Raw genomic sequence first — 72,089 nt, forward strand, 5'->3', positions numbered from 1 at the left:
GTGGGTGCTGTGCAGACTTCTTGGTGCGGAAAAGACAGAACTGGGGACTAGGCTAAGATGTGGCACCTGCCCCTGGCAGGGGTCGGTGTGAGGGTGAGGATATTTGTAAGAAGAGATTAGGGGACAAGGAGGTTATGGTCTAGAAGCCTGCACGGGCAAAACCATGAAGAATACAAACTGTCCTGTGGATGCTGATTTGCTAAAAAATACTTCTTTGATGATGGTGAACATGGGGGCAGGAAACACATCTTTGTGTCCAAGTAGTTCAGTAGGGAACTTGAAAACAATAAATATGCAATTTAGGGAAAATCTAAAGGGTGCGGAGTTGAAAGGACTAGGGCTGAGCTGAACTGTAAGAGACAAAGCACACGTGATGGCTCTGGCATTCCCAGGGAGACAAGGAGGAGAGCTGGGGACCACTGTAGGCAGCATCAGAAAGTCCTGTGAGTCATAGAAGCTGTTCTCTCTTTCACCCTCTTAAAGTATTTGGCTGGAAAGTCGGCTGAAAGATGTGAGGTATGGCCATCCAGCTGTCACATACTTTAACACTCGGCAAAAACAACCAGGGCTTTGGTGTGTCTTTATAAAACCGGGAAACTCAAAGATGCTCCTGTATCTGATGCCAATAAAGAATCTGGCTAGTGAGAAAGCATTTGAAATCAAATTAACTTTGCCTGAAATATACCATTCTCTTTGATTTTTAGAATAATGGCAAATTCAGCAATCTCCATGAGGCCAGAAAAAATTTGTTGTAAAGGAAACTTGTGAGATGCCTGCTTTGATATTTAAGAATACTCCTTTTTATTATGTGTATGCATAGATGACTTTCTTTGCTTAAGTTATAAATCCTGATCCCAGTCTAAAAGTGTACAATAAAGCAATTCTATTACTAGCTGTTTTCAAAGGACTCAAAGAGGAAGATGTGATTTGTGGTTCTGTGAAATGCCTAAGGTTTGTTTGAGAACAGAGCCTGCTATGATTCTGCCATTAACAGGGACAGAGAACCCACTTAGATCTTCTTGATTTATATTTTGCTTACAGTATCCACCACCTCTTAGTTTCCTACGATTTTAATAAGTCTGCCAATCTACAAGAATACACCCCCAAAAATGTTCAATAAATGTAATCGTGTGTAAGTTTACCTGCATTCTAAGATAAAACCTGAATAGTCATCAAGTCCTAACTGCCATTCAACCCTCAAACTCACCAGTGGAAAAATGACTTGAGACCAAAGGCCAGACCTCAGGAGCTGAGTGATGCCAATCCTGTATCTCAAGTACTAGCTCCTGGCACTGGGTTGGCAAACCTTGTACTGGGTCCAGTTAGGATAAATTCCCCAAGTTGGACACATACTGGAGAAAGATTGTTCTCTTTCTGCAGAATGAGTCATTCTGGAGGCTTTTCAATACTGTGTGCCTGGGATTATGGACAGGAGTCATCACCACAGTCCCTATCTCCCACTGGTTGAAGTTGCCCTGGGAGGGTGTAACCCCCTCACATTCAGGCACTGCAGGCAGTCAGAGAAGGGAAAAGCAGACAGACCCACAAGAGGCAGGAGCGTTGATCAGGCTGGACACTGAGCTTGCACAGAACTGTCCGCTCTCTGTGAGACTGAAGTGAATGGGGCCTCGGGAATATTGTGTAAGACACTGGGGGCGTGGGGTCTGATGGAGTGCTTTTGTTTTTACTTAATTTCTCCAAAATGCAATGAACCATTTCTATCCACTTACTGAGCTCTCATTGTTATTTACTTATGAATGTTTTCAATCATGCCCTTGACTCTCACCTCACTTCTTCATGTGCCAGCATTTAATGCAAAAACTTCAATTTTTACATTAGATCATCAATCTCAGTCTCCAAATCTATTGTTTCCTCTTAACATCTTCCTCATTTTGTCTTTTTACTTCATATTTGAAGGGAGGATACCCAATGCAGCCAAAAATAAATTTCAAATAAATAAATAAGTAAGTAAATAAATAAATAAAATATTTTTTAAAAAAATGTGTGAACCTGCATCCCTAGTATTTAAATTGCAATATTATTCTACTAGAACTGAATATACTCATTATTGATAACGGTCGAAAGGCATATAGGCAAATGGTGAGCTTTAAGGTGCAAAATATTCAAATGAAAATGTCAATGAAGGATTTGAAACTAAGTGCTAAGCACAGGAAACAAAACAGTACAAAGGTTCCAAGGTCAATTCTCAGTTTCTAAAGCTGATCTGCAGTTGCATTTTGTTATTAGCATTTGAACTGGGATAATAAGGTGATAAACAGCATTATAATTAGACACGAGTAGGAAGAAACATCCAAGCAGAAGCTCTAATAGACAACACTATTAGAATGACCACCGCCTGGACCCAGACCCAGGGAGCGCAAGGGACACACAGCATCCCTGCTGGAAACAAAGCATGGTTCAATCTTCCTTTGTCAGTCTTTTTATGGCTCCAGAGAGAATGACTTTGCTTAATACCTTATTTCATCATAAAAAGCGGTCATTCTGAGGTCATCCACTACCAAGGATGTAGAATTTTGTTCAGCAGTTTGGGGAAGCTAAGGACTTTCTGGTAGTGGATGAATCAGGAAGAAGTTCCCACCATTTCTTGTCAAAGATTGCCACCTCTGTTAAGTTAATCATAAAATAATTTCTAAATTTGAGCAAGACGTATTTTGATAAAAAGGTAGGGCTTTAACAGTACTTATTAATGTATTATCTCAACTCTTTAATCCTTTAACTAATACAGCTAGCAATCTGTTTCCCAGATTTCCGTAAAACAAAAACGAAAAACACAGATGATCCTTTTTCTCCTTTACATTGCCTTTTCTATATGCAAAATGACAGCATAACTATTGTTCAAAACAGGTTCAAAAAGTTTAGTTGACAATGACACTAATATATTGTTTAACCATTTGTAAACTGTTCTTTCACTATTTTTGTTAAATGATTTTTCAGATCAATTCATAAATGATTAGAACACATACTACTGAATGATTGACCACTGCTGTTCTAAATAGCCACCCCTGTTTCAGTAGGTCCTGAGGTTTCGATGATCTGATCTTAGGATGCTGTTCTAGTGCACACTTTCCATTAAACAATATTACACACACAAAATATCTCCTTTGTCATTGCAACAATAACCCAAACAACAACAAAAGAAAAAAAGCAACAGCAAAGATTAAGATGTTTGAATAAACATTAAGCAGATGTTAACAGCATCACGATACCAGTATCACCACTGGAGTGACTGTCGCTTCCTTGTTCCTGACTTTCTCTTGTGCGGCTGGCGTGTCCCTGGGATCTCTGCTTTCACTCATTCTATGTGCAGATATGCAGCTCTTTCCACTAAACTTTTGAAAGAAATCTGGTTCTCTCCCAAAGGCAAGACCTGGAAAAAAACGTTAGGTTCCCTTTTAATCATGTCCTTAGTCTTTACCAAATCCTGAGAATACGTTTGTAAAATTAATATGAGAATTTAACAAGATACACTTGCAGGGGGGTGCAGCAACATATACTCAGCTGATGTGTTGCTTCTGAGAAACCTAAAAAGCCTTATATGTGTGACATGATTTCAACTTCTCTTTCAGCAGCTATCTTGTGTCAGATCCCATCTGGCAATTCAAGTCCTGAATTATTAAGACTAAAGAAGTGTGGCTACGTTCAGTTCCTATGTACAGCCTTGGCTTGGCTAGAAGGCTCGATTAATTCCCAGATCAAAATTGGGCTGGGATTTGCTTTGTAAATTGCTAAACAGTTTAACTGGGTTATAGAGAAAGACCCTATATGACACTAAAGGACCTTCCTAAAAGCTTATTTCTCTCCCAACTGCTCGTATTGGAATCAATTTCAGGAGTCATTCAAAATGAGCGGTTTATTAGCTTCTTAAATGCATTTACTACGTGCCAGCTGTCCGTCTCACACCAGTCTACCCTTGCCTTTCAGTGACCCCTGGAATAGATGCTGCTGCCTTGATCCATCACCCAGGAAACCCAGGGCACACAGTCGTGTGGTTGGCAGGCTGGGTTCCAAGGAGAAAGAAGTCATCCCTGAGGTGTGGGCAAGGAGATGATGTCACAAGGCAAGGCTCTAATGATAACACAATTAAATTTGTCCAGGATGAGTTTAGAAATGCATTGTTTTCTCAGACCTCTAAGTGTGTTTCAAGCATTTGAAATTCCTTCGACTAGATCCAAATTAATTAGAAGCAAATGTGAGTAATATCCCCATGACAGTTCTAGACCGATTCTATAGCTGGCTTAAACTTTATTTTATTTTTTTTTAATCTCATTAACCCAAAATATTCTGCAGGAGAGATTTGCGAGACTTTTTTTAATTTTTTCACTTAAATGGTGAGGTCATTATTATCCGTTGTCAGAGGCTCACTCTGAACAAAATGTAAGTTAATCATAAAATAATTTCTAAATTTGAACAAGACATATTTTGATAAAAAGGCATGGCTTAAACAGTACTTATTAACTTACTATCTCAACTCTTTAATTCTTTACTAATACAGCTAGCAATCCGTTTCACAGATTTCCATAAAACAAAAAACAAATTACCCGTTTTCTCCTTTACATTGCCTTTTCTGTATGCAGATAACAACATGTTTATTGTTCAAAACAGGTTAAAAAATTCTAGTTGATGATGACATAAAAATTCCCCAAATAATTTTTAAAATTGTATGTAACAGTGTAAACAAAACTGAAACAAGTTAAAATAATTTTGGACAAATATTTATTATAAAAATACATTTAAATACATTGAAAAATATCGGTAAGTATAATTTTGAAGTAAATAATAAAATACTTTATTTGTAATTTAATGTCTTATTTCTATGATAAAAACATGAATATTGTGAAACATGAATTTGTTTTGTGGAAATATATAGTAAATGGGACAGTATAGGCATCAATAAATAGAAGCATTAATAAAACATCAACAAGATGCAGAATAATAAACACAAATGCACCATTTCAAATATCAAATATCACACCTGAATGTCTTTCTGTTTTCACACAGAGACATTTGCTTTCTATCTGTTGGGTCTATAAAAACGTCATAATTAATGACCATATTTTCATAGATATCATGGGATAAAACTGAATTACGTACTTAATGGTAATGAGCACTGTTAGGTTATGCCTAAATTCCACAGGGAAAGGGTTAAATTACTTTTCTGCTCACTAAGTTGTCATGTACACACACAGTCAAAGTTTCTTAATGGTGATGATGAAAAACTTGGAGATATTAAAACATGGAAATTATTCAGATTAATATGCATATGTTAACATAGTTTTGTTGTTGTTGTTGTTGTTGTTTTCTTTTTCAATTGCAGCAAAAATTCAGCCCCAAACTACTCAAGCCTTGCTGAGCCAAGTGAAACTGGTGTTGCTTTCTCTGGGGATGTTTGAGAACAAGAAAGAAACATTGAGTAGAATGGTGTAGAGGGAAGAGCCAGTGTGAGTTGAAAGGCCTAGAAAAGTCAAGTCATCTTTGTGAGGCTCTGTTTACTCGTGTGCAAAATGGAGGTAGTGACAGGGTTAGGGTGAAGCACAGATGCAACAAATATAAATTACCTAGCTTTGTACCTGGCATCTAGCAGGTCCTCAAAAATGACAATAAGGCAAACACGACTCATATCAAACAGCTCTTACTCTTTTCCCTGAGTCTGGCCAGTAACAACTGTTCTGGCTTGACCTCTGAGGTCTGTTTCCCTCCCTTGCTCTTGACAGAGGCCTCTGTCTTGCCAGACATGGCCAAGTGAAGGATTTTAATACAGGTGCCTGGAAACAGGGAGAGGAGAAGAGCCGGGACTGGACAGGCTGTGGTTACTGGGGTACATGGAAGGCATTAAGAGCCATATATGAGGTAATTAGATAGGGGGATGGGGAGAGAAGAGCAGGATGGTTGCAGGTCTTAGAGTCTTCACGGTGTTTGCAAAAAAGTAAGTGAAAGGCAAATTATTGGAAAAGTGTTTTTGGTTCCTCGAATATGTTCTTTTGGTATTTTATTTATTAACATGAATTTATTTTCTAAGTTAAAAATCATTACATATGTATCATAAAATCAATCAATGAGGGAAAAAGCGCCCCTCTGTTAAACACAAAAATCTGAAATCAAGGATAAGGGAACTACATTCTTATACTAACATTCAGTTTATTTTTTAATTGAAGTATAGTTGATTTACTGTGTTGGGTTAGTTTCAGGTGTACAGCAAAGTGTAGAATATGTTCTTTTGAATTCAGCACCGCTCTGGGTCTGAACTATGCAAAGCCTGGCTTTACTGGCACTAAAATGCACATGGTCGTCATTTTCTAGAGGGATTGAAGTGTACTTCTGACTATTGACATACACAAGGTAGGCTCTTGGATTCGTCTTCATACCCGAATCCGTCTTATCTTAGAAAGTCCAAATGCCACGTCTGCCATGGTCACCACTGTCCCTGGTTCATCTCACTGGCAGAAATATTTTGCAAGAACTCCCTTTATGTTTTATCTGTGCCTATCTTTGGCCAGAATCCTTAGAAGGAGAACCTGGGATAGAAATTCAGCTGCATGCGATTCCTTGAGGGAGACCCAGCAGGAGGAAGGGGATGTCGGGAGATGGGATCTGCCGGAGAGGAGTCAAGGACAGGTATGGTTTCACCGGGACTCCACCTCTGGCCAGCTCTGGCCTGCCCACAGAGGATGCTCTGGAGCATGAACTGTATCACTGAGCTGCTCCAGCCTTGAGGCAGGAAGTCAGCCTCTAGACCCTCAGGCCAGTCAGCTATTGACTATGGGCTCTGCCTAAGCTCCTAGGAAGGACATTTCACTGAAGGGTCTTCCCTGGAGGAGGAGAGAGTACAGCCACCCAATCTAAGGTCCTGGATGGTGCATCAATGGTAGCACCCAGGACCCAGCTACATCAGGTGTAGCACTCTTCTTGATGGCCTTTCTCACTCTCCACCTTGTATATTCATATGTCTGCCCTATTTCTACTAGATTGTGAATTAGTTGAGAACAAATTAAGTGAAATTACTTATCTTTGCAGCTTGCAAAATACCTAGCCCAGCTCCCTGTATAGGATAATACTGGGAAGAATTTTGGAATTGGTTGCCAGGACTTAATTTCTAACTGGTGGAGATCCAGAATATGGTTCCCAATCATTCTACCCCAAACTGGAGTAGAACATTAATATTCATGAGGAAACATCTTGAAAGTTCAGAAATGGGCAGTTTTACTAACACTGATATAACCAGAGTTACCAAGGTATATGAGGATCCAAACACAAAGTGGGTTCAGAAGGGCATGGATTAACCAGGTTTCCTCAGCTGCTAAATGACTTGTTTCTACACATGAAACTTACATACATGATTCATTTTTAGGCCTCAGGAAAATGACACATTTCTCTACATTATGGACCTTCAGATATTCATAAAGACTGAATTGGGAATGTTAAATATGTGAATGCCATGGGTTTGGTAGGCATATTTGTTGAATAAGTGAATGATATGAAATTGTAGAATGTGTCATAAATACATGTTATACAACCCCTGAAAGAGTAATGAGAATGAAGGTGGGAAGAAAATCTGAGAATAATTCTGTTTTATGCAGATTTACTCAGTGATCTTATCCAGACTCTTTGCTGCCTATGCTGTCTGTGTTCTGAAGACTCCCAGGTTTAAATATCCTTCTTCAATTCCTCACCTATGCTACTGTCCCAAAGTTGGGTGACACATTTACCTGGGAGTCCAGGCAGCTTCCTGCAGCTGGAGCATAAAAAAATCATTGTCTTCCACATCATCATCATCACCATCGTGGTTACAAAGGATTTTGTGAATTTGTGTTTTATGTATCCTTCTGTAATTCCGTAAAAATAAAGTCTACCTGGATTAGTTTGCTGATTTTCTCCAGTACTGATATTTTCCCTTGAAATTAGGGTTTAGCCACATAAATGCTGCTGATGGCAACGTTCCTGATGTATTCTTATATTTTTTCATGGGATGAACTTCGGAAGAAGATAAAGCTCAGCCTTCAGTGGTTAAGAATCTCCGTTCTTGAAAGCTAAATGGAAGCTGATCGTAAATCTCTGGATGCTTCCAGGCATTGTTCATTTGGCGATGTGCTGACAATGTAATTAGTAATATATAAAAATAAGAACTCCCAAAGCAGAAGACTGGTCTCATGACCTGGCAAATATGCAGGTGGGGATTGGGATTAGGATGGGGTATAATCATTTTATACCTCCATGCAGAAAATCCTAGAAGAAAAGTGCTTCTCCATTAGCTGTCACTGAGAATTGTCTGTCTCCTGGGAGTAGCCTGGTGACAATATTTTTTGCTGAATTTCAAAAGAGCACCTATAACTCAGGCCGTGACCTTGGCATGCTAAAAGAGCAGAGCTGTTCCATCACTTTACAGCGGCTGTGCTCTGAGGTCAGGAAGTGGGGGCATCTCTGCCCTTAAGAGGAAGGGTTTGGGAGGATTTTCTTTTTTTTTTTTTTTATTTTTTTATTTTTATTTTTTTATTTTTTTTGTTAGTTTCTGCTTTATAACAAAGTGAATCAGTCATACATATACATCTGTTCCCACATCCCGTCCCTCATGCATCTCCCTCCCTCCCACCCTCCCCATCCCACCCCTCCAGGCGGTCACAAAGCACCGAGCTGATCTCCCTGTGCTCTGCGGCTGCTTCCCACTATCTATCTACCTTATGTTTGGTAGTGTATATATGTCCATGCCTCTCTTTCCCTTTGTCACAGCTTCCCCTTCCCCTTCCCCATATCCTCAAGTCCATTCTCAAGTAGGTCTGTGTCTTTATTCCCGTTTTACCCCTAGGTTCTTCATGACATTTTTTTTTTTTAAATTCCATATATATGTGTTAGCATACGGTATTTGTCTTTCTCTTTCTGACTTACTTCACTCTGTAGGACAGACTCTAGGTCTATCCACCTCATTACAAATAGCTCAGTTTCGTTTCTTTTTATGGCTGAGTAATATTCCATTGTATATATGTGCCACATCTTCTTTATCCATTCATCCGATGATGGACACTTAGGTTGTTTCCAGCTCCGGGCTATTGTAAATAGAGCTGCAATGAACATTTTGGTACATGTCTCTTTTTGAATTATGGTTTTCTCAGGGTATATGCCTAGTAGTGGGATTGCTGGGTCATATGGTAGTTCTATTTTTAGTTTTTCAAGGAACCTCCATACTGTTCTCCATAGTGGCTGTACCAATTCACATTCCCACCAGCAGTGCAAGAGTGTTCCCTTTTCTCCACACCCTCTCCAGCATTTATTGTTTCTAGATTTCTTGATGATGGCCATTCTGACTGGTGTGAGATGATATCTCATTGTAGTTTTGATTTGCATTTCTCTAATGATTAATGATGTTGAGCATTCTTTCATGTGTTTGTTGGCAGTCTGTATATCTTCTTTGGAGAAATGCCTATTTAAGTCTTCTGCCCATTTTTGGATTGGGCTGTTTGTTTTTTTGTTATTGAGCTGCATGAGCTGTTTATAAATTTTGGAGATTAATCCTTTGTCAGTTGCTTCATTTGCAAATATTTTCTCCCATTCTGAGGGTTGTCTTTTGGTCTTGTTTATGGTTTCCTTTGCTGTGCAAAAGCTTTGAAGTTTCATTAGGTCCCATTTGTTTATCTTTGTTTTTATTTCCATTTCTCTAGGAGGTGGGTCCAAAAGGATCTTGCTGTGATTTATGTCATAGAGTGTTCTACCTATGTTTTCCTCTAAGAGTTTGATAGTGTCTGGCCTTACATTTAGGTCTTTAATCCATTTTGAGCTTATTTTTGTGTATGGTGTTAGGGAATGATCTAATCTCATACTTTTACATGTCCCTGTCCAGTTTTCCCAGCACCACTTATTGAAGAGGCTGTCCTTTCTCCACTGTACATTCCTGCCTCCTTTATCAAAGATAAGTTGGCCATATGTGCGTGGGTTTATCTCTGGGCTTTCTATCCTGATCCACTGATCTATCTTTCTGTTTTTATGCCAGTACCACACTGTCTTAATTACTGTAGCTTTGTAGTATAGTCTGAAGTCAGGCAGCCTGATTCCTCCAGCTCCGTTTTTCTTTCTCAAGATTGCTTTGGCTATTCGGGGTCTTTTGTTTTTCCAAACAAATTTTGAAATTTTTTGTTCTACTTCTGTGAAAAATGCCAGTGGTAGTTTGATAGGGATTGCATTGAATCTGTAGATTGCTTTGGGTAGTAGAGTCATTTTCACAATATTGATTCTTCCAATCCAGGAGCATGGTATATCTCTCCATCTATTTATATCATCTTTAATTTCTTTCATCAGTGTCTTATAATTTTCTGCATACAGGTCTTTTGTCTCCTTAGGTAGGTTTATTCCTAGATATTTTATTCTTTTTGTTGCAATGGTAAATGGGAGTGTTTTCTTGATTTCATTTTCAGATTTTTCATCATTAGTGTACAGGAATGCCAGAGATTTCTGTGCATTAATTTTGTATCCTGCTACTTTACCAAATTCATTGATTAGCTCTAGTAGTTTTTTGGTAGCATCTTTAGGATTCTCTATGTATAGTATCATGTCATCTGCAAACAGTGACAGCTTTACTTCTTCTTTTCCAATTTGGATTCCTTTTATTTCCTTTTCTTCTCTGATTGCTGTGGCTAAAACTTCCAAAACTATGTTGAATAAGAGTGGTGAGAGTGGGCAGCCTTGTCTTGTTCCTGATCTTAGTGGAAATGGTTTCAGTTTTTCACCATTGAGGACAATGTTGGCTGTGGGTTTGTCATATATGGCCTTTATTATGTTGAGGAAAGTTCCCTCTATGCCTACTTTCTGCAGGGTTTTTATCATAAATGGGTGTTGAATTTTGTCGAAAGCTTTCTCTGCATCTATTGAGATGATCATATGGTTTTTCTCCTTCAACTTGTTAATATGGTGTATCACATTGATTGATTTGCGTATATTGAAGAATCCTTGCATTCCTGGAATAAACCCCACTTGATCATGGTGTATGATCCTTTTAATGTGCTGTTGGATTCTGTTTGCTAGTATTTTGTTGAGGATTTTTGCATCTATGTTCATCAGTGATATTGGCCTGTAGTTTTCTTTCTTTGTGACATCCTTGCCTGGTTTTGGTATCAAGGTGATGGTGGCCTCGTAGAATGAGTTTGGGAGTGTTCCTTCCTCTGATATTGTTTGGAAGAGTTTGAGAAGGATGGGTGTTAGCTCTTCTCTAAATGTTTGATAGAATTCGCCTGTGAAGCCATCTGGTCCTGGGCTTTTGTTTGATGGAAGATTTTTAATCACAGTTTAAATTTCAGTGCTTGTGATTGGTCTATTCATATTTTCTATTTCTTCCTGAGTCAGTCTTGGTAGGTTGTGCATTTCTAAGAATTTGTCCATTTCTTCCAGGTTGTCCATTTTATTGGCATAGAGTTGCTTATAGTAATCTCTCATGATCTTTTGTATTTCTGCAGTGTCAGTTGTTACTTCTCCTTTTTCATTTCTAATTCTACTGATTTGAGTCTTCTCCCTTCTTTTCTTGATGAGTCTGGCTAATGGTTTGTCAATTTTGTTTATCTTCTCAAAGAACCAGCTTTTAGTTTGGTTGATCTTTGCGATCGTTTCCTTCATTTCTTTTTCATTTATTTCTGATCTGATCTTTATGATTTCTTTCCTTCTGCTAACTTTGGGGGTTTTTTGTTCTTCTTTCTCTAATTGCTTTAGGTGCAGGGTCAGGTTGTTTACTCGAAATGTTTCCTGTTTCTTAAGGTGGGATTGTATTGCTATAAACTTCCCCCTTAGAACTGCTTTTGCTGCGTCCCATAGGTTTTGGGTCGTCGTGTCTCCATTGTCATTTGTTTCTAAGTATTTCTTAATTTCCTCTTTGATTTCTTCAGTGATCACTTCGTTATTGAGTAGTGTATTGTTTAGCCTCCATGTGTTTGTATTTTTTACAGATCTTTTCCTGTAATTGATGTCTAGTCTCATAGCATTGTGGTCGGAAAAGATACTTGATACAATTTCAATTTTCTTAAATTTACCAAGGCTTGATTTGTGACCCAAGATATGATCTATCCTGGAGAATGTTCCATGAGCACTTGAGAAAAATGTGTATTCTGTTGTTTTTGGGTGGAATGTCCTATAAATATCAATTAAGTCCATCTTGTTTAATGTATCATTTAAAGCTTGTGTATCCTTATTTATTTTCATTTTGGATGATCTGTCCATTGGTGAAAGTGGGGTGTTAAAGTCCCCTACTATGATTGTGTTACTGTCGATTTCCCCTTTTATGGCTGTTAGTATTTGCCTTATGTATTGAGGTGCTCCTATGTTGGGTGTATAAATATTTACAATTGTTATATCTTCTTCTTGGATCGATCCCTTTATCGTTATGTAGTGTCCTTCTTTGTCTCTTCTAATAGTCTTTATTTTAAAGTCTATTTTGTCTGATATAAGAATTGCTACTCCAGCTTTCTTTTGATTTCCATTTGCATGGAATATCTTTTTCCATCCCCTTACTTTCAATCTGTATGTGTCTCTAGGTCTGAAGTGGGTCTCTTGTAGACAGCATATATATGGGTCATGTTTTTGTATCCATTCAGCCACTCTGTGTCTTTTGGTGGGAGCATTTAGTCCATTTACATTTAAGGTAATTATTGATATGTATGTTCCTATTCCCATTTCCTTAATGACTTTGGGTTCGTTATTGTAGGTATAGTCCTTCTGTTGTGTTTCTTGCCTAGAGAAGTTCCTTTAGCATTTGTTGTAAAGCTGGTTTGGTGGTGCTGAACTCTCTCAGCTTTTGCTTGTCTGTAAAGGTTTTAATTTCTCCATCAAATCTGAATGAGATCCTTGCTGGGTAGAGTAATCTTGGTTGCAGGTTTCTCTCCTTCATCACTTTAATTATGTCCTGCCACTCCCTTCTGCCTTGTAGAGTTTTTGCTGAGAGATCAGCTGTTAACCTGATGGGGATTCCCTTGTGTGTTATTTGTTGTTTTTCCCTTGCTGCTTTTAATATGATTTCTTTGTGTTTAATTTTTGACAGTTTGATTAATATGTGTCTTGGCGTATTTCTTCTTGGATTTATTCTGTATGGGACTCTCTGTGCCTCCTGGACTTGATTAACTATTTCCTTTCCCATATTAGGGAAGTTTTCAACTATAATCTCTTCAAATATTTTCTCAGTCCCTTTCTTTTTCTCTTCTTCTTCTGGAACCCCTATAATTCGAATGTTGGTGCGTTTAATGTTGTCCCAGAGGTCTCTGAGACTGTCCTCTGTTCTTTTCATTCTTTTTTCTTTATTTTTCTCTGCATCAGTTATTTCCACTATTTTATCTTCCACCTCACTTATCCGTTCTTCTGCCTCAGTTATTCTGCTATTGATCCCATCTAGAGTATTTTTCATTTCATTTATTGTGTTTTTAATCGATGCTTGATTCATCTTTAGTTCTTCTAGGTCCTTGTTAACTGTTTCTTGCATATTGTCTATTCTATTTCCAAGATTTTGGATCTGGGAGATAGAATCTTGGATCAGCTTTACTATCATTATTCTGAATTCTTTTTCAGGTAGACTGCCTATTACCTCTTCATTTGTTAGGTCTGGTAGGTTTTTATCTTGCTCCTTCACCTGCTGTGTGTTTTTCTGCTTTCTCATTTTGCTTATGTTACTGTGTTTGGGGTCTCCTTTTTGCAGGCTGCAGATTCGTAGTTCCCGTTGTTTTTGGTGTCTGTCCCCCGTGGCTAAGGTTGTTTCAGTAGGTTGTGTAGGCTTCCTGGTGGGGGGGACTAATGCCTGTGTTCTGGTGGTTGAAGCTCGATCTTGTCTTTCTGGTGGACAGGTCCACGTCTGGTGGTGTGTTTTGGGGTGCCTGTGGCCTTATTATGTTTTTAGGTATCCTCTCTGCTAATGAGTGGGGTTGTGTTCCTGCCTTGCTAGTTGCTTGGCATAGGGTGACCAGCACTGTAGCTTGCTGGTCGTTGACTGAAGCTGGGTGCTGGTGTTGAGATGGAGATCCCTGGGAGATTTTCGCTGCTTGATATTATGTGGAGCTGGGAGGTCTCTTGTGGACCCGTGTCCTGAAGTTGGCTCTCCCACTTCAGAGGCACAGCACTAACTCCTGGCTGCAGCACCAAGAGCCTTTCATCCACCCGGCTCAGAATAACAGTGAGAAAAAGTAGAAAGAAATAATTAGTAGAAGAAAGAAAGAGAGATTGAAAGAAAGGAAGAAGGGAAGTAAGGAAGGAAGGAAGGAAGAAAGAAAGAAAGGAGGGAGGGAGGAAGGATGGAAAGAAAGGAAAGAAAGGAGGGAGGGAGGGAGGAATGAAAGCAAAAGGAAGAGTGAATGGAAGAAGAGAGGGAGGGAGGGAGGAAGGAAAGAAAGAAAGAAAGACAGGAGGGAGGGAGGGAGGGAGGAAGGAAAGAAAAAGAAAGTGGAAAGAAGAAGGGTGGGAGGGAGGGAGGGATGGAGGAAAGAAAAAGAAAGAAGGAAAGGAGGAGCAGAGGGAGGGAGGGAGGAAGGGAAGGGAGGAAAAAAAGAAAGAGCAGGTAAAGTAAAATAGAATAAAGTATGAAATATAGTAGCGTTATTAAAATTAAAAAGTAATTATTGAAAAAAAACACGGACCGAAAGAACCCTGGGACATATGGTGGAAGCAAAGCTATACAGAGAGAATCTTACACAGAAGATTACACATACACATTCACAAAAAGAGAGCAGGGGGAAAAATCAAAAATCTTGCTCTCCAAGTCCACCTCCTCGATTTGGGATAATTCGTTGTAAAAAGAGGAAAAGGGCGAAAAGTCTGAAATCTTGCTAAGTCCACCTCCTTAATTTGAGATAATTCGTTGTAAAAAAAGGAAAAAAAAAGGGGGGGGGGGAAAGTCTTAAATCTTGTCCTCAAGGTCCACTTCCTCAATTTGGGATGATTCGCTGTCCATTCATGCACTCCACAGACGCAGGGCACATCAAATGGACCGTGGAGCTTTAATCCGCTGCCTCGGAGGCTGCACAGAGAGATTTCCCTGTCTCTGCTCTCACAGCTCCCGGGTCTCAGCCTTGGACCTGGCCCCGCCTCTGCGCGTAGGTCGCCGGAGGGCGTCCGTTCTTCGCTCAGACAGGACGGGTTTAAAGGAGCCGCTGATTCGGGGTCTCTGGCTCACTCAGGCAGAGGGGAGGGAGGGGAATGCCCTCTCCTCGCGCACCAGGCAACAAAAGGGAAAAAAGTCTCTTGCCTCTCCGGTAGCTCCAGACCCTTTCCCCGGACTCCCTCCGGGCTAGCACTAACCCCTTCAGGGTCTCTTCCTGCCGCCAGCCCCAGACCTCTCCCTGCGCTCCGACTGAAAGCCGATACCCGAGCCTCAGCTCCCAGCCCCGCCCGCCCTGGCGGCCGAGCAGACAAGTCTCTCGGGCTGGTGTGTGCCTGAGGGCACCGATCCTCTGTGCCAAAATCTCTCTGCTTTGCCCTCCACACCCCTGTGGCTGTGCTCTCCTCCGCTACTCCGAAGCTTTCCCCCTCCGCCACCTGCAGTCTCCGCCCTCGAAGGGGCTTGTAGTGTGTAGAAACCTTCCCTCCTTCACGGCTCCCTCCCACTGGTGCAGGTCCCGTCCATATCCTATTGTCTCTGTTTATTCTTTTTTTCTTTTGACCTACCCAGGTATGTGGGGAGTTTCTTGCCTTTTGGGGGGTCTGAGGTCTTCTGTCAGCGTTCAGTAGGTGTTCTGTTGGAGTTGTTCCACGTGTAGATGAATTTCTGATGTATCTGTGGGGAGGAAGGTGATCTCCGCGTCTTACTCTTCCGCCATCTTCCTCCGGCCCCCAGGATTTTCTTTAATGATTCCGTAGACAAAGGAGGGTTGAGGTGGGCTTGAGGTCTGGGGAGACTTTGTTTTTTTTCTATCCTTTCCTGGGTCCTTCTCTTCCTGGACCACTGCATATGAGAAGGCAAGGAGCGTTCTCTGGAGGCAAGATTGAGTTGCTGTGCCAGCTGTGTGTGGTTTCTGCAGCTGTCTGTCTTCCAGGAGCCTGAGTACAGCCTGGTGCTCCTGGCTCCCACAGCTGAGGAGAGTAAGAGATGAGCTTTGCCTTCCTGCTGCTATTCCACAGATACAACATGGCTGGAGGCCCAGTGTGAAGATGTGCAAGCAGGCAGCGCTACGTGAGCACAGAGAATAAGAAAGCGCTGCCTGGGGCTGCCAGAGAGAGCACACTGACCCAGAAGGACAGCACTGGACAGGGCCTGACACCTTCCTTCCTTCCTCAGTGTTATGCTCAGAGTATAATAAGAGGGTGCCCGCTTTCCCTCCCCTACAGGCACTTACACAAACCTGCATTGAAATGGGAATATTTTTAAACCTAATTGTAGCAGTGATATTTATAGATTTTATTTTGAAAGCTGTTTTTCCCCCTTGGCTGCTGTAGAACCATCTCTTCTACTTTTGCCTCTGCTTTCTGCAAGTTCTCATGGTCCCCAGACCTCGGACTGTCCCCTTCTGCCTCACATCATAGGCATAGGTTGGGGGTGGAGTCAGGAGAGAGGAGGGGTCCTGTCTGTGTGTCTTTCCCACCTCCCTCATGTGCTTGCCTTGTGACTTTCAGCAAATTATTCAACTTCTCTGTGTCTCGGTTTCTTCAGCCGTAATTTGGGGATAGTATCATCACTTTCCTCAGGGGAGTGTCATGAGGATGAAATGAGCTAGCATCTGTAAGTCAGCTTAGAGCAGTTTCTGGGACACTGTCACAACTATAGAATTCTTTGCTTTTATTAGTATTATATTTTCAAAGCTGATTATAGTCAAAGTGACTGAAGATTAGCCTCCATCCCTCTCTGCTGGGGTCTTAGAATTAAAGATTTGACCCGCTCCAGCTCTGGAAACCCTACACCTCTAGCCACTGCCTCTGTGCATCTCTGCTCCCAGCTCTCCTGTGATTTAGGGTCCACAGGGAGAACCAAGGGGCCTGCAATGCTGAATAAGACCCACTCTCGCTGCTTTCCCCATGCCCTGTATCTGCCAAGGATCAGCCTCTGCTTGGTGCTACTCCCAAATTCAGATGGATTGTCTAGGTTCGTTCTGGGAAGAAAAGGCATCCTGCTTATTTCAGACCAATGGGAGTCCTGCTGCCTTTTCTTGTTTGGGTCAGACTTTCTTCCAAAAACAGAAGGAGCATCGTGACCAGTGTCGTTGACCAACCACTATATGCTTGTAGAAAAATTATACACACACACACATATATATACACCAATCTCATGATCCATATTTATAGCTAAGTAAAATATTTAATATAATAATGACATTAAAATGAGGTTTTCAATTTTTAGTCTAATAGGAAAATGCTAACGATATTATTTTTAAGTGAAAAAGACAAGACATAAAATTGTATATATAACATGGTTTTATGCACACACATTTAAATGAAAGGAAAAAATTGCATACTTACATGGTGGTGAGATTATAGATCATTTATATTTTCTTTATAATTTTCTATATCTTCCAATATTTTTATAATGAATTTATAGTACTTTAATATGTTGTGACATAAAAAGCAATTAATAGTACTATTTTTAGAAAACTTGAATCAGAAGGATTTACTCAACCCCTTGGGTACTTATCATAATCTGTGTTCCCCATTCATCAGACAGGAAATCTAACTCTGATGCTGGAGGATCCATTGAAGAACTGTTATGAAATCTTGGAGGATTTGTTGTGATGACTCTCAGCTTCCCTGACTAGGAAATGAGGGAGCTGGAAGCTCCAATTCCCTTCTCAGTGCTAACATTTCACAAAACTTAAAATAATACATATTTCTAACAAATTTGGTGACCTTATTGGGGGAATAAAGTCTTGTCAATGATATGGTGAGCCATCTGCCAGATTTCTGATTGTGTGTGTGTGTGTGTGTGTGTGTGTGTGTGTGTGTGTGTGTGTGAACTTTCTCTCTGTTTATATACCCAGAGGCCAGGAGCCCTCTTTCTCCATTGGCAAGTCTCACTCTGGGTACTGTGATTTCCTACACTCTCAATTTACCCCTGCATGCCAGTACACATCCTCAGGATGGGGGACAATCTGCACTGAACCCAGATGAGAAGATGCAGCCAGCTCTGAGTGGCTTGGGGTGTTCTGTCATGAACCAGAGTGACACAGCACATCCCAGGCTGCTGTGATGGAACCACCATGCAGTCACAAGCCTTGGTGTGATGATAAAACTGTGTGGTTACACCTAAAGGACACTGATCTAACCATTTCTTCAATGATGCTGAAGTTCACTATATTTTGGAATGAACTTTCTTTAACTTCTCATGTAACTCAGTACGGGGGAAAAGGTTATTTTAAAAGGTACAGATTGTACTTTTCTTATGTTGATTACACACACTGTAAATCAAATCTTCCTTAGGCAAGAAACCATCAAAAATGCAAATTTTGAAAAAATGCAAATGGCGGAAAGGGGCAAATGAGGAGCATGATTTATCCTTTGACTTTTGGGATTATAGGCAGGTCAGAGTTAGAAGGGGCAGGAACACCCAGTTAACCTCTCTTTCCTTCTCATGGCGTGCTTAGTCCCTGTCAAAGCTAACTTCAACTCTGACCTGGGGGTCAGTCAGTTAACACTATGACAGGTGTCTTGGTTTATATATGGCCTCATATCATGAATTCCATGACAGAAAACTTTCTGAAGCCACAAAGCAAAGCGTGGAATGCTCATCTGAGCACCTCAGGGTAGGACACAGCTCACTGATATTAAGTCCAGAGTGGAGGAGAAGGAGGGAGGCCAGTTTCAGTTACCAGCTGCCCAGGTCCATGGGTGGTCCTGTCCCCACCACTGGAGCAACTCTCACAGGGCGCTGTCATGCTGAGGTCTCTGTTGTGAGTGAGGAATCCCCAACAGTGGCTGCTCCAGGTACATCGCCCGGCTCCTGCGGGTGTCCCAACAGTCCCTGCCTTCCCGACATATGATACCTCTCACCTCCTGCCTGTGGCTTCCTTCCTTATGGTACAGCGTGGCTTCCAAGGGATCCCTGCATGGCACTCAGGGACGTACAACTCCGAAGTGAGGGGCACCAGGCAGGTAAATGCTTCCTTCTTTCTGTGCAGATGGGTGGTCCTGAGATGCACTCCCTACTGCTTCAGTGTCCACGGCAACAACCCCCAGCTTACATGCAGTGGCTTCCAGGTAACAGCACACCCTCATTTTTCACTTCTCTTCCTCCACTGCTCCCCTAAGACCATGCTACCTCTCCCCCAGACTCTCCTCTCCCCAGACTCTGCTTTCTAATGAACCCCTGTATGACACCAAAGTAGGAGCTGGGGAGCAGACCCCGATGCCATAACGGGGGTGGGCAACGTTCCGAGAGACTCGGAGCAGAAAACAGAAACCCAGTGAGCCCAGGGGAAGCAGAAAGCCTATGCCTTGTGTTTTATCTTATATAAATAAATATGCAGTACTTACTTACTTATGGAGTGGATATAAGAATGAATGAATAAACCAACCAAATAGTTAAAACAAGTCAAGGGTGAGAACTGCAAAGGAGGAACACCCAGTATCTAAAGCAATTCCTGAAGGTAAGGTGGGCCCAGCTGAGCATTTTTAATCCTGACTAAGCAACAGGTAGGCATTTATGCTGCCTGGATCTTAAAGTCAGGAAGGATAGATTTTTACACTTTAAAATTTCCCAGGGTCTCAGGATTTCTGTGCAAATAAAAACATTTAATCCATTTACTTGATCCACTTCTCTGTTTAATACCGATTTTTTGAGCACCCACTATGTGCCAGACAGAATTCTGAAACACCTTGCCAACATGTGTGCCTCTGCCTTACACATACACATGTACACACAAGGAGGCTGTGGTTTGGGGACCTAACCTATACGCTGCAGAGCTGCCTTTCCGGCTCCCACACTGGCTCAGGACTCTGCCTCCATCCTCCTGCCCTCATCCTTTCAGTATCCCCGGGCCTGCTGTAGCCTGAGGATGAGATCTGAGCATTTGTGCTGCCGTCCCAACTTCCTGCCCAGCCGCTGAGTCCTTACCTCCCTGAAGTGGTATTACCTGGGCAGTTTCTTCAGACAAGGGCTGTCCAACAGGACTTTCTGTGGTGGTGGAAAAGTTATTTTAATGTACCTTAGTTTTTAATTTATATTTTATTTTATTAACTTTTTTGGATTATAGTTGATTTACAATGTTGTGTTAATTTCAGGTGTACAGCAAAGTGATTCAGTTATGCATATACCTGTATCGGTTCTTTTTCAGATTCTTTTCCATATAGATTATTACAGAATATTGAGTAGAGTTCCCTGTACTACACAGTAGATCCTTGTTAGTTATCTATTTTATATATAGTAGTGTGCATACGTTAATCCCAACCTCCTAATTTATCCTTCCCCACATTTCACCTTTGATAACCATAGTTTGTTTTTGAAATCTGTGAGTCTGCTTCTATTTTGTAAAAAAGTTCATTTGTATAATTTTTATTAGATTCCACATATAAGTGATATCATATGATATGTGTCTTTCTCTGTTTCCACTATTTACAGTAGCCAAGACATGGGAGCCACCTAAATGTACATCGACAGAGGAATGGATAAAGAAGCTGTGGTACATTTATTTTATTTTTTTAGCTTAAGTACCATTAATTTACAATGTTGTGTCAGCTTCAAGTGTTCAGCAAAGTGATTCAGTTATACACACACACATATACATATGTATATACATATATATATACATATATATTCTTTTTCAGATTCTTTTCCATTAGAGGTTATTACAAGATATTAAGTATAGATCTGTCTGCTATACAGTAGGTCCGTGTTGTTTATCTATTTTAGTTATATATAGTAGTGTACATATGTTAATCCAAAACTCCTAATTTATCCTTCCACCCATCCCGCTATCCCCTTTGGTAACCATAAATTTGTTTTCCATGTCGATGAGTCTATTTCTGTTTTGAAAGCAAGTTCATTTGTAGATGGAAATATTTTGATCTACACCGTCCAAAATTATAATAGCTAGCCACATGGGACCAGTGTGACTAGGAAACTGAATTCTAAACGGTATTCGATTTTAATTTATTTACTTTGGAAAACCACATGATGGTCAGAGCCTACTGTATTAGACAGCACAGCCCTATGCCGTTCACGGTCACGTCCACGTGTCAGCATTTTACAGACCTCTTCTTCCCCTGGAACAACCCTGTACTGCTTCCCATTCTCAAGTCAGGCCATTCACTTGTGGATTTTCAAAAATCCCAAACAGTGGAAAAGTCTGTGAGAATTTGCAAGAGTTTTGGCAAATGATGAGAAAAGCAGATGGAGATAGAAGACCCAGTAAGGGCTGAAGAAGAGGATGGACATCTGTAAATCTCCGAGGATAATAAGAGGAGAAAATGCTATTATACAATTCAGTTTCATAAATGAATTAAAGGCACTGGGGATTAGAGTGACTAACTGAATGAGGACATCACGGAGTGAAATCACGTTGGAGTTGATAACAAAAGTGCTCGGCCGGGCTCCACAGAAACTGTGGGTGAGTGAGGATTGGGAGGAAAGAGCTGAAGTGAACGGGAGGGGGTGCTTGAGTGGGAAATGGGAGAGGCCCAGTGGTCGGAGGCCACACGTGGGCAGGTGTCAGAGACCCGCTGCCCCGCTCCCCTCCTCAAACAGTCGAGTTTGCCAAATTGTATGCAGCCTCTCTCACGTTTCTACCTCAGATTGGGTTTATGGCGTGATACGTGTTTTCATCACTTCCCTAAATGAAAGATGGTGAATGAAAGCACAGGACAAGAATGGCTGTCCTGGTACCTGCTCAGTGTTCACGTGCCCAGGGATGGGACACCGATTATGCCCCATTATAAGTTGGAGCCGATCTTAGAAGGACCACAAACAGCAGTGAGATAACTTCAAAGTCTGAGCAAGAGAAAAGTGATGGCGGGATCAACCATGTTATTTAAAGTTTAAATACACTGTGGAATCTAAAAAGAAGAGGTACAGATGGACTTATTTATAAAACAGAAGGAGACTCACAGACATAGAAAACAAACTTATGGTTACCAAAGGGGAAAGGTGGGAGGGATAAATTAGGATTTGGGGATTAACAGATATGCACTACTATATATAACATAAGCAACAAGAATCTACTGTATAACACAGGGAACTATACTTAATATTTTTTAATAACCTATAATGGAAAAGAATCTAAAGAAGAATATATACATATATATATATATATATATATATATATATATATATATATATATATATATATATATATATGTATAGCTGAATCACTTTGCTGTACACCTGAAACTAACACGATATTGTAAATCAACTATACTTCAATTTAAAAAATCACTAAAAAATGTTTAAAGACACTGTATCAGGTCCTGGAAAAGCACAGCAAAAGGAATTTAAAAAGTCATGAATCAACATGTAACACTGAAGCACTGGGGAGGCAGCATCAAGATGAGTGTCCCCGAGGACACACGGAGACGCTTTTCATCAAAATCACCATCCAACGCAGTGGGATGGCACGGAGACCAACCTGAATACTGGGTCACCCAAAGCCCCCTCAGTTTCTCCTTTCAGGCCAGAGAAAGGCTATCTTACTGTGCAGCAAGCTTTGGTTTGGTGTGTTCAAGATTCGGAGAAGGGAACTCTTTAACACAGAATTTGACTTCCACCAGCAGATGTCCTTCTCCAACAAATCAAATGCAAAAGAACCCAGGCTCAGCCTATTGTGTGTTTTGCCTTTTCAGAGCCTTGGTTCTTTCAGGGGCTTCAAGTGTGTAGGGGCCTGGCTTGTTGCCAAAGCATCTGCCAAGCCTCTCTCTCCTCGGCTTGGGTGATGGAGGGTCCTTGAGCAGCAAGCTTAATGGTGTTCACCTGACATGGCAGAGCTGGCTGGGGGCCATCAAGGAGGAGGTGGGGGAAGTGTCCAAGGGAGAGGGACCTCCAACCGTCACTCTCAGAGCCTGGGAGTGGGGCTGGGGGAAGGTTGTGCCCCTGTCTACCGCTGAGATAACAGTGTGTGTGGATCTGATCATCTTAAATCAAAATCACTGAGATGCTATCACTGAGAATGACTTTGCTCCAGTCAGCATGCAGATGACCCAGTGCTGGATCAAAAAGGCAGATGGAGGCTGCTGACACTCAGCACCCAACACTCCTGAACGGAGGCTGGCATGGTTAGATGTGCCTTCCAGCCCCTTGGAAGCCCTGTGAGGGCCATTTAGGTGATGAATGGCCTGAAGAAGGAAGCTGATGGGAAAATTCCCTCTGGCTTTAGAGCACGAATCTCCCCTGCTCTAAAAGGAAATACTGCAGTCAGACCTCCTCACAAATCACGTGGAGGGTTTATTCATATCGGGGGAGGTGAACTTCCAAAAGGTATTGTCATTTACATTAGTGAATTCTCTCCTTTACCCCAAGAATTTTTGTTTGTTACCTTGTCTATTTTAGATCAATCTGAAACCCAAGAAAAATGGAGATAGGAGAAAAATCCGTATCTTCTACACTGGAAAATGTGCACATGGGTCATATATGGGAGAAGCTAGGGTAAAGGAGGATGGTGTGGAGTAGGGGCTTCGGGGAGGATAAGTAGAAATTAGGAAGTAAAAAATATATAAGAGATCAACACCGATGACCTACTTTGCACCAGGCTCTATACTTGGCAAATGTATACACCTTATTTTCTATAAAGCCCCCTAATGTCCTTTAAGACTGAGACCACATTCCCTGTTCTATAGATTTGGAAGAGGCTACACGCTTTAGAAAACCTAACAGAGCTAATAAGTGATGGATATAATGCTTGGACAAGTCTGTCTGAATCCATCTCATAAACATGAAGAACCCTGTGTCCAACCCCAGGCCAGGAACATGCATTCTCCAAGTCTTTGAGTACTTAATCTCCAGCCATCCTTCCAATTTCAGCTCACATGTTACTTCCTTAAAAAGACTTTCCATAGCTCCCCTGGCCACCGTCTTCATTACCCTCATTGCTGCTGTGTAAGTATTTTGTTCAGTATTTGCTGGTGACCATATCTGTTTTGGTTATTATTATATTCTTAGTGCCTCACTCATAACAAATAGGCATTTCCTGAATGAATGACAGTTAAGTAGCACCGATGGACTAAAGTTCATATTTTGCCTTAATAGTGCCTCTTGTGTATTTTCAGAGCCAGTTATGAGTCTTAAAAAGCCATGCTTTGTCTTTTACTTCTGTTCTGGAAAAACGAAATCCAGCATTGATCTTGCCTGGACATGTCTCCTGAAATACCAAATGTACATTCCATCCATAAAACATTCACTGGACTTGTTCTTTATTCATCTTCATTCTTCACCAAGCATCAAGTCCTATATGCTCAGTTATTAGTAATAAATACCCAAAGTATTAAATATGTAATTGGACAATCTGTTATATTAGTTACATAATAGAATTGTGGTGGGCATAAATGTTAATAAATAACAATGCAGTATTATTAGTGATCACTTATACTTGCAAAATGATAAATTATGCAGGAGCCTCTAAATTCTTGAAGGTAACATTATATTAGATGGAAACTATCAAAGGTATATTTTATTCATAGCAGATTCTCAACATTTATACTTTTGACAGGTCCAATCTTCTCACTCCGACTTGAGATTAAAGGAGGCTTGGTGTGAGATAGATTCAGGTTAACTCTTGGAAAACTGCTGGGACACCATGACTTTTCACAGAATGCCCCAGCTCCACTGTGTTCAGGGAACACTTACTCTGCAATGTTTGTGAATCCAAGTCCCAGGGCTTCTCAGAGGCACAGGAAAGGGGCACTCACTTGGCAGTGGCACAATGGGAACTTGCCAGATGGTCAGAGCATATGCTCCAGCGACTCCCGCCATCTGGAAATTTATTTGCAGGTCACAGAACAGTTTTGCATGGCTCTGGCCTCAAAGTCAAAATTGGTTGTTTAGCACCATAGAATGCATTTCTCAGATTGAAATTTTGGAAAGGAGGTATCTATTGGTTCTTGAGCACTTACTACTTGGTGTGTATGTTACTTCTTCTTTTCTTTAATCTTTGTATCCACCCTGAGATAGAAGCATTATTACACGTTCCAGCCCTCATTCTAAAGCTCAATAAACACTCACAGTGATCGTATAGCTTGTCCAAGATCAAGATAAGTGGCCAAGTATGGATATGAACCCAGATCTACCTTAGGTCAAAATTCAGATTATGCTTTTATTACATCCCAGGCCCTCCTGAGGCAACTCAAATTATATCTTTGCCATTCTTTCTTTTTCGGTAGTATTTCAAGTGCTATTTTCACTCAAGCACAAATACTAATCAGACTTTGGTTGTGTGCTGATTACTATGTAATCCTTGGAGAAAACATGGCAAGTAATCAAGATTCAATCTCTTCTTCCATGAAATTTTAAAGAATTAAAAAAACTTAGATTTACTTAATATTATTATTATTTTAAAAGTAAAATTAGAACTGGTTGGTTTGGGTTTTTTTGTGTGTGTGTTATTTTTTTTTTTTTTTTTTTTTTTTTTTTTTTACTCTCTTTAAATACACCATGAGCCTGAGATGGAGTCCATCACAGGACCACCAGCACCATCCCCAGCTTTCCACTGAAGTTGTTTCTGTCAATGCATCCAAACCTCCAATGTAAAATGCTCAGACCTTGTCCTCTAAATCTCAGTCCTGCTTTGCAGAGTGGTAGGGTTTCTGTTTCCCTGTTCTGTTTACCCACTCCGGGATTTGCTAGGGGCCTCCTTGAATTTTCAGTGAACTGCCAGTTTCTCAGGCCAGGGGTGTTCCTGGGACCTCTGGGAAGACTCCGTGCAAAGCCCACGTGCCACCTTGTGGCTGGAGCAGGAATTTCTCCTTCTTGGAATTCTGGGGCCAGGAGACAGCCACCAGGGACTCAATGTGATTTTAATCAACTTAATTTAATTTGTTTTTAAACTTATTTTACCTTATTTGTCCTCAGTGAGGCCAGTGATTCCACTAATCTTCTGACCTTTTGTTTTAATTGAAGTATAGTTAATTTACAACATTGTGTTGGTTTCAGGTGTACAGCAAAGTGATTCAGTTATACACACATATATAATATAATATAATATAATATAATATAATATATATTATTTTTCAGATTCTTTTCCCTTATAGGTTATTACAGGATACTGAGTACTATTATCTGTGCTATACAGTGGGTCCTGGTTGTTTATTTTATACACAGTTGTGTGTATATGTTACTCCCAACCTCCTAATTTATCCATCCCCCTCCCCTCCCTTCCCCTTTGGCAACCATCAGTTTGTTTTCTATGTCCCTCAGTGTCTAGGTTAACTTTGGTCTATCGAGGAAGAGTAGTCCAAGAGAATCTGCCTCGCTTTTCTAATTTCTCATTTTATACCTACTACTATCCATATGCTTTCATGACATTCCCTTTGGAAAATGCAAATTCAGCTTTATGACAAAAAGTGATACTTACGGTTAGGTTTAAAAATGGAATCTTTTGGAAAACTAAACATACAGAAGAGAAAATTCTTTAAAAGAAGTATCTCAGTCTTCATGTTTGGGATTCACGTGGTGCCATGAATGGCCAGGACCACTATATAGAAGGTTTTTTCCAGCTTGTTTCTATCCTCCTTTCTCTAAATCAATGGTCCTCAAAGTCGACTATATGCTGGAATCACCTTGGTAATTCTGATGGGTAGCCAAGTTTAAAAACCACTGTGAATCTAGACCCAGAATGCCAAAAGCAATTTATTATTTGTACATCTTATACTAACCCGCAATACCGATCAGTCTGATGTGCCTTTGTTTGAGAGAAAACTATTAAGTGGAAACAGTTGGCACGACATGGTTCAAACAAGGGTTAGTGACCTAAAGTTATTAACTCAAGGTTAACTATTAAATACAGCTTTACCTATAGCTACTGACCGCAGCACTTCAAAGTCACAGAGTTCACACTAGAATTTTTGTGTTTCTGGAGATTTGTGTGAGAAGAAAAGCAGAGTATATAATGGGAAATACCTTTAGCTTTACCCAGAGTTCTTACCAAGACAGCTCTGATGTTTGCTAGTTAGAAACAATAAAAGAAGTGGATGGTGAGCAAGTGGTGGTACTTAGGGTCTTGAGAGGTGTACACAGTGCACTATTTCTAGAAGAACTTGGCAACTTTAGAAGGTCTACACTCTTTGTATACTTATCATACTTTGTCTTTATAACACTGTTGGGTTCTATAGATATTTGGCTTTTCACTTCACTGCATTTTTTCATTGAACAAACAATATTTAAGCAAGAGGTACTCATTTCTAACGTTGTTTATAGTAATGAATAAAACACTGCGTGTATGAATGAAATAGGGCACACTTTCCTCTTCCAGATATGCAGGGAGTAAAAATAATGCATGTGACCCCCAAAAATCCAGTCATAAATATAAATGATACATGTGTTCATATGTTCACTCTTTTTAAAAAGAGGACTTTGTAGGGTTTGTAATATTAAATACATGCAAAACAGGAAATGAATATTAAAGCTGAAGAGTTTATACAGTTAAAAGGGGCAACCAAAGAGATGGTATCAGGCAACTGGACCAAAATTTAGGTAAGTATATGATATATGCAAGTTAATGTAAATCGATTAACCAAAAATATAATTAATAGTACTTTTTAACCAATGTCTTAACTTAAAAAAAGTGCAGTTTTCCTTTAAAATGATGCAATATATCCAGGACTGTTTCTGTTGAATTTTTCTTTGAAACCCCAGAAATGTAGTCATTATTTCACAGGATGCAGCATTTTGAAGATCAGTGATGGCTTATAATAAGGCAGTGGGTAATCAGAAAAGGATCCCATTTCAGCCCAGACCACTCTGGGCTATCATGGACCTACCTATTTTTCCCAGAGATGAGAACTTGATGGATATTTCCCCCTTGGTTGCCTGTGAAGAGAAAACTGTACCTTTTTTTTTTTTTATGTTTTATTTTCTAGGGAAGCATACAGTAGAACTAAATTTGAGATTTAATCTATCTCTCTGAGAACAGACCCCCCCCCAAAAAAAATAGCCACAAAAGCATAGGTTCTAACGCTAAAACCTGCCCTTTTTCTGTTTCCAGTTCTCGTGGAAGGGAAGGGATAGAGAAACGGATAGAAACTAAAATTTTGGAGCACCTGGAATAGTTTAGACTCTGCATTAAGTTCCTTACATTCTCTATTTACTTTATGTCAACACTTTGAAAAAAGTTTTCTAATCTCTGTCTCCCAGATCGGGGACTGAGCCTCAGAGAGGTTAAACAATTTGCAAAATGCCACGCAGATTTTTATTTGAGTCCATATCTGTAACTCAAGCTCACACTGCTTTCTCTATGCTCTACTTGAACATGAGAGAAGAGAACAAGACACTGAAGAAGGTCCCCACTCCAGGCCTCTGCCTATCTCAGGTATTGGTGGGTTCCAAGAGCCTCCAGGCTGGGTGTGTGGCTCCTGTCTCTATGGAGTCACACCTCATGTGAGTCTAGTTCCTTGGGGTATGAGGTCATTATCTTTTCATATTCATCCTCCACTCTCTAGGTCCTCAGGACACAGCCATGCGAGGCGCAGCTTGGCAGGCAGTGAGCACAGCCAGGAGGTTGGTTGTCAACTTCCTTCTTTTTCGGGATGGTTATATTTTATTTTATTTTATTTTATTTTATTTTTTTTTTTTTTGCGATACGCGGGCCTCTCACCGTTGTGGCCTCTCCCGTTGCGGAGCACAGGCTCCGGACGCACAGGCTCAGCAGCCATGGCTCACGGGCCCAGCCGCTCCGCGGCATGTGGGATCCTCCCAGATCGGGGCACGAACCCGCGTCCCCTGCATCGGCAGGCGGACTCTCAACCACTGCGCCACCAGGGAAGCCCGGGATGGTTATATTTTACTGTAAACTTGTATGTTCCTCGATTGCTTCAGTTTGTGAAAACCCGGTGACCCTGGCAGGTGAGCTCCCCTAACACCTCTGATGTTTCCACCTCCCACCCTCCAGCCCCATCCCACTTTGCACTGAAGGGGGAGCAAGGGGAGAGAATGATCGATGTGATGTCGCTATTACTGGAATGACATCGTTGATGCTTTTCTTCTACCTTAGTTCCTCCTCAGCATCTGCATCTCTTCTCCTTCATGCCCAGGCCACCAACACCATGCTTACAGGTTACTTGAGTAGAGAGAACCACATTTTTACCAAGTTTTTGGTTGCTATAAAAAATAATGTAATACTATATCTAGGTATTTTTATGAAGAATATGATCAGTTGAACCTAGTGAAGGGAAAGAATTTCATGGAGGGAAAAATAACTCACCTGTACTGACCCTGGTCACGCACCCACCGGTGGGTGGACAGTGCCACCTTCAGTGGGCACCTGTCTCCCCAGAGAGCAGAGAGCAGGACGACAGCTGGAATCATATGATGAAGAGTCAGGGAGAACGGTTATGTTCTTCAGACTTTCTGAGACAAAAATAAGGGCACACATTCTAATAAGCTCTATGTCACTGTTTTTCTTAATTTCAGAAAGGCAATCTGTTTTTTTTAGATATTATTATTTTAAAGCAGGTTTAGGTTCACAGCAAAATTGAGAGGAAGGTACGGTAAGTTTCCATAGACCCCCTGCCCCACACATGAACAGCCTCCCCACCATCAGCATCCCACACCTGAGTGGTCCATTTGTTACAGCTGATGGACCTACACTGGCACATCATGATCACCCAAAGTCTATAGTTTGCCTTAGGGCTCACTCTCAGTGTCATACATTCTGTCGGTTTGGACAAAGGAATAATGACATGTATCCACCACTATGGTATCATAGAGAGTATTTCCACTGCCCTAGAAATCCTCTGTGCTCTACTTACTCATCCAGCCCCAACCACTGGCAACCACTGATCTTTTTACTGTCTGCATGGTTTTGCATTAGTTTGATGTTATTTCTACTAGCAACGCAATGCTATTCATCTTTGTACCTCCCCTCATTAGCTCACCATAGCTTTTGGAGTAAAGTCTGAATCCTTAGTTCACAATACTCTTCACAGTCTCATTTCTTACTACCTTCCTAATCTCTTCTCTTGTCATTTCTGCACATATTTGACTCTGATCATAAAGAAGCATTCTAAGTATAAAATAAATTTCTTACATCTCAGTTGTTCTATGTGTTCTCCCATGAACAAAAGCCTGCAATGACCATCAGCCTGCACCTGTGGAATGAATGACCCCTCCCCTCTTGTTACCATGCTTAACTGTGCATTCTAACATACAGAGATGTGTCTTAGCTCTGAGTAAACAGTGGTTTTTGCAAATGTACATTCTGAGTCATAAATTGCTATAGCCTATGATGGAATAACAGAGTTGCTAGGATTGTCCTTCCTCCTTTTATATATATATATATATATATATATATATATATATATATATATATATATATTTTCTTTTTAAATCTTGCTAACTCTTTTCCCCCCCAAATCTAGTATAAGTCTAACCTCTTTCAGGAAGTTTTACCTTGCATGTCCCATGGGATTTAGAGACCCATCAGGTAGGGTACCACATCACCCTATGCTATCTCCATTTCAGAACTTACCATGCCATAGGGGGGCCATTGATGTCATTGTCCTTGTATGTTTCTCCCACATAGTCTGGAAGTATTTGTGGGAGTTTTTCTATTGCCTGGCAAATCCTGGCACATTGAAAACATTCAATAAAATGCTTATTGAAAAGAATGTCAAAATAAGAATCAACTGGAGTTTTGTTGGACTTGTCACAAATAGAGACCAAGTTTAATAAGATAATTCTAGAGACATTTTGGAATATTTTCCACTTTTCTAGGTTTATAATATATGTTACTCTGATACCTGCTTCCTCATAATGGTTCAAAATCCATGCATACTAATTTGACTTTGAATTTTGGGGTACTTAGCTTTCCACTGACAGAAAGTAAAAGGTTAGAGTTGAGAAACAGGTTTTGCAAACAGAGTCCCAGAACCATCCATGTCTGAGTGTCAGCCCACGTAGTATTCTGCCCTTTGATATGGAGGGTTAGGTTGTTAGCACTCAGGTTGACTCTTTCCATGATGGCAGTTGGGGAAAAAGAATCTCTGTGATGAGCACTTACTTTGTCCAAGCTCTTGAACTTGATAAATATGGGTAAGAAAGTGACTATTCAATAAGTATCAAACAAGAGGTGTTGGATTATTCAAAATTATGATTATTCGAGATTGTGATAACATTTGGCCACTGCTTAAATAAGAAAAAAAAATGGCAATCAAATAATAGTGATCAAAGGGAGATTTGCATAGAAGATTTATTTAGATTCCCGATTTTCTTAAAACTCCACTGGAATTAGATATAAAGAAGAGTCAGGGATATATGATATTGACATTGAGTTAATAGAGAGTTAGAATTCAATTTTTTTCAGTTGCACTATCTGCCTAAAATTTCCTTAACAAGATCATTTTTGTACATGAAATTTTGCACCTCATTACCCCTAATTACATCCTTTAAAAGGCATGCTTTGAGAATGCATAGTGAACAATGTAGAATAAAAAAAATACTTATCTTTCTTCTCTCCTTGTTAATTGTCGAGTCTTATTCTTACATCTGACTTCAGCATTTATCTTTTTCTATCCCAAATAAAACATTTTTTTTCATCACCTAAAGTTCAGAGACTTTTCTTTTGGGGAACAGGGAGAGAAATCTACCATTTTAATGAATACAGAAGAAACATTTTCCCTTTCTCTCCTTTAACAGTGTCTTCCTACCTTGCTTCCATCATGCACCATGTTCTGCCAAATCATATAATTATTCAGTACTTGTTTTGGCTGCAAGACTACAAACTTCCCAAGGAAAGGAACAATACCTTGTAGATTTCTTGAATCCTTACAGTAGCAAATGGGTGCCTTGTGAAGAATATGCATCTGACAACTTTTGTTGAATAGAATGACACTGAACAGTTTTTATATCTTACAAGGAGTCCTGCATTATGTAAATATTTTCAACTATTAGAAATGCTCTCCCTATTTTGAGGTCATTTCTGTTTCTTTTATCTTCCTCCAGATCATTTACTACATAAAACTATTTGAAGTGTGTCTAACCATTCTCCCATGTCAGTCTAACAAATTCTTGAAGATAATTATATTATGCATCTGAATGTTTTTTATACCCTTATCCTCAGCACCTGTTTCTTCATATCTTGATTTGAAATTTAATTATCTTGGTTGATCTTCTTTGAGTATGCTCTTGTACCTCTCTGTTAAATATATATTAATAATTAGAAATAAAAATTGGATGTAGTCCTCTGAGATGATTTGTTTAGCTAAAGTAAATAGAACTATCATTGCTATTGCTCTAATACATTTTTTTCTACCAAATGCTAGTAATACTATCCACACATACTTGACTACTTTTAAAATCACCTATTCGAGCTAAATAAGAATTATTTTCTTTTTAATAGAAATCCAAGTTTCTCACTATCATCTTATTCTTGTAATTTTTGAGGGGATTTTACATCTTTCTCTAATATAAGTTTATAGAAGATGATAGATAGAGAGATAGATAGAAACAATTAATAATTTTTTTGGGGGGTACTTATTTTGCAACAGGTACTTTAATGTGCTATCTAATCCTCATAATGCAAAAGCTATTATTGTCCTGATTATAAAATGAGTAAATGAGGGTAACGAGGATTAGGAAGATAAAACTAGCAGTTTGCCTCTGAATCCTGAACCCCCAACAACTTCTTCACAATCATATCTCTGCCTGATAAGATGCTTTTAGAGTCAAAATATGTTTGCCTTTCATCTGTTGTTGCATAAACATCATGACACCAGGAAAATGGCTAGTTGAATCAGATATTTTTGGGAATGTGTACAGAGGTGTGTGCGTGTGCTCTGCCCCGAAACTGTGCCACATGAAGAGGGAGGGGCCCCTCCTTTCATCTCTACTTAATGTAGAGGGTCTTCTGGTGACAACCCCCTTCCTTTCTGGATCTATTGTAACTTTTAGAATTTTTTAAGAGGAAAAATCTAAACCGAGATCTACATCTTGGTGCGAATAGCTGTGGACTGGTGGGACTCTGGTCCTTTCTCAAAACAAAACACTTGGCAGTTGCCCTCTCTGTTCAAAGGCAGGAAGAGCCCTGTGTTAATGTCACATGATGATCCTTCTTGGGTAGAAAGCATTGCGTACAGAACATCTTGTCAAGAGGGTTGATTTATGTATCTTCACATTTTTTGAGAAGTATCAAGGGTTTTTCCATTTCTTGATCATTTGCAGATTATATTATAAAACCCATTGGAAAACACACTTACAAATAGGGTTAGATTACCTCTATTTAGAAGTTGATTGGAAAAAGAAAAGGAAGATTTTACTATACATCATGTTGGATAAGAATAAAGGGCATTGTCCTAATGGTCAGGCGACCTGTGTGTGATGACCGGTTCATCTCTGCCCTTTTAATGTTTTGTTCCTAGGATTATTGAAAGGCATCATATACAGTGGCAAAAAACCCAAGAGCTCAAGACCTGAATCTTAAATGTCCCCAGGTCCCCTGTCTCGCATATTATCTCACAGAAAACTATACGTGCTTTGTAAGATTGGTTCTGATGAGCCGTTTCACTTCTGATGCTCAATTACTCAGTTACTATTAGGTGCCAAGGCTTGAGTTTACATTCTAATCACAGCCTTCAGCTCATCCTTTCTCAGTCATCACACTAAGCATAGTCCTTTGAATAATAGCTTCTCCATGAAGCATGGAGATCACACAAGCACATCTCTCATAACTAGTTCCTTTACCATTCCAGTCACAGCTCAGATCTTCTCTGTGCAAGTTTGTTTGTTTGTTTGTGTGTGTGTGTGTGTGTGTGTTTCATAATGAAAAAGAAGTGTCAGAGAAGGAATGACCAAGGGGCCAATATACCTAATGTATACAAAGGATTTAAGAAAGTCCTGAGGGTTAGGCAAGAGGAATCATTGCAATGATCCTAACCTGTATTTTAATTTATCCTGTAGAAGTGAGGCTGTATCCAGAGTGAGTGATCACCACGTCATTTTATGAACTCACATGACTTCTATGGAACATGTGGGGAGGATATTTGGGGCATTATCAAACACCTGGAGATTTTCAATTCCTCATTTCTTGCTTCTGTGATTTATTAACAGTTCTGCTAATGCAGATAGAATGCAACCCCCAATTATAGCAGTGGATAAGGCTGAATGCTGCACAGTCTATGCTATTCAGAGTACAGAATATCTTCAACCTAGTTGATCATTTTTGAATCATCAGCTCCATCTTTATGTTAAATTAACAATTTAACAGCTGCTTTCATCAAAGTTCTTTTGTGTCTATCAACTGGATACTGCCATTTTTTTTCTTAAATGCAATTTGCAAGATCATTTCTGTATCTTTTTAGTCTCAGATTACTGATTTGCATGTTTCCTCAATTTGTATACAAATGTTCAGGCATTTATATACCATCTAGGGAGCATGAAACACCCTCCACAGCTCTAGAGAATAATTTAATACACCTCACCATTCAGTTAACTTATTATTTTTTCTTTAAGGACAAGTGATGAATGAATGCAGTAAGCTATGACTGAGCAGAGGTCCATTGGTTCCCAAATAAGAAATATTCTAAAGCAAAAGAACAACCAAAGGTTCTATTTTTACATAATTCCAGTAAGTGGGAATACTGAAAATCGGGTCAGACCTATTATAAAAGACAGGGCTCTTATCACCTTTTATGCTAGCTGGCTCAGGCTACAGTAGCAAAATACCATTGGCTGGGTGGCTGACACAGTAGAAATTGATTTCTCACGGTTCTGGAAGCTGGGAAGTCCAAGATCAAAGTGCTAGCCAATTCAGTTCCCGATGAGGGCTCTCTTTCTGCCTTACAGATGGCCATCTTCTTGCTTTGTCCTCTCATGGTCTTTCCTCTGTGTTTGTGTGAGCATGCACAGACACGCACACACACACAGATGGAGATGAGGGAGGTGATAAAGAGGGCAAGGTCTCTGGTATCTCTTTTTATAAGAACAACAATCCCATCATGAAGGCCCCAATCTCATGATCTCATTTGAACTTAATTATTTCCCCAAATCTCATTCTCCAAACACCATCATATTGAGATGAGGACTCTAATGTATGATTTTGGGGGAAGGGGGCACAATTCAGCTCATAGCAACTTTCATAGCTCAGAAAATATTTTGATTTTAGCTATAATTTATCAGTACTTTATAATTGTCATTATATTCCTAAGCTATAGGATATACTACTACAGCCTCAATGTCCTGAATCCAAAAGAAAGCATTAAGGTGACAATGCATCTAGAGTTTCAAGGAAAATCTGTGGTGTGTTTTTGGCAGACATCACTTGAATCTGAAATAAGTTGCTTTTTTGGCCACTAGATCTGCCTTAGAACCCAGGTCCTCCTGATCTGAACGGCCTCCTTCAGGACACTCAGTATAATCCTCTCTTACAAGTTGAGTTTGGAAGGAGGAATACCTATAATTAGTCTCTGTAATGAGTGTCAATCTAGCCCCTTCAAGCAATCCCCCAGATGGGAGCTGCTCAGATCTGACCATTGCAGGAAGCTGTGGGACCAGATCTTGAAGGAAGCGCGGGGGAGGATGGAAAGGGAGGAGGGACAGGAGGATTCCCAGCAGAGTCCATGAGGGGTTAATTGGAGTCAAGGGGCAAGAAGTAGAGGGTACCAGATGCTGACATCAAGTCCACAAGATCAAGGGATGAGTTTGGGTGGGAGAGTAGAATCCAAAAATCTGGGTAAGTGGGGCAAAGTCGAAATGAGAACAGGCCCAAGACCCTAAGCAGCATTTAGGCAACCAAAGCTTGATTTATCCACTGCTCAGTGCTAGATGGAAAGAAAGAAACTTGTTCATCTGGGGTAAAGGATCAGAGGCAGAGTGGACCCAACAGCTCCCAAAGGGGAAAGCAAACAAGGGACGTGGCTGACAAAACCAATGGCTCTTAAAGCTTTCGCTGTTCAAGTTCACCACAGGACATGCCTTGGCTTAATATGTATCTCCCGCAGAGTTGCAAGCTTTTTAACATCAGGGCTTTGTCACACTCTTCTTCTTCCTGCTCCTCATAGAGTACATGGTGGTGTCCAATAAACATTCAATTTGGGTTCTACTTTCTTACACACCTTTTTGTAGTCAGGCATAAATATGAACTTCACTAAGAGAGGTAGCATTTTAAGTTATTCTCAAGATCTCATATCAAGGAGCTAATGAATTTTAGGCCCTTTCTGTAGAATAGGTTTTGATTTGATGAGGGAAGTAAGCTAATTTAGCCTCAGGCTCCTAAGGGCAGGGCATGAGCAGAAAGGGGAGGGCACAGGTGGTTCCAAAAATTAAAAACAAATAACACAAATAGAGAAGTAGCTGATGATAGACATTTCCAATGACATTTTATTAGCAAGCCAGTCACTGATTCTTGTTTTGGAAGATTCTGTAAGCAGATAAGGAGTTTTGCCAAAAGTTTTGCATCAACCTGATATCTCAAGTCCTCCTGTCAAAATAATGAGAATAAAGAAGCGATTGAGGGAAAAAAATGAAATTAACAGGTATTTCGGAGAGAAAGCAATTCCTAAACAGTGATGTGGATTCAGTGCAGATGTCCAGGGTTGGATGAACCAGGCATCACTGCCTCACAGCTCCCAACATAGGATGGTCCTCTTCAAATAGGCTGGTGGGGACTGGGAACCAGTGTGTTCTTCTCTCTAAGAGATCAGCCAAATTGTGATGAGGAAAGTATGTGTAATTGTTACTGAGTTTCAGAAATAAACCTACCTGGAAGTCGTAATAGTTAAGAGGGCTCAGTTGATTCCAAGAGCCTGAGATAAGCCATGTGTCTAATGTGTCCACATTTTAGGAGCCAAAGATCACCAGCTATCAACTAGCTACATCAGAACCATTGGATTTCCATCCAAGACTCACTGAATCAGTATCACAGGATGGACCTGGGAATGTGCATTTTACCAGGATATCCAGCTGATTCTCATGCACTACAGGGTTTAGAGAAAACCATTATAGAATCTAACCTGCCTTGAAACTTTCAGAGCTGTGGTTCTGTAACTTGGCTTCATACTAGAAATATCTGGGGAGATTTTAAAAGCCTGGTGCCCAACCCACACTCTGTACCAATTAAAGGTGAATTTAAGAGGTTAGGATCAAGAAGTCACTCTTTTTAGACCCTAGTAGGTGTTTCCAATGTGCAGCAAGTGTGAGAACCACTTTTCACTTGGAGTAAAATGTTCAAGGCTCAGGGTTCTTTCTGGCGGCACTTAGAGAAGCTTGGATTAGGGGTGTGATATCACAGCTCTGCATGGAAGGGCCACCCCCAGGGGTGGCTTTGCAACAGTAAGTCTGGCTCATGCTATTTAAACTGGCAAAAGACCACCTTGCAGCAAATGCAAAGCATTCATCTATGAAGAAGAGTATTGCTGAAGCAGTGGGGAATGCCTTGAAGTGTGGCAGAATCAAGGTCTAGAGATCTGTGTCTATTGTTTGTCACCTGGAACAGTCCTGAGCAAGTAATTTGATGATTCTGAATTACACCTTTCTTACCTGTAAGGTGGATGTGACAGTACCAGCCTTGTTACATGGTTGCTATTTTATCCTATTAAAGAAGCTGACATATTCAAATGCACAAAGTGCTTTTGATTGGAATTGAGAGAGTTATTTGGAATTCCCTACTTAAACCTGGAGTCAAGGCTTCATTGACTAACATTTGTGATTTTCTTACTTGTTTCTCCATTATTAAACATTTTTACAACCCTTTATAAGGTCAGTGGTGCTAAATATGTTGCTCTTTTGTCTTAGAATAATTTTGCATCACACTGTCATAATTGGCCCACAGATTCTATGGTGTTGGTACTTTTATCTTTTGCTGCTGAATAAGAGGGAAGATGAGGAGGACTTTTGCTGCCTACACATCTGATAAAGTCCAGATCCATCTGGAAACCATTTGGAGTTCATAGGCAAATGAAGTCGGTCATAAAATACGAAGAACTCAAGAGAAAAAATAAACTACCAAGGTTGAATTAGAAGTTAAGGTCTCAGCTCTTATCTTTCTTAATAATGCCTCCTCTGCTTGCCATGGCAACTGCATGTGATGTGAGTTGTTATGGCAAAGAGAGAGGACTACTCAAGGGAGAGGCTGTGAAATACTACAAGGGGAGAAGGCATTTGGGGACTTGTAAAAACTTGGACCTGAATGTAGCTGTGTGATCACTTGTGTGAATCAGCATGTGTCCCGATCCACTCAGATTTTGAGGCACGCTAGTCTTCATCATCTTTTCTTTGGTGCAGAGCCCTGAAGGCTTTGGGGTATCAAAAGGTGGGTCCTGGTGTTAGTGAGTGTAAAAGCGTCTGTCTTTGTACCTCGCCCTTAGAAGGCATTCTGCCTGTGTTAGCTAAATATGAATAATGTAAATGAGCAGCATGTTTATGTCAAGCTTTGAGCATATGCACTCTCAGTAGAAAAATACTGCTTAAAAACACAAGCAAGAATGAAAAGCTTCTTTGATCGATAGATAATTAGAGCAACTGGAGTTAAATCCTTTTTCAAGGTCACCTCAAATGAATTGATGCATTGTGAAGGGTATCTGATCAGCTGGCACTCTGCGGGAACGTGCTTTCTCCTTGTATGTACTCTGAGTTTCCTAGATGATTACAAATCCAAGGATGACCATTTGCAGAGACTGAGGCTAAAGTTTATTGTTTTTACTTGGCAAAGAGTTGAAATTCTAGGATTCGAGGAGACTAGAGACCTATCAAGGGGCTATTTCACTGACCACAGATCCTTTGCTTGAAACCACGTAGAGTCGTGTTTGGCTTTTCTCACATGGATTTCCGCTTCCAGATTGTGTGACTTCAGCCCTCCTGAGAGTAAGACGAATTCTCTCAAAATCTAGACAATCTGCACGCTCCACTTCTTAGTTGGGGGAGGAATAGTGGATGCAGTACTTTTCTCAGCACTGGATGATTTTCATGAAGAGGACGGGGACATTTCCAACCCATTTTTGATTTCTTTGAGGATGAAAATGATGGGCTGTGATGAGGTCCAGTTAGATGGGGGTGAATCCAGTTTGATGGCCTCATTTTGTCACCTACCATGATTCTACTCTGTTTCATAACAATTGACAGTAAACAACAAGCTGTCACATGTACGGCAGACGTTTCTCACAGAACCTTGGCCAATGGTAGATATTGTACTTGGTGCATCTGTGAAAAGAACCTTCCGGTAAATGTACACAGGATCCTAGTGCCATTCACTTTAGTTTAGTAGACTAATCATCACTTGTTAATTCCTTGGAAGAAAGGAAATATCATTAATGTGTATGGGGAGGTCAGGAGACTTTGGGCTTATAAAGAAGACTTTGATAAAGGCTCTTCCACCATTGTCTTAAGAAAACAACAGACACAACTTTTGGCTGTTTTTTCCTGGGTTCCATCACCTGGGTCTTCCTTTATGAAGTTTGACCACCTCTATTATTTAGCTAGTCTCAGGACAGGAGTAGATTAGGAGTTTTAGCCCCTATGGCCATCGGGCTTAGAAATTAGCCTTATTTTCACAAACGTTCTAGTGCCTTTGTATTGAGGATAAGTCCTGAGTGTTTATGTGGAGGCTCTGTCTTGCTGCCTTAGTCCACAGCTTAGCTTCAGGCTTTGCTTTCTGGCCTTTGGTCTGGGGCCATTAAATCTAGCTTTTTTTTTTTTTTTTTTTTTTTCTTGTTTGGATTTATGTGTCTAGATATTATCTTGCTCAGTGGATTTACTTTCAAATTCCTGTGCCAACCCTACATGAGCTTGAATGAGTTGTCTCCTCTGTGTGCACACTGGGTGCCAGCCCACCAGGTCCAGGGATGGGTCCTGTTAGACTTCTAGACACGCTGACTCATACCCCATCCTGCTGCCATTGTGGTGACTGTGGTCAGCACAGAGCCTCAGCACAGAGTTGAGGATGGCTTCCTCGCCTGGTCCTTCCCAGGGCAACCCAGCTGGTGGTCACCCGCAAAGGCCCAGACCTGTTAGCATAACGGGGGCCATTGTCCATAACGCCCTGCAGGGCTGCTGATGCCACGTGCCTGCCTGGAGTAACACTCTTCCTTGGCCAGGGTATGCCCCTGCCCCTTCTTTGCAAGGTACTGATCCCTAAAGAATACCTTGTCCTCCAAACTCTGAGTTGGCTTCCAGAGAACCCCAGCCTGGGATCATGTTCTCCTAATATTGAATCTTCGTCCATGCCAGGCCTGTTGTTCCTATTAGGACATTAGAAATAGGACTCTAGCTACTTCTCAGGGACAAGTGGCTAGCGTGAGCAACTTCTCCAAACCCCCTCATAAAATAGTAGGCCCTGAGGTGATACCCAGGACAGAGTTGCCGTGTGCCCTTATCTATCTGTGCTAAAGCAGCAAGTTCACATTCCCTCCAAGCCCACAAGCACAGCCTGCCCACCCAAATATCTAGGACGGTCTCCATGTAGCCCGAAGGACCTTCCCCAAACTTATTTTGCTCTTACCTTCTGTGATAATATACACTGTCCTTGCAATAAAACTGTACCAAAAAGGAAGTTTCACTTTTTATGTATCTTTTCTTTGTTGCTAAAATATTCATTTTTGGATAATATTTACTGAGGTCCTGGATCTATCACTTGAATAACATTTTTGTGTGTTTTTTCATCTCTAAAATGAAACAACACCACCTAACTTACCTCCTTAAAGGGCTGATGTGATAAATAATATTTAAAAGACAATGAAGAAATGTGTACACAAATATTTTAAAAACGGAGACATCTTATCACAGCAAGTATGATGACAGTTTTATTTTATAATTATTTTGTAGTTGTTGGTTAGAAACGGTTTAGAACTACCCCTGCTTTTTTCTCTTCTAGTTCCATTTGTGGCTGATGGCTGACATTTACAAGATGGCTAGGACAGGGTGCAGCTTTGGCTGGCGGACAGGGCTCTGCTCCAGCCTCGGCTTAAGTGGCTCATATGGTGATTGATCTCCTGACCTTGGGCTGATTAACTTCATCCTCTGGTGAGAGGGACAAACCAGCTATAAGGCACTCTTTGTTAGCACACTTTTCTTTGTATTTCTGGGGGTCAGAGACACTGGGGCCCAACTTATGTGTGTAATCTGAAGTATATTCCCGTTTGCCAGACAGTTTCAGGGATATTCAAAATTCACTGCAATAAAGGGACAGCATGATGGAAAAATGTAGAAAGCATTATAATGCTTCTTAGCTGATAAGAGCAGGTAATAAAAATGAGAACCATGATACTTCAGGGCTCTCAAAGAAACAAAACCATGATTCCACATCTAATCCCATAACAAAGTAGGGGGATCACTCCAATCTCAGGGGCTGGGGTGACTTCTATTGAAATGAATAACTATCTGCTATTATTCATCAAGATCAAATTTTACAAACTTTCCTAGTTTAATTTGGCAAACATAATCCTACCTCTGTTTGAGCCGAGCCACGATGCAGCACAAGGAAAACAACGAGGTTGCACTGAGGGGATTTTTGTTGGTTCTGTTTTTTATAAAAACATAAGATTCTTTTTAACAAACAAATAGGAAGCACCTAGTCTACCAGTGCCCTGGGGACATAAACGTGAAATCGTTCATGCATTTTCCTCCAAACTGCATCCAGTATCATTTTTCCAGGGGAGAGGGTGTGTGCTGGGGGCTGGGAGGGTAACCTGATCTCCCTGCACATCTGGGCACTCACTTCACTCCTACAACAGGGCAAAAGAGAGCTTTTAGAAAGACATGGTTGGAAGAGCCAGGGAAACAAAGATTCCCTTGGTTGCTGGTGGATTTTTATTCTGGATGGACTTTTCTCAACAGGAATCGTCATTCCCAGCTTCCTTCCCCACCAGGCAATCCGGAGAAAGCCATCTTCATCCAGTCTCCTCCAGTCCTTCCTGCCCATGTTTTCCTTGCAGCTTCCTCTGGGCTCAGGGCCATCTAATCAGAAGGCGTTCTCTCTCATGTGCTGCAGAGATTTGGTCCGCAACACTCTGCTTCTCAAAGTATCTGTGGTGAGGAACCAGATCTGGGTTTGCTTTAGTCTTTTGTTACTTTTTTTAAATTTCCAATCTGTGTGGACACATATTATTTGTAAAATACAATCAAAATAAAATGTATTGAAAATTAAGATTTAAATACTATGAAAAACACAAGCTCTAACATCATCCTCACCATCATTATTATTAGATTTAAGAGACAAATTAATCTGTCGTTTCTGTTTCCTTACTTGCTGTGTTGAGGAGCCTGCATCTGCCGACAGGGTCCCTGCTCCAGGCCATGAGTACTGCCGAGTGAACCAGAGCACAGGCCGCTCATAGTTCACATTACTTCTTCCTTCCAGGCAACTTTTAGTCTGTAAGGAGTTTGCTCAGCAGAGGAGGAGGGAAGATGGGTGATGTAGGAAAGAGCATATGGACAGTTCAGACTGAGGGAGGATCAAATATCCTGTAATTGCCAGGGGACAGAAGGTTCTGGAAGAGATTGCTACAGGTCTGGGAGAAACATGTGGGGGACACACTGTGAAAGCTCTAGATGTCAGGGTGACATTCTCTTTGCTCTGAATTTGGAAGCATCGGTGATTTTAAACATTGTTTTACTGACTGTGAATTGATCATGTGCTATTACAGCAAATGAGGAAAAATACAGACATGGGCAAATAAAAACCCCTTCTAAGAACATGGTCAGGAGACATAAAATACTTGGAGAATTTCCCTTTGTGTCTTTTATTCCACGACGTTTTGAAAGACTTAACATCATACATAACACATTATTTTTCAGCATCTTCACTTAAAACTATAACACAATCAAATCTCTGTATTATTACTTTGTCTTTATGACCATATTTTTTAATGGGTAAATACTGTTGCATTCATCTATGAATCACAAATGACTTAAACATTACATCACTTTTGTGACATTTAGATGATTTTGGATTTATTTGCCAATATAAATAGCAATGAAATTAATGTTTATCTTTGTGTTTATAGAGTTTTATATAGTTCAAGTGTTTATTGTTTATTTGTATTTCTCTTTTGGTTAATTACTTATTCAAGCATTTCTATTTTCACTTACCTAATAGAAAACTAGTACTTTCCATATTGATGTGTATAAATTCCTTGGATATATACCATTGGTCTGTCATATAACTTCCTATATATTTTTTGAAGACCATTGTTCTTAAAAGCTAGTATCCACATTTAAATTTAGTTTTATTATGGTGTTCTTTTTTACTTTTATTCTGAGGTAGGTGCTTTGTATAGCAGAAAGAGAATCAATAAGAGAAAGAACTAGTGGACAATTTACTTAACCTGATTGGTGCGGACAATTTATTTAACCTCCCCGAGACACCTGAACTCATCTTTTCTCCTCTGGACTATTGCTTTAGAATAGGACCCTTCTATCTGGGCTTCCTTTCACTTTGTGTTGATCTGCCAGCCTCAACACTTGATTTCTACCTCGTGGTCCAAGATGACTGACAGCTCTAGCATCTCTCAGCATTTCCACATGGCAGTGAAGGGGCTGGTACAAGGGGATGTTGTGGGCATGATCTTAACCTTGCATATGTTTCTTCTGCCTGTGCCCCACTGGCATCTGTTATTGAGGATTCTAGGGGACAACCAGGAGTGTCTAACAGAGTCCACACCTTCATCCACCCAATAACTATGCTCACCCTCTTCCATGTAAGACACACTCTCTCTAAAGAACACCCAGCTACTCCATTACATCATCTAGATTGAATGCCAGGATCTTGGTGATGAACCATCCCCTACATCAAGTTTGAACGTGGCTTTGAACAGTTCAGCTAGCTTTGAACTAAACTGTGTTATCTACCATTTATACCCAGTATTCCATTATCTGTTATAAAAGGGAGAGCCACAATATAAAATGCCATTTAGAAAAGAAAAAAAATGAGAAACCCACACAGCAGTCATTTTCCTTAACAATAATCAGTTTAAGTTGGAACATTCTTGAAAGTGATTATCTGACTTGGTAGTGAAGGAAGCACTAGTATTCCCATCTGACAGGTGCCAATGCTTCCCTGGAAGGAACTCCTGTATCCATCATTCTCTGTTGCCCCAGCTTACCCCTCAGGGAGGTTCTCTTCTTTCATCACAACCTCACTGGAAACTCTGCTCATCTGAGGGGCTGCACAGTGTTCCCTGCAGACTGGTGCATCAACATCACCAGCAGCTCAGAGGTGCAACATCAAATAGTCTCAGATTTGTGAAAGTTGGGTAAGCCTTTTTTTTTTTTTTTGAAATATTATTTTCTCAAAAATTGAGTAAGAGGCTACAGGCTCTGTGGTGGGTTTAATTGTGGACTCCGGGAAGGCTCATGCCAAGGAGTACTTCCCAGAATTTCTCCTGCCAGTGTCCTTGTCCTTGCAGTGAGCCACAGCCATCCCCCACCTCTACAGAAGACCCTCCAACACTAGCAGCCATGTGGCTGACAGGGTCTTGGTGCTCCAGCTGTGTGTAACACCTGTGCCTCTGAGGTGGGAGAGCTGAGTTCAACACATTGGTCCACCAGAGACCAACTGGCTCCATGTAATATCAAATGGCAAAAGGTCTCCCAGAGATCTCCACATCAATGTTAAGACCCAGCTACACTCAACAACCAGCAAGCTACAGCACTGGACACCCTATGCCAAACAACTAGCAAGACAGGAACACAACCACACCCATTAGCAGAGAGACTGCCTAAAATCATAATAAGGCCACAGGCACCCAAAAACACACCACCGGACGTGGTCCTGCCCACCAGAAAGGCAAGATCCAGCCTCATCCACCAGAACACAGGCACCAGTCCCCTCCACCAGGAAGCCTACACAACCCACTGAAGCAATCTTAGCCACTGGGCATAGACACGAAAAACAATGGGAAATAAAAACCTGCAGCAAAAAGGAGACCCCAAACACAGTAATTTAAGCAAAATGGGAAGACAGAGAAACACACAGCAGATGAAAGAGCAAGGTAAAAATGCACCAGACCAAACAAATGAAGAGGAACTAGGCAGTCTACCTCAAAAAGAATTCAGAGTAATCATAGTAAAGATGATCCAAAATCTTGAAAATAGAATGGAGAAAATAAAAGAAACATTTAACAAGGACCTAGAAGAACTAAAGAGAAAACAACCAATGATCAACAACACAATAATGAAATTAAAAATTCTCTAGAAGGAATCAATAACAGAATAACTGAGGCAGAAGAATGGATAAGTGACCTGGAAGATCAAATAGTGGAAATAACTACCACAAAGCAGAATAAAGAAAAAAGAATGAAAAGAATTGAGGACAGCCTCAGAGACCTCTGGGACAACATTAAATGTACCAACATTCGAATTATAGGGGTCAGAGAAGAAGAAGAGAAAAAGAAAGGGACTCAGAAAATATTTGAAGAGATTATAGTTGAAAATTCCTTAATATGGGAAAGGAAAAAGTCAATCAAGTCCAGGAAGCGCAGAGAGTCCCATACAGAATAAATCCAAGGAGAAACACGCCAAGGCACATATTAATCAAACTATCAAAAATTAAATACAAAGAACAAATATTAAAAGCAGCAAGGGAAAAACAACAAATAACATACAAAGGAATTCCCATAAAGTTAACAGCTGATCTTTCAGCAGAAACTCTGCAAGCCAGAAGGGAGTGGCAGGATGTGTTTAAAGTGATGAAAGGGAAAAACCTACAACAAAGATTACTCTAACCAGCAAGGATCTCATTCAGATTCGACAGAGAAATTAAAACCTTTACAGAGAAGCAAAAGCTGAGAGAATTCAGCACCACCAAACCAGCTTTACAACAAATGCTAAAGGAACTTCTCTAGGCAGGAAACCAAGAGAAGGAAAAGACCTACAATAAGAAACCCAAAACAATTAAGAAAATCATAATAGGAACATACATATCAATAGCTACCTTAAAATTAAATGAATTAAATGCTCCAACCAAAAGAAATAGACTGGCTGAATGGATACAAAAACAAGACCTGTATATATGCTGTCTACAAGAGACCCACTTCAGACCTAGGTACATATACAGACTGAAAGTGAGGAGATGGAAAAGACATTCATTGCAAATGCAAATCAAAAGAAAGCTGGAGTAGCAATTCTCATATCAGACAAAATAGACTTTAAAATAAAGACTACTACAAGAGACAAAGGACACTACATAATGACCAAGGGATCAATCCAAGAAGAAGATATAACAATTGTAAATATTTATGCACCCAACATAGGAGTACCTCAATACATAAGGAAAATGCTAACAGCCATAAAACAGGAAATTGACAGTAACACAATCATAGCATGAGACTTTAACGCCCCACTTTCACCAATGGACAGATCATCCAAAATGAAAATAAATAAGGAAACACAAGCTTTAAATGATACATTGAACTAGAAGAACTTAATTGATATTTATAGGACATTCCATCCAAAAACAACAGAATACTTTTTCTTCTTAAGTGTTCATGGAACATTCTCCAGGATAGATCATATCTTGGGTCATGAATCAAGCATTGGCAAAATTTAAGAAAACTGAAATCATGTCAAGTAACTGTTCAGATCACAATGCTCTGAGACTAGATATCAATTACAGGAAAAAGCTGTAAAAATACAAACACATAGAGTCTAAACAATACACTGTTAAATAAACAATAGATCCTGAAGGAGACAAAGAGGAAATCAAAAATTACTTAGAAACAAATGACATGAAAACACGATTGCCCAAAACCTATGGGATGCAGCAAAAGCAGTTCTAAGAGGGAAGTTAATAACAATACAATCTTACCTCAAGAAATAAACATCTCAAAAAAAAAAAAAAACACCTAACCTTACACCTAAAACAATTAGAGAAAGAACAAAAAAAACCCCAAAGTTAGCAGAAGCAAATAAATCATAAAGATCAGATCAGAAATAAGTGAAAAAGAAATGAAGGAAACAATAGCAAAGATCAATAAAACTAAAAGTTGGTTCCTTGAGAAGATAAACAAAATTGATAAACCATTAGCCAGACTCATCAAGAAAAAAAGGGAGAAGATTCAAATCAATAGAATTAGAAATGAAAAAGGAGAAGTAACAACTGACACTGCAAAAATACAAAGGATCATGAGAGATTCCTACAAGCAACTACATGCCAATAAAATTGACAACCTGGAAGAAATGGGCAAATTTTTAGAAAAGCACAACCTTCTGTGACTGAACCAGGAAGAAATAGAAAATATAAACAGATCAATCACAAGCACTGAAATTGAGAATGTGATTAAAAATCTACCAAGAAACAAAAGCCCAGGACCAGAGGGCTTCACAGGTGAATTCTATCAAACACTTAGAGAAGAGCTAACACCTATCATTCTCAAACTCTTCCAAAATATAGCAGAGGGAGAAACACTCCCAAACTCATTCTATGAGGCCACCATCACCCTGATACCAAAACCAGGCAAAGATGTCACAAAGAAAGAAAACTACAGGCCGATATCACTGATGAACACAGATGCAAAAATCCTCATCAAAATACTAGCAAACAGAACCCAATAGTACATTAAAAGGATCATACAGCATGATCAAGTGGGGTGTATCCCAGGAATGCAAACATTCTTCCGTATACACAGATCAATGAATGTGATAAACCATATTAAAAAATTGAAGGAGAAAAACCATATGATCATCTCAATAGATGCAGAAAAAGCTTTCGACTAAACTCAACACCCATTTATGATAAAAACCATCCAGTACAAAGGTGTAGAGGGAACTTACTTAACCATAATAAAGACCATATATGACAAACCTACAGCCAAGAGCATTCTCAATGGTGAAAAACTGGAACTATTTCCTCTAAGATCAGGAACAAGACAAGCTTGTCCACTCTCACCACTATTATTCAACATAGTTTTGGAAGTTTTAACCACAGCAATCAGAGAAGAAATAGAAATAAAAGGAATCCAAGTTGGAAAAGAAGTAAAGCAGTCACTTGACTGTAGATGACATAATACTATACATACAGAATCCTGAACATGCTACCAGAAAACTACTAGAGCTAATCAATGACTTTGGTAAAGTAGCAGATTACAAAATTAATGCACAGAAATCTCTTGCATTCCTATACACTAATGATGAAAAATCTGAAAGAGAAATTAAGGAAACACTCAAATTTACCACTGCAAGAAAAAGAATAAAATACCTAGGAATAAACCTACCTAAGGAGACAAAAGACCTGTATGCAGAAAACTATAAGACACTGATGAAAGAAATTAAAGATGAGACAAACAGATGGAGAGATATACCATATTCTTGGACTGGAAGAATCAACATTGTGAACATGACTATAGTACCCAAAGCAATCTACAGATTCAATGCAATCACTATCAAACTAACAATGGCATTTTTCACAGAACTAGAACAAAAAATTTCACAATTTGTATGGAAACAAAAAAGACTCCGAATAGCCAAAGCAATCTTGAGAAAGAAAAACAGAGCTGGAGGAATTAGGCTCCTGGACTTCAGACTATACTACAAAGCTACAGTAATCAAGACAGTATGGTACTAACACAAAAACAGAAATATAGATCAATGAAACAGAATAGAAAGCCCAGAGATAAACCCATGCACATATGGTGACTTTATTTTTCATAAAGGAGGCAAGAATATACAGTGGAGAAAAGACAGCCTCTTCAATAAGTGGTGCTGGGAAAACTGGACAGCTACATGTAAAAGAATGATAGTAGAACACTCCCTAACAGCATACAGAAAAATAAACTCAAAATGGATTAAAGACCTAAATGTAAGGCCAGACACTATAAAACTCTTAGAGGAAAACATAGGCAGAACACTCTATGACATAAATCACAGCAAGATCCTTTTGGACCCACCTCCTAGAGAAATGGAAATAAAAACAGAAATAAACAAATGGAACCTACTGAAACTTAAAAGCTGTTGCACAGCAAAGGAAACCATAAACAAGATGAAAAGACAATCCTCAGAATGGGAGAAAATATTTGCAAATGAAGCAACTGACAAAGGATTAATGTCCAAAATTTACAAGCAGCTCATGCAGCTCAATATCAAAAAAAAAAACCTAATCCAAAAATAGGCAGAAGACCTAAATGGACATTTCTCCAAAGAAGATATACAGATGGCCAACAAACACATGAAAGGATGCTCAACATCATTAATCATTAGAGAAATGCAAATCAAAACTACAATGAGGTATCACCTCACAGCAGTCAGAATGGCCATCATCAAAAATCTACAAACAATAAATGCTGGAGAGGGTGTGGAGAAAAGGGAATCCTCTTGTACTATTGGTGGGAATGTGAATTGATACAGCAACTATGTAGAACAGTATGGAGGTTCCTTAAAAAACTAGAAATAGAACTACCATACGACCCAGAAATCCTACTATTAGGCATATACCCTGAGAAAATGATAATTCAAAAAGAGTCATGTACCACAATGCTCATTGCAGCTCTTTTTACAATAGTCAGGACTTGGAAGCCACCTAAGTGTCCATCGACCGATAAATGGATAAAGAAGATGTGGCACATATATACAATGGAATATTACTCAGCCATAAAAAGAAACAAACTTGAGTTATTTGTAGTGAGGTGGATGGACCTAGAGTCTGTCATACAGAGCAAAGTAAGTCAGAAAGAGAAAAACAAATACCATATGCTATCACATATATATGGAATCTAAAAAAAAAAAAAAGGTTATTAAAAACCTTGGGGCAGGGGAGGAATAAAGACACAGATGTAGAGAATGGACTTGAGGACATGGGGAGGAGGAAGGGTAAGCTGAGATGAAGTGAGAGAGTGGCATGGACATATATACACTACCGAATGTAAAATAGGTAGTGGGAAGCAGCTGCATAACACAGGGAGATCAGCTTAGTGTTTTGTGACCACCTAGAGGGGTGGGATAGTGAAAGTGGAAGGGAGATGCATGAGGGAGGGGATATGGGGATATATGTACAAATACAGCTGATTCACTTTGTTATACAGCAGAAACTAACACGACATTGTAAAGCAATTATACTCCAATAAAGATGTTAAAAAAATTCAGTTGGACTATTCATTTTCTAGAGCTGCCATAACACAATATCACAAACTTGCTTAAAAACTCAGAAATTTATTATTTCACATATCTGGATGTCAGAAGTCAGAGATCAGGTTGTCGGCAGAACCATGCTCACTCAGGACTCCTGGGAAGGATCTATTCTAGATTCTTGGATTGTGGCAACTTAGCTGCATTCCAATGCATGTCTATGTCTAAATTTCCCCTTTCTATGAGGACATGGATCATATCGGATTAAGGATTCACCCAACTTTGGCATGAACTTAGATTAATTATCACTCCAGTGACTTAGTTCCAAATAAGGTCACACTCTGAGGTACCAAGGCTCAGGACTTCAATATATGAAAATTTTGTAGGGGGACACCCATAACCAGAATCTTCTGGACTTTTTCCTTCTGGTATTTTCCATATGTCAGTAATCATCGTCAAAACACATCGATAGATATGAAGGCAGTTCTTAAGCCTGAAGACTGCCTGATTTTATTTACTGGTCTCTGAATTCTAACCACCCATTGTCTTATAACTATATGGTGATTTCCTTGGGACCATCTGAAGCAGCAAATTTTGCACGGAAACCTTCAAAATTTTTCTTCATTGTATTTCATCTCTGCATAGAGATTAGCTAGATTTAGCATGAATTTCTCTTACTCTTATACAATTTTGCTCAAAATCAGCCAGAATTAGACAATACACATGAACTGTTGGGACATAGGCTTTTTGGATTTTATTCCTTTGTATTCTCTACAGATGTCCCATATTTTGGTTCAGCCTCTACCAATAGATCCTTACTCCAGGAAGCATTCAGAAGGAGCAGAAAAAGGGAAAACATAGTTTTTCCCTTTAGGGAAGTGACTCCAATGCCAGGCAGGTTATTTCCATTCTCATCTGATTGGTCACAACCAGTCTGATTAGTCACAGGATGTACCTGATAGTAAGATGGCTGGGAAATGTGGCCTTTACCAAGGTGGCTATGGGCCCAAATAAAAAATTACTCTACCATGTGAGTAAGAGAGAATGGATTTCAGGGCACAAGTGTCAGCCATTGTCACAAATATGTACTTTAAATGAAGACCTTCAAATCCCTTGTTCAAATAAAAGAAATTAAAGGGAAAGGAAGCTGGATGGAACAATGGGACTTCTACTTGATGGATAATCTGGGCTCAAATCTGAACTCTGATCCCAAGTGTGTCATCTTGGGCAAATACTTCCCTTCTCTGGTGTTTCCTCATCTGAATTATAAAGGGATGGACTAGAATAGCATTTTCCAATTATAATTCTATGGAATAAAATATCTTAAATAAAATAGCTATATTGTGACCAAGAATTTTTATATATACATTTAGAAAGCGATTAACACTATATTAGTGATTCACCATAAAAATTCTGATAATCTTTCTATAGATAACTTTTAACCTGTCATATGTTTGGGGGTGTGTGTGTGTTTCACAGAATACTTCATTGATCAATGATCTGTTAACGTCATGTGAAACTCAATGCGGGGAAAGTCAAACTAAATGGCTTACAAAGTTGCTCCCTGCTCTAACGTTCTGTGATATTGAAGTACATCATCAAGCTTTTGCCACCCTTCAGCATCTATTTAATTATTTACTAGATGCATTTATAGCCTCCCATACCTGAAATTGAGTTAAGGAACCTTACAACAAAAGGCTGTTAAATAAGGCTCTATATCAACAACAGATAGTGAAATAAAAAAGCAAGACCAGTTTATATCTTAACATGAATTTAAATATCAAATTTTTTGGCTGCGTTGGCTAGTTACATACTTAAGTTCTGGGGGAATAGAGCCATATGAGTTTGGAGGGAAATGCTGAAGTCACGTGAGACCTGTCACTAGGGGAGGAAGTGGGAGGAGGGTGGTTGGAGGGAGCTGGCACAAGAGACCCCCCGAGGCAGGCAGAGAGCATGAGCCCCTGCAGGGCACACTGAAAGGCAGCAGTGCACTCCAGGCAGGAGGGACAGCCGACTTCCAACCTCCTCGACAATTTTGCTTAGGCCTGGCTTTGTGTGTGTTTAAATCATTCAGATAATTGCTGTAATTCTGTGCTTAGCTTGGCTGCTGAGACCCTTGGTTCATGAATATTCATAAGATCTATCCACACTCCACTATTACTTAGATTTTCCTAGACAGCTTTCATGCTGAGACTGCCAGTATGTTTTTGCTGGGGATGCGGATTGTAATAATTTCTTGCCTGGGTGGAAACTTCCCTGTGCTCACCCATCCAGGTGATGGTAAGAAAAGGAAAGCTTGCATAAGCTGGCCCTGCTTCTTGGTAACTTTTGGTCTAATACATTGATTCTTTCATTCATCGTTTACTGAGCCCTGTGCCCGGCACCTTGCTGGGTGCTGGGGTTCAGGCACAGGAGACAGGTGAGTACCAATCTCAAAATGGGTGCATGTCCTGACCATCAGGATAGACTTCTTAAGAAACCATCACAGAATAATGATAGTTGCTAAAAGAGATTGAGATTAGAATGCCGTAGATTTGAGAAGTGTAGAGAAAGTACACAAAATCATAATTGGGAGTGGATTAAATCAAGATTAAGAAGGAATTGCTTCTCACAGGACTCAAATACCTATAGAAATGTTTAAATTAATCTTGAAGAATGAGTAGCAAGATCCCAGGTAGATGAGGTTGAGGAAGGTGGTTTAGGCTGAGAAGACATTAGGGATTACACAGAGCTGTGAGCCTCGTACGTCTTGGGTCTGAATGAAGCCCAGGAGCTCTAGATGAGAATGAGCCTGGAGAAGAGGTGGGGCCGACAGTACAGTGCTGTATATTCCTGTCTGGGTCTAAGAAATTGGGGTTTCATCCTGAAGGCAAGGGAAGTCACTGAACGGTGGTAAAGAGAAGCACAGCCATTTGGAAAATCATTTGAAGGATGGATGGAAGCAGAGGCGGCAGTGGATGGCTTTTAGCTAAGGCTACAGCAAGTACAATAAAAGCCTGACCATAGCCAGGCTGGATCGGAGCCAATCACACACAGAGACAAAGCATGTGTTCATTTTACCGTTGTGATACATGGACATTCTAAGTATGGCTTCTCCTCCACCTTCCCCTAAAAATGAGACCTTAAACATCTTAGCACCTCACAATTCAGCACAGAGATTAATTTCACTTTGTGCTTAAATCCCAAGACTGAAAGACAAACCAGTTAAAAATTGCTTATCCATTCAAGCCACAACTCAAGTTATTCTAAAAGGATCATCTTGACCACAGAACCTCATTTTTGTTGGGGCTTAGTGCTCTTTGTCTCACATTTGCTGGCAGAACTGCATTCAATTAAAAGTATATTTAGAACAATATAGTAAATCATGTAGGTACAGCTGAATTGGTTGCTAGAAACCATTTATAAATAAGTATATGGGAATATATATTTGCATTACAATAAACTTATATGAAAAAAACAGCACTCTTGGGGTTAACTCTAGGATCAGTGTGGTTGTAGGGGGAGCTGAGATCATTTCTACATTATTTTATATACTTTCTCTGTTTGGTAAAAAATATGTATGTTTCTAATAAAATAACAATATCTTCAAGTTTCCTTTTCTTTTTTATCCAGAAAAGATACATTTTGATTTGAAAGAAATTTAGAAGGAAAAATATATAGGATATTGTACATGATTGGATATGGCAGGGAGATAAAGAAAAGCAGCACATGGGTGATTCTTTGGTTTCTGGTTCCCACAGTGGTGCCATTCATAGTAGGGAACACAGAAAGAGGACAAAGAAAACAATGAGAACCCACAACAAACTTCAAGTGTCTTCAGATACTTGAGCTTAAGACGTTAAGAAGGTATAGGTTCTCTTCATTTGAATTCCAGAGAAAAAATTATGTTGGGGATTTTAATTTAGGAGTCATCTGACCATATATGCTCATTGCCGTCCTAGGGAAGGAGACAATCATTCAAAGAGTAGGGAGTGAAAAGTATAGAGGACCTAGAATTGAGCCTTGGGGACACCAAGACTTAATGGGAAAATAAAGAACAATTAACTGGTTCAAAGGAAAAAAATGGCTGAGACCAAGGAGCCACCACTTAGACAAGGGAGTTCTTGAAGGATGAATCTTTAAGCTGACTCTTGGGATCTGTTCTCCTTTGGGGGCCGCACTACTCACCTGTTTGCAGAGGAACTGAGTAGACTTGTAGATGAGGATCCTTCCTTAGAGAAACAACTGGAGAGCATGCAAGCTGGAGCCACAGTTGCAGAGACTTAGAACAGGAGAGGCTGTCAAAAGTCTCTGAGTAGTTTTTGTCTTGGTCCTGGTTTGGGTTTCAGAGAGAGAGAGGGAAAGAGAGAAGGAGAGAGGGAGCACTTTGGATGAAAACGTAAAATGCACTCCTTTAAAACTGTTGAAAATAACTAGACACAATTCCAGGCTCTACAAATACCTTTAGGACAGACTGTGACCCGAAAACAAAGAGAGGTATCTCCTCACTTTTCTTCATACCACCTTATTGCTCTTCTACCGCAGCCAAATCAGCCTAGCAATGAAGGTACTCAGTGAAAGGAAAACTTATATTCAGTGAAGTGTAGTTATCAAACAGGGATGGCAAGGGACTTCCCTGGTGGAGCCATGGTTGGGAATCCACCTGCCAATGCAGGGAACACAGGTTTGAGCCCTGGTCTGGGAAGATCCCATATGCTGCGGAGCAACTAAGCCCATGTGCCAAAACTACTGAGCCTGCGCTCTAGAGCCTACAAGCCACAACTACTGAGCCCACATGCCACAGCTACTGAAGCCTGAATGCCTAGAGCCCATGTTCCGTGACAAGAGAAGCCACCATAATGAGAAGCCTGTGTGCCGCAACAAAGAATAGCCCCCACTCACTGCAACTAGAGAAAGCCCATGTGCAACAATGAAGACCCAACGCAGCCAAAATTAAATAATTAAAAAAAAACCCAGGGGTGGCAGTTCCCAACACAAGTCGATTTAGTGCCCACAAGACTGGGCACTTGCAACAAAGGAATAAAGAAGAATTTGCAGTGGCCAACACATGGTCCCCTATGGATGAACCAGAGCAGAAGAGGCAGGGGATTGCTAGATGCCATTTAGGTGTAGAATGGATACATATACAAGAGGTACCCCCTCACCTAGAAAAGCCAGGGCAAGAGTGCTATGGACATTGTTGTGCTCCTGCATAAAAAGTTTACGAAAATGGTAATAAAATTGGTAAAATTACATATACAGGACACACTTTTGTGTTTAAAGTTGATTTAAACTAAAAGGCTTATGCTAATTATTTTTGAACAAAGTCCATTCAAAAAGATGTTCACATGGCCCAAGACACTGCAGGTTTCATTCGTAATATTTATTAACACACCTGCCATTCTTTCTAAGAAAAGATGGGGGACCTATGTAAGACCATAAAACTACAGAGTTTTGCTAAACAGATAACTACAACAGGCCATGAAAGCTTAAGGCATTAATGCTGTAAGTTCAGGGTTGTCAAACTTGAGCCCACAGGTCCAGTTGGACCACTGTCTGTTTTTGTAAATAAAGTTTTATTGAGGCAAAGACACCCTTGTTAGTTTATGTATTGTCTAATACAATGCTTTCAAGCTAAATTGAATGGCTGTTATGTCAACTATATAGTTTCAAAGCCTAAAAAATTCACTCTCTGGCCCTTGACAGACTTCTTTATTGTAAAGATAAAAATCATCACCCTTTGTTTGTTAGTTGTTTGTTTACAAATTAGCAACCCCATCTTACTAGAAAGATCGGGCTAACCTCCTATATTCCAGAAGAAGCTGCCTCCCCAAGTTTACATGTACTAAATTTCACACTCACACTCATCTCTATGGCACAGATTTTGCCTGTATGGTGAAAAGTGTATTCTAGTTTACACTGCACCCTCAGCCCCATCCTGCATGCTGACAAAGCAGGACTATCCAGTCAGTCTTTCCCATTAGAGCCATTCATTGCCAAGGTGAACGCTGATGGGAACCTCTTAGTACCATACAACTGCCCTGGTCCTTAATCAATTTCATGCAGTGAGTTTTCCAAGGCCCATTTCCCTCACTGTGAGTGGACTTCCCCTCTGGGCATCGAATTTCATACAACTACCACATGAGAGAAGTCAATCAGTGAAAAAAATAAGTGCTTTCTAAAAATGCAGATTTCTGGGACCCACCCCAGATCCTTTAAATCTTTTAAAGGGAGCCAGAAAATCTGATTGCGGGGAGATGCAAAACCTCATGATCCTGATGTAGTTCTCTAATCCGTATTTTGAGAAACACTGATCCATAGAATTATTTTCAGCCATACTACTTCACAGCTCTGTGAACACTTGGCTTGCTTTACATTCCATTTCTCAAATCATTTTGTATGCTTCTATTTCTCTTTCAAAGCTGGAGAATATTCAAGCCGTGTGAGATACAGTTTTGAAAAGGGTTTATACCAGTTGAAATTTGTGTTATTATATTTGTTTCATGCATTTAATTCCTTTTTTTCCTTTTTTTGCGGTACACGGGCCTCTCACTGTTGTGGTCTCTTACGTTGTGGAGCACAGGCTCCAGACGTGCAGGCTCAGCGGCATGTGAGATCTTCCCAGACTGGGGCATGAACCCGTGTCCCTTGCATCGACAGGCAGACTCTCAGCCACTGTGCCACCAGGGAAACCCCATGCATTTAATTCCTGTTGAGACCTTAAGTACGGGCAGCAGGATCCCTCTTCCAGGTACTATGCCTCACAAATTATTGACATCTTTTCTCTCTGTTAGATACCAGAGCCCAACTGTACCAGAACTAACATATCTACCACCTACAATAGCCTCTCGTTTGCCTGGGTGACCACTACTGAAGATGTGAAAGGATAAATTTGGAGGGGCGTTTGCTGTCCTGAGCTGCAGGCGAGCATTCTTCGTAGCTTGGCTAATTGAAGTGTATGAGTAGTGGTTTCTTCTAGATTAGACAGATTTAAGTTTATTTCTTGGGAGAGAGAAGAAGTAACACAAAAGCTTAGTGATTCATAAAAATTCTTGTTGAGGTTTTATATAAGCATGGAAACTCCACTCCCATGTAGTTTTGCTAACAGGGAACTCACACCTCAATGACTACTAATCCCAGAAAATGGTCAGTAATATCTGTCTTACCTACTTAATTGTCACAACTTTAAATTCCATTGCTTTAGTACCTCTAACATTAATGTAACCAATATTGGTTAACTGTATGTTAGTATAATGGATATCAGAGTCAGCAGGTAGGGGCTTCAGAAATTAAGACATACTCTTTGCTTTCCAGGTGCTTGTGGGTATAAACAAGCACTTAAAGAGTAAAGAACTGATTATACCGTGTCAGGAGGATAAGGGTGTGCATTTCAGTCTTCCTATTGGCTTGAAAACCAGAGGTGAGGAATACCCATGTCTTGGTATTTTTTCTCTACCATGGTTCTTGTCATGTCCCTTAGTCAGGAACATGTGCACAGCATACACTGTCTTGAATTGATTGGACTCGAATTTACCATTTTCCTTTTAATGGATTGGATCAGAGCCATAAAATCTGTTTTCCCAACAGAAAATTAGCTGTTTTAGGTAAGGCTTGTCATTTATGATTTTCAGTTTTGAAGATGTGTTTTGTCACCTTGGAACTCAGGCTCACCTCCAAGTAAAGGAAGAGAAGAATTCTGGCTAGTTCCCCCTCCCACAGCAATGTTCTCAGCTATCCCACTACCCATTAGGAACACTTGTATTCTTGAATGTTCTACCCTCTTGGATGTTTCCTTCTCTGTCTAACTTCTTCTTCAATAATCATTGTCCTCTGACTACTTTTTCCAGAACTCACTCAGTGAATGGTAGGGTAGTATAACGGATTGATGATAGGAAAATCTAATGAAAAGAGTATAGTGTTCTCACATTATAGATTTGCTTTTTTATAGGAACTTTTGGAAACAAAAGGTCTTTAGAAAACAAACATAAAACAATTAAAAGGATAAATTTTAGGAAAGTAAGAAAGGTGTTTTCAGATAGGTCTTTAATGACCACTTTTGCACCAATCTGTCTGTTCTTACTTGGGATTAGAGTGCCTTAACATCTGGTTTTAAAGGTAAAAGTCAGAATTTTTAAAATTTGGTTTATCTTAAAAAAATGCCTATAGCTTTTTTTTTTTTTAATCCTGAGGACCTTGCTTATCCACAGTATAGTGTCACATCCTCTAATAGAAAGAAAGTAGTCTTGAAAGAGTCTAAATCTAACTTTTATAAATCCGTTTTTTTTCTTATTCTGCTATTTGGTTTTTGTAGTAAGTTTCCTCAGGAATAAATCTTGCTCCAAATACCCAATATTTTAAAATGTACTAAATATCACATATTATATGATTTATATAAACAATAATATATAGTAAAATTTTAATATGTAATAGATCCAATAAACAGCATCTCATTCTCCTTGTCTTTACATCCTTATCTGATGTTATGGCATGCATTCAATTATAGGACTGGAGAGTCCTCACTGAATTTCAGATGGCATCAAATTTTCATAGGTGAACAGCCCCACATTCTTAGATGTGAAGAAGTTTCCCAAGGAAGACCTGGGGTAGATTCTAGGTCTCCTGGCTCTTGGTCCAATTTTCCAGCTCCCAGGCAGGCAAGTAAATGTTTTGACTTGATAGAGTCAGGCCTGAGCAAGGAGATGGTACTGGACGAAGTGCAAAGGCAAGTGTGAGAAGTGGACTTCCCAGATGCCAGGTGTGAGCTGGCATTTATTATCTTCATCACCTTAGAAATGACTTAGACCCCCTCCATCTCAATTTCTTTCTCTGCAATGGTAAAGAATACACGTATAGTTGCTCTAGAAACCACTGCAGCGCTGTGCAGGTGAGAACTCATCTTATTACCATTCTTATTATTCTACGTAAATAATATTAATTAGTAGTTGCTGGTTCCAGTGGATATTGTTGTGCATCCTCTCCGAGTAGGCAAAGCTCTCAGCAGATGTCATCCCTGTCGTGCTCACACATCCTTTTCAGGAATAATGGTGGCAAGAGTTTATCAATCTCATTTTACAGATGGGGAAACCAGAGCTGTGCCTTTCCCCCGGCTGTGCTGACTCAGCAGCTTGTTAATGCCTGGGTCAATGCTTTCGCCTTTAAATCACAGAGAGAGAGCCAGAGAGCCTCAAAGTGATCATGCCATTTCTTTAAACCACCATGGAAATGCGTGTTCCTGGAAGTTCTTAATTCAATGTGGAGTGAGAAATTTACATTCCTCTATCATATATCAAATCAAAACTAATTTTTGGAGGAATGATACCCCAGATCCTGGTGAAGCACAGGTTCCTCATTAAATAAAAATTAGTGAACTAGGGAATAGACAATGACAAAATATGATTTAAATAGCAAGGAAGTTGGCTCAGAGGATAAAAGTCTTATTAAGGGCAAGCTTGTCTTTACCCAGGTGCAGAATCAAACCAAATGCTGCATCGATGTAAGTATATATAATTTTCCATTTGTCAAAAAACAAGAGGTTTATTTTTGCTGACTTTACTCTGGTCCCAGTGTGTTTACATCAATTCTCTTCATGAGCGTGGTGAGGCAGGTAGGACAGCAAGCATGCTGCTTGTTCGATGAATGAGAGGGCGAAGGAGGAAGACAGTCAGGGGCTTTCTGTGCAGCTGAGGGTCTCCTTAGCATCATAGCAAGACATTCTGCACTTCCTGCCTCCATGCTTTTGGTTTTCCCAAGAACTCTGCAGCTCAAACCCTGATCTGCTTCCCAGTCAGGATTCAGAAGGGCTCCTGAGCGTGGCTGACACCTCCTGTGACTTTATAGGATTCTGCAGTGGTGCCCTTGCCTGTAGCATCACGGGGTACACACATCTGTTAGATTTCCCACTACACGTGCTTGTCAGGAAATCAGAGTGATGGGGGTGGCATTTCACCTTTTTACACTGTATTTTGAACTCTTAGTCATCAACATTTGAATGAGTTGCCAGGCCTTTGGCTAGTCCCCAATAGGTGCTTTCTGCCTCAAAAATCCTCAGCTTAGTCCTCAATAAAACCTCAGGGCTTCTCTCCGGAAAGGATGCCCAGAGTGAGCCATTCAAGGGGCTGAATAATCATGGGCTCATTAGTGCAGGTGGTCTCCCCCTATCAGAAGCAAGGCTCCTATTTAGGCTGTAAGAGGGCCATCGATGTTGAACGGCTTGATAGCACAGCTGGTCTGGAATGGTCCCATGGCTTAACTTCAGCTTTCCTCCTCCTTTCCATTTATACACAGACCCCAGCTGCCCAGATGAGAATGTCACCCAAAAGAGAACATAAACATAGACATTCTCTGGATCCCGGCTATAGGTAATATTTCTATTAGATAGATGCTCTGTGTTCTACCTTCATTTCTGTTTATTTCCTTATTTCCAAGGAATAATCAGTTTGAGACTCATCAACCCAATAAAACTCAGAGACAGCCAGAGGCAGATTCAATTCTGGGGAAATATAGAAAAGACCGATTATCATGAAAACCCTCAATTTGCATTTTTCTACCCGTCCCTTGTAAGTCATAGTACCAGGAAGCTAATGCAATCCCCTGAAAGAAGATATATCTAATGACAAGGCCATATGCCTCCAGGGTGGTGAGGTTATATATTTTTGGTCACTCATCTGAAATGGTCTCTATCCTATTCTCTGCTTTGTACTCTCACGAAGAGGGAAGAACTTTTTCCTGGGAAACAACCCAGTCATGCTGTCTGCCCAGCAGAGAAATCTATGATGGGTGTTCCCTGACTTTTCCTGGCAGGAAATGTGTTTAGCTGCATCTGCAGGCTGCAAGCCCAGGTGATGGAGAGTGCCTGCCTGGGGTTGTGCCCTAGACCGTGCTCCTACAGCCTGGGACAGCTCCCTCCCTGGGATCCCAGGATGCAGGGCTTCACACTTAGCATGTGTGTGCCATGCCTTCCCAGCCTGCTTTTTAATCATCTTGATAGTAAAAGTGGATTCCGAGGAGCCTCTCTAAAGTATTGGGAGTGGTACACATTGCTCTCCCTGCTTTGAAGACTGTCATATCACGGCTGCATTCAGTCCCCCCAAACAGCCCAGCAAACAGGCGGGGACCGTGCAGTTCTAGACTCGGGCAGACCACCAACAGCTGCATGGTTAATTATGGCTCTCTCCCTCTTTCTCCTTCTCTCTTGAAAATCTCAGCTTTAGAAATAAAAGATAAATTCTTTAGAGTAATTAGAGACTGCTGAGCGCTTATGGTAATAATGAAGGAAAACATTCTGACTGATTTACAGCAGGAAAAGGCAGTGAGGGAAGCGATGCACGTTGAAAAAAATAATTAAAATCAGCTTTGCCACTATCTCGATTGAGCTGCCAGTCAGCCTTAGAGAGAAAAGAAATGCTAATGAAATATTAATATGCTGCCTTGGATTTTATGTAACAGCCTTTGTTCCCAGGTACCTTTCCAGTGCATCAGTCAAAAGGGTCAGGTGTGAGGTATGTAGGAACCGAGGCGAGGAGGGGCAATGGGCACCCAGCGGCCAGAAGGGTGCTTGGCCTCGGGAAGGATTTACTGGAGCATCAGGACTGACAAGATGGAGAGACCTTCCCGACACCAGGGCCTCAGCTTCACCAGCTGGAGAGATCCTAGAGGGGGGCAAAGCCTTTTTCTTTTCTTTTCTCATCCTTTTTTTTCCCCCCGGGCTGACAGACACTAAATGTCAGCAATCATCATGACACAATCAGAGCTGGTTTTATAATATCTGTAAGTGGTTTCGAAGTCTGCAGATGCCAGACAGTTTCACCATCACAGGGAAATTGTGTCTCATAGGTTGTCTTCAGATGAGACGGAGCCCACATGCTTTCTGGTTCATCCAATCACTCACTCAGGGCTAGGCTGCAAAATAGATGACACAGCTTGGAAGCGCTGTGTGTGCGTATGCACATGTGCCTGTGTGTGCACTGTGAGCTGAGTGTGTGCACCTGTGTGTATGTGTGTGCCATGTGAGCTCTGTGTGTGTGTGCACGTGTGCCCATTTGTCTGTGTGTGCACAATGTATTGTGTGTGCAGTTTTTGACCTTTATGAGTGTAGGTGTGTGTGCATGTGTGAGCTGGGTGTGTGTGAGGGCACATGTGTATGTGTGCATGTGGGAACCGTGTGTGCTTGGGGTCATTTGTGTGCATCTGGAACCACTCAAGTATTGAAAGGCTCCCAAGTAGCTGGCACCACACAGTGCATGGAATGGTTTGGGGGTACAGTTCAGTCCCCAAGAGCTCCAGATGAATTATCCCAGCAGACACAGAGGAGATGGATGTGAGGAAGGATGAAGACAGTGGTCCAGAGGTGCCCACAGGAGCCACTAGCACAGGACTGACACAAAGCCATACAGCATCATTATATGGACCACTTTTTGCATGGACTCATTGAATGTTTGGAGTCTCACAAGGGGTGGATGGGGGAAAATGCCAGGTAAGTAAAGCCAGGGTCAGGAGGAGGCAGATGAGAGGGAGCAAGGAGGAAGAAAGGAGAGGCTTCTGGAGGAAGAGTCCTGAGATCTGGGTTGAGTCCTGACACTGATGTGAACTTGCTGTGTGACTCTGAGCAAGAAATATAAACCCTCTGACCTCATTTCCTGTAACTAAGAAATGAGAAAAGGCTTGTGTCCCCAAGGTCCCCTTTGGGTCTATGATTTGAATAGAAGACATTAAAGAAGGGACAAGGGATAGGAGTTATGGTCCTTTCTGTCTGGGATATGGTTTCTGGCTTTTGTAAGACAACTGACTTGTTTTCCATGATTCAATTCTAGCTGGGGTGCAAACATTTCTTCCTTTCAAAAAAAAAAAAAAAAACCATAAAATAGAGTAGCAGCAGGGCTTCCCTGGTGGCGCAGTGGTTGGGAGTCTGCCTGCCGATACAGGGGACGCGGATTCATGCCCCGGTCCGGGAAGATCCCACATGCCGCGGAGCGGCTGTGCCCGTGAGCCATGGCCGCTGAGCCTGCGCGTCCGAAGCCTGTGCTCCGCAACGGGAGAGGCCATGAGAGTGAGAGGCCCGCGTACTGCAAAAAAAAACAAAAAACAAAACAAAACAAAACAACAACAAAAAATAGAGTAGCAGCTATTTCATTTTTTTTTCATAGATCTGTGTATATGGAACTTACATTATCTTGGATTACCTTAAAGTTCCTAAGGGCTAGATATTATCATCCCTGAGTGCCACAGAAAGCAAGAAAGACTCAAGTTTCCAAATAAAGAGAGCAGAGAGCTGGGTCCCAACCCAGGTCTGCGGCTCTGAAACCTGTGTTTTCTTTCTTCCACATCAGGACTGCTATCGTGTGGTCAGTTACCAAATCCCATCATACGTGGTGTTTTGTTGAATCCTAAAATCAGCCCTGTGAAGGTCGGCGATTTGGAACTTTCCCAGGTAGCCCACTGAGTGAGAGAGAAGGCCTTTGTCCCTCTCACCAAACTCCTCAATTCACTGGACTGCAGTCACTTTCCCATCTGCCTCCATTTAGGTGAGGACAAAACCCAAGGGAACTGGGCCTGTGCTGCTGACACACAGGTTGCAGATTCAATTCAAGAAAGAAGAGGCTGCCTGACTGGGCGAATCACATACTCTTCCTGGACGTGGTGTCTGTGCCTGAAATAGGAGACTATGGCATCATTGTGGATGACTGTCATGAGGGTTAATTAAACGTGATATTGTAGAGCGCTCAGCATAGGGCCTCGTTAATCAGAATAAACTAACAGCTGACGTTTATTGAGTTCATACAATATATCAGACCTTGCACCTACCTTGGGGGACATAGCTCTCTCCCTCTGGAAGACTGTTCAGGATCCACAGTTCCCTGGCCTAAATACTCAGCTGTCTCTGTGCCACTTTGAATCCCAGCCACAACACTGGTGCCCATCACTTAAATCTATAGCTTCCAGACATTTCCGATCCTGCACTTCAATTAGTGAAGAAAAAAGAACATGTCTCCTTGGCTAATATATAAATTTATTCATTCTTCCTTTTTTTTTTTTACCTATATTTGTTGATCTGCACATGAACTATCCGTACAGCTCAGTTTATTTTTTAACATATTAGAGCAAAGTAAATATGTTTAGAAATCCTATTATTTTCTTCCAGCATTACAGCTGGGGGAATGTGCCTTTTATTTTGAAATCCACTCCTTTCGCTAGTGAGGAAACCGAGGTGATACACAGCATGTGTATCTCAACCTGACATGGTTACTTTCTGTTCATTTTGTTCTTTTAATGTGATATAAAAGGTCATTTCTTCATGTTAAATGGCTATAAAAAAACTCAGTATAGATGCTAATGGTAAAAAAAATCAAAATGAATGTAAAGAGGTGTAAAAAGTAATCACTCTTAATTTCCCTTCAAAAATGAATTGTTACTAAGCTAATGCTTATCAAGGGGCTTTAAGCTAAATATAGAATGATTACTTAGGGCTAATATTTGGTCCACGTCTACAGTATTCTGGGTACTGGGCTGAATTATTTTCTAACTGTTGTTCATTTAATTCTCACAGCTGTCAATGGTTGTTCAGCAGTTAGTCGTGATTTTGATGCTCTTGTGAGAAGGGGTGAGCTCAGGCCTTCTACTCCACCAGCTTTTCTCTTTCCTTATTCTCACAACAACTGTGTGAAGTAAGTGCTATGACTGAGGGAAGTATAATGAGTCCCACTTCACAGAGAAAACTGAGGTAGAGAAAAATGAAAGATACATTTACTAAGCAGTTAAGCACAGAAGAGGAAGGAATAGTTCTGGATAAATAATGTTGACTATGGCAAAGGCATGGATCAATGACAGTGCTCTCCCTAAATTCTCCCAAGAGAATGAACACTTTGTAAATAATTTCTTCAAGTAATCTGAGTTATCATTGGCCTCATAAACTTAGCTATATGGCTGTTAGTGATGAGGCAGACAAGGAAGTGACATCTGTTGGCTGTTGGGTCAACGTGGTAGCCACCTGACCACTCAGTGTTTCAGCCTTGCATGTGGCGAAGCAGAGATAATAACACTTCTTTTGGTTTGTCTTTCATAGATACGTGACTTTTTACATTTTATGCCTCAAGGATAGCAAAAATCCTTTTCACAACCCAAAGAAAGCCATTTAGAATGCTGAGTGACCATCTAATGAATAATCATCTATTGAGTACCATACTGTGGCCAGCAACAAGGACAGGGATAGAATTCAAGAAAAATACGCAATCATGGGGGTACCTGCTTAAATTCATTATCTCACTGAGGAGAAAAGACTTAAACTGTGTCTAATTAGAGAGTGAGTCCTTAATCAAGCTTTGAAATCAGTGCATGGAGGGAAATCACTGCAGGAATCCCACCTACGCAGCCCTTCCCTGGTCTTGGCCAAGCACAGAGGAGCTTTGGTCTGTGCTTTGGTGTCAGACGCAGGCTATCAGAACCTCACCTCTGCCCTTATTCTATGTTATGCTGGGAGCTGGTTTCCCATCTCTAAATTGAGATGATAAGTATGCTTACCTGGAAGGACTTAGGAAGAAGAAACACCAAAGCATGGTGCTCGACAGACAGTGTGCATCTCTCCTCTTCCCTGGGCTGAGCAGAACACGCCAGGGATGATGGAGCCAGGGCTTGAGGGAGCTGAAGTCCCAGCAAGAGTTGTCTCTGCAGGATTTATGGGACAGAATGAGGAAGTGGATGGTGATGGGGCACCACAGGAGCCCAGATAGAGCCTGAGGCAGGAACCACAGTGTTTTCAGAGCAAGTTTCAGTGGATTCTCACGGGGTCCTCCCTTCCCAACTTCACCCTGAAGTGTCCACCCAGATCTTGAAAGGGACCATCAGGGATGTGGAAGGACGATGACCAAACTTCCTCCAGCCTTTTCTGTCTCTGATGCCCTCATTTTGAAAACGTGTGTGAGACTCTGTTGAGGCCAAAATAGGGACTAATCAATGTCACAGAATTAGAATTCCAGTGTAAAAATTGTAAAGCTTGTAGAGTTCAACTCTGTGTATGACTAATCTGTAACCCTGTGTTTGGAATCCCCATCTCCCTGCCTTTCCTGAGACCCCATCAATCATTCACCCTCACTCCCAAGGCACACAGATAAGCACCTCTTTGGGGCCCTCTTTCTTTTATGGATTTCATAGTGTTCCCACAAAATTCATATGGTGTAGTTCTGACCCCCAGTACCTCAGAATTTGACCTGATTTGGAAAAAAGGTCTTTAAAGAGGTAATTAAGTTAAAATGAGGCCATCAGAGTTTGTTCCAGTCCAACCTGACTGTGTCCTTATAAGAGGAGGAGGTTAGGACACAGACATGCACAAAAGATGTGAGGACACAGGGAGACAGCCATCCACATGCCAAGGATAGAGACCTCAGGAGAAATCAACCCTGCCAACAACTTGATCTCAGACTTCCAGCCCCCAGTACTGTCAGAAAATAAACTTCTGTTGGTTAAGCCACCCAGTCTGTCATACTTCATTATGGCAGCCTTAGTGAAATAATATACTCTCTCTCTCTGTCTCTCTCGGCCTCCTTTGGTCTTTTCCCTCCCCCCCATTACCACCCCATGGCTCTTTTCCTTCAGTCTTCAAACCTGTTCATATTATTCATAATCCCTTGTGTCTGTGCCCCTCCTATGGCCCCACTGAACCTTGGGCATCTGTGTTGTATCTCACAGACACTCCTCCTCCACTGCCCTCTGGCCTCAAGCTAAAGCCATAGCTTTGTTTGTCCAAACCCAAAGACCGCTTTTACGCCCCATGGTAGTTGATGTCTGATGTTAGGGCAGAGTTGAGCCCTGCCTCGCTGGTAAGTTTGTGGGCAAAATAAAACCCTTGGAGGAAATCTGACCCTGAATGATCCAGTTTTCAAGACGGCCATCCCGTTCCACAGCGTCTCTGGTACTGTTGGGTTTCCTGAACCTTCCTTGACACAAGGTTATCTGAATCAATGTGGTGGGAAAATCTCTCAGCCATTAAAAGAGAATGAAATAATGTCATTTGCAGCAACATGGGTGGATCTAGAGATTATCATATTAAGTAAAGTAAGTTAGACAGAGGAAGACAAATATCATATATCTGTTATATGTGGAATCTAAAAACAATGATACAAATGAATTTATTTACAAAACAGAAATAGATTCACAGACATAGAAATCAAAACTTATGGTTACCAAAGGGGAAAGAGGGGGATAAATTTGGAATTGGGGATGAACAGACGACTGTATATAAAGTAGACAAACAACAAGGACCTACTGTATAGCACAGGGAACTATACTCAATACATTGTAATAACCTATAATGGACAAGAATCTGAAAAAGAATATATATATTATGTATATATATATTCATGTATGTGTATATATATATATATGTGTGTGTGTGTGTGTGTGTGTGTGTGTGTGTGTAACTGAGGCACTTTGCCATGAACCTGAAAGTAACACAACATTGTAAATTAACTATATTTCAATTAATAAAGTTTAACAAAAGATGCATTAATAAACTGATATCCATATTATCATTTATAAATCAGGCTCATAACTCAAAGCTGACAACAAATTCAAAGCTGTCATGTTATTAATGAAACCTACAACAAACCTTATTTGGCTTTGACCAAAAAAAGTAAAAATAAATAAAAATAAATAAATACATTATTTTGGGTGAGCCACTTCACTGAAGTTATCCTCGACGTCCTCATCTGGTTTCTACAGTACCAGTGTAGGGTCTCCTTTGCAGAGATGTTACAAAGATGAAATGAGACAATGTAAGCAGAGCATCCAGTGCTTTGCCAGCCCCATAGAGATGCAATGTATATTGAAAGGTTGGTTGACGTGTGCCTAGAAGGACAGAATAGGCCTGGGTATCGACAAAAATGGGAAGGAATGATCTCAAGTAAACTAAGGGAGCCACACATGTAAGGCATGAGGGTTATGACTCTGCCAGTTAACTTCAAAGGAAGTTTCCCTTTCAGTGGGATGCAATATTTTGTAATTTTAGTGGAGAACCATGGAGGACTCCATGGCATGATTCTTATTACAAAACATAATTCTAAAGGAAAGGATGCACTGCTATGTTTCTTTTAAATTAAATCGAACCTGACTATGTACCCACAACTCACGTGGCAGGTGGGACAGTCAGTCTCCATTTTGGTAGGGGAACTCCTCTCTCTTACAAAGCCCCATAAGAATCTAGCCAGCTTGCACGCTCCCAGAATGTCAACAGACTTCCTCTCTCACCCATTAAGATCACTGCTGATGTCCTCATGGTCTTGGCTTGAATGGTGTCTTGAAGACAGGTGTCTCTCCTGCTCCAACAGGTCAAAGTGCAGGCATGTGCTGAACCTAGAAGCCCCTGTGCTGGAGTACAGCCTCCCTGAGGGCTCACCTGGGCACCCCCAGGGAGGTTCCCCATGCCCCACAGACGTTTGGGACAGACCTTATGGTTGTCCCTTTCTATCTATGAAAGAACTAAGGCTTAGGCGATAAGCAACCCACTTACCCAAAACTGTAAAGCCAAAGAGCCAGGAAATGGATGGAGCTGTGTGGTGAGTCCAGGACTAGATCTGTATGCTGTCCTGGGGGGAACACAGCCTCTGCAGGAAGGGGTACAAGACAGAGAGGGCATGATGAAAAACAGAACTATTAGGCTTTTGATCAATCCCCCTACCTCCTGTAATAGCAAAATAAAGAAGAATGTCTAGATCTTGAGTCTACAGTTGGGTTCAGTGTCAGAATAGCCAGAGTTTACATCCTGGCTGGGCTACTTGCCAGCTTCAACACCAACAAAAGCAAACAAGGGGAATGAAAGAAAAGGGCGGAAATCTTTGAAGCAAACAGGTCTGAGTGCTAATCCTTCTTATCCCCTAGGCGCTGGAGCGGTCCTCACCTGCACTACATTTCCTTATCAATGAAATGGGCATATTAACGCTACCTTGGTGGATGGCATTGGCCAGGATGGCTGCCTATCACTCCCGCTGCTCTTCAAAGCTCTGAGGGTGCACCCCTGCCTGGGGAGTATACTCAAGGGCATGGGAGTTGGTAGACCTTCCAGCTGCCCAGCTGACACCAGCTGGAGCAGAGATGAGGAGCCTCGCTCAGTCCTGTCCTCATCATAAATGTGTGAGAAAATCATGTGGGCATTATTTAAGCCATACAATTTTGTGGAATGTTCTACTCTTACCTACCTCTCAGAATTAGGCTATGCAATGAGATGTGAAAGATATTTGTAAATGCTGGGAGCTACACTTGACAGGGCTTTAGTGTCCAGCTTCTCCAGGCTTAGGTAAACTGAAACATATAAACCCTTGCAACGTCCAGGCTGTGCATAATATTTGTGAGTCTGGTCAGTCTCTAAGGCCTGTGCAGAGGAGGGAGAGACTTCTGGGTGCAGGGAGTGACCAGGCAGCTCAGAAGCATCAAATGACATCCACATGTTTCTGAGTTCACATGTGAAATCTTTCCATGCCAGTGACATAGGAGGTCTGAGAATTAAAGTGGGAGGAAGATCAACTCTCAGAATATGTGTCTCCCCCTACCGCTGCCTGTTCCCAGAGGGTTTTCTTTTTAACAAGTTTACTGAAAACTTTAAAAAAAATGCTACAGGTAACTGCAACAGAGAAACAAGAAAAAATAAACCAAACAACCAAGACAAAACAAGGTGGTGTCTGCTGGCAGTGACTCTAAGCAGGAATTTTTATGGTGCTGTCTGGAAGGGAGGCATATTCAAAGCTGTGTTTATCTCTTACCTTTCCTTAGCTCGAGTTTGTTTTAGTCTGGCCTAATTTCTTTGAAAGACACTGGGCCTAGGAGCCTATACTAATTTCTATAGCTGTGTTACTTTTTTTCTTTTCTTTCACAGAACCATTGTCTGCTTTGAATACCAAACCTGACATAAACTTTTAAAAATTAAAATCATTTTATGGATAATTGGAATGCAGGTTTTGTGAGCATTAATACTCCAATAGAGAAACTCAACCTTTCCCTACATTTACCTCTTTGGTTGGATTAATTTTCCACTATCATTTCTACCTCTTTTGATAACCTAGAGAAGTTCAGAATTTAAATAAACTAATTAAATGAGGGGCTTAGAGTCTCTGTAGACCAAAGGCAAGCCCAAACCTCTCAGAACACTTTAAAAATCACAGCGAGGTTATGTCAGGAGAAAGCCTGGAAAGGCAGCCTGTCAACCCCCCATCTGGGTGTCACTGGGAGTGTGGAGCTTCCAGCAGAGGCCAATGGGATGGCAGCAGAGGGGCCACCGTGCAGCCTCTGTCACAGGGAAGAGGAGTCCTGTCTCCTCTGCATAGTTAGTCAAGGAGCCCCTTCTAGCGAGAACAAAGGTCAAGCTGATGTTTTGTAGTTTTTTTGCCCTCCATGAGCCAGGAACCAGGAGGTTCTGACAGAGTCTGCCATACATGCAACAAAGGGCTAGAACCCAGAGAGCTCTCTGTGTCCCCTGCTCCTGGGGTCCCTGAGCAGCTAACCTGCCAACTGCTGGTGCCAGTGGAGCTCAGAGCAAGGGTGTGTGGGCAAGAGCATGCACCTCTCCCAGCCCAGAAATAAGCTACCCTTGGGAGCTTCCTAAAGCTTTCAAGAGTGAGAAGGTGAATCTTTAAACACCTCCCAGCCACATCAAGGATGATTACAGTAGAAGACGACGACTAAGTCTGAACTCAGACAGGCAAGATGTTCAAAATAGGCCTCCAGAAGAGAACCTGATGGAAAGGAGATGGTGAGGGGACCCTTGCTCTCTTTAAATATATATATATATATATATATATATATATATATGTATTTATTTTGGCTGCACCAGGTCTTAGTTGAGGTACACATGATCTTTAGTTATGGCATGTAGACTTCTTAGTTTCTGCATGCATGTAGGATCTAGCTCTCCAAACAGGGATCAAACCCGGGCCCCCTACATTGGGAGTGTGGAGTCTTACCTACTGGACTACCAGGAAAGTCCCAAGGGGACCCTTGCTTTTCCAATTATGTTGAATTTGTGTTGGCGGTGTCTAACAGCCACCCCCAAAAGGCTACAGACATGTAGCTGAATAAAGGTGGTACAACAAAGAGTGTTCTATGGGGTAACCTCCTTGACCTCTGGCCAGCAGAATGTCTCTGTGGTTTCCGAGGCTCTCCTGCTTTGGAAGTCCCTTCAGAGAGTGTTCTGTTCTCTAGAGGAAAAGCTAGGGTCATTTGAGTGTCTTCGCCTTGAACAAGGGCAGGGAGAACCGATGCACCTGTCGTTGGTCACCTTCTATGTTTTGCTCCATTACTGTTTTGAGTTTTGAGCTGCCTGATTTACTGGGAATGAATTAGAAATTGAAGTTAATTATAAAGAAATTTGACTCATCGAAATAAAAGAAAATAATAAGATCTCCCTGAGTGCCCAGCATGTGCTATTTACAGAAGAGCAACAGTATCTGTTACTACCTGTGTCCTTCCATTCTAAGTCAACACATGAGGGTTATTAAAGCATATTTCTGAAGGCCACCAGTGTGCAATCCGTCTAGAGAAGTTGTGGGGTTGTTTTTGTTTTCTGGCGTACTCACAGAGAGTCAAATCCAGATGAGTGTGTGAAGCTACATGTCAGAGGGGAGTATATTCTGACTCCACAAAGCTATAGACTACACCTAACTTCCTTGTTGATCTAAAGTTTCTACAAGAAGATTCATAAGACATGGATTCTGCCAGTGTGGCAGGTGAGTGACAAAGGTGTTATGTGTCCTGTTCTCCTGTAGGGCTCAGAGGAGAACTCACATTTCTAAAGTATTTACATAGGGTCACGAGCCCCACAGACATTTATTTAGTTCTCACTGTTATTCTGTAAAGAAGGCACTACCCTGCAAGGAAAATATTTATAAATGAGAAAACTGAGGCTCAAGAGGGAGAGGAAATGTGTCCACACCACTTAGGTAGAAATCAGTAGAGCTAGAATTTGATCCCAGTTCAAGTTTAGCTGAACTGCATCCTCCTGTCTGAAACATGTTTTGGACCTACACATAAAACTGAATGCATTTTCTACCATTATGTTTGAAATGCAGGTGTT

This window comes from Hyperoodon ampullatus (assembly GCF_949752795.1).
Source record: "Hyperoodon ampullatus genome assembly, chromosome: 15".
Classification (NCBI taxonomy): Eukaryota; Metazoa; Chordata; class Mammalia; order Artiodactyla; family Ziphiidae; genus Hyperoodon; species Hyperoodon ampullatus.